General features: G+C 40.3%; 2 protein-coding genes across 2 annotated transcripts; one reads left to right on the plus strand and one right to left on the minus strand.

Moving 5' to 3' along the window:
• Nucleotides 1-665: 665 nt before the first annotated feature.
• On the minus strand, nt 666-49299 carry LOC133660280 (inhibitor of Bruton tyrosine kinase-like). Its single transcript, XM_062063598.1, has 28 exons — nt 49145-49299; nt 47703-48532; nt 47434-47530; nt 47192-47316; nt 36738-36848; nt 36390-36560; nt 36006-36123; nt 34660-34840; nt 33997-34120; nt 33301-33478; nt 30895-31048; nt 30232-30610; nt 29842-30092; nt 29672-29758; nt 29503-29585; nt 29346-29383; nt 29153-29249; nt 28967-29068; nt 27676-27793; nt 27445-27505; nt 12828-12955; nt 12540-12652; nt 12147-12396; nt 9994-10092; nt 9721-9879; nt 7229-7429; nt 1877-2015; nt 666-1498 (listed from the first exon to the last, which is right to left on the minus strand). The coding sequence occupies exons 2-28, from the start codon at nt 48024-48026 to the stop codon at nt 1373-1375; spliced, it is 4014 nt and encodes a 1337-aa protein (XP_061919582.1). The 5' UTR covers nt 48027-48532; nt 49145-49299; the 3' UTR covers nt 666-1372.
• Nucleotides 49300-54686: 5387 nt separating this feature from the next.
• On the plus strand, nt 54687-56336 carry LOC133660743 (trophoblast glycoprotein-like). Its single transcript, XM_062064324.1, has one exon. The coding sequence runs from the start codon at nt 54732-54734 to the stop codon at nt 55869-55871; it is 1140 nt and encodes a 379-aa protein (XP_061920308.1). The 5' UTR covers nt 54687-54731; the 3' UTR covers nt 55872-56336.
• The last annotated feature ends 15753 nt before the right edge of the window (nt 56337-72089 follow it).

A 72089-nucleotide genomic window follows, 5' to 3' on the forward strand; every position in this document is an offset into this window, starting at 1 on the left:
AGTTGAGGGATGCATTTTGACACATTTTGTCCATTAAAGATACTAAAACCAGTAAATATTTGCTAAGCAATTTGAAAAAAAACCTTGACATCTTAGCATTTGTGTTAAAAGTCTGCAATATTTAAAAATGTATTATTACGATGAATGTTCAGAGTACTTCGAGTGCCAGTAAAAAGAAATAACGAGCTGCAAACCGAAAATGAGCCTTACTTTGGACACCCCTGTGTTAAGATTTTCAAGAGATAAGAAGTCTTGTTATCCTTTCTTTTTCTTTAAGTTGGCCACCTATGGAATAAAATCAAAGTCTGTTTGGATCACATTGCCTGCATAACTTGTAATGCTATGGTAGTGAGATGAACAGGGGCTCCAGCTAAATAGACCCTAATGAGTGATTAGTATGTCCCTCACGAGCTGTCTCTTTCCGACTTCCGATGTGATACTCTACCTGTAATTACGTCCAATAAACCCGTTAAATTTCCACACTTTGCGTTCGATAGGGTCATCGGAGTCAATTAGAGGCTGAGTTGTGCTAATGATCTGTTGTACATGCGGGGCAGCAAACTTGTCAAGAGGCAGCCAAAGATTCTGCAACAAAATGGAAAAGGAATGATTAAAGGATGATAAAGATGTCACTGCGCTCTCGTCACACAAGCAGAAATACTGGGTCATTGCACACTTGCAATACTTTATTGCATGCCCTTTTTCATACAATAGCCTCTTTTATAGACAGACAACACTATTATACTAACTTAATGTCATACATGGTTCAACGAAAGTACCTGCATTACCTGGAATGGCTCCAGAAAATCCTAAAATAAACAAGAAATAAAACTAAAAGGTGCTAAATCTTTCAAATATGAGGGGTAAAGCCAGCTTCACACATTTAACACTGCTAAGTATTTATGAATCACTAACACCAAATTATGAACACACCACCACTTTAGATGTCATTGAGATCATACAATCACTGCAACTCAACTATGTAGCTGAATCAACTACAAAAACCAATGTGGAAACTGCCACAAGTTGGCACTTTCTCAGGATTATGGAGAACTTTTATTTTTAGCTCCATCATCTCCATCCATTTTCTTTGGCAACTTTCCATTGCAATAACAATTATGAAGCTGTTAAGTCATGGAATTGAACTAACAAAAAAAGTTCACAAACAGAAGCACCGCTGCTGATCCGCATTTAGCATTAATGGGCTATATTAACTTAGTAACATACATTAACATTACAATCAGCAGCAATGGAAGAAAATTTGATGTAACACTGTGCAGAAAAGAAGCATATATTTCTAAAGTGTGAGAGCATGAGGTCAGCGCAACCTGCCAATAATCCTCTCACATCACTGGTATAAAGTAGCTAGTAATCAGTGTTTGTTCCACATCGGGGCTGCCATGGGACCAGAGGAGGCCCTCTCCACTGAAATCAGTTCGTCGGGGTTGTTGCGTGCCTCGTAATGGAACAAAAGCTCTTGGATAGCCCGCTCTTCAATCTATGAAGAGAGAAGAAAGGAACGTCAGGAAATAGGAGACATATTTGAGGGTGCTATGTGGAGAGTAAAACCATACACCCGCTGAGGGAGGGTAAGAAAAAGTGACGACACTCATAGCATGATGATAATACATGTTTGATCATGACAAATATAAATTAATTGGGAAAGGCACTTCAGGAAGGTGTTGAAAGAAAGTTGGAAATGGAAGAAGTTAAGAAACTCATTCTCATTTCTAACACTGTTCAGAATGAAATGTGATAGTCAGAGAAAGAAAAGGAGAATATGCATGTTGTTTGGCAAGTGTGTGTGTGCGTGTGTGTGTGTGTGTGTGTGTGTGTGTCAGTCAGAGCACTACGACACATAGACAAGCTGTGTTACCTGGATGAGTGCCAGCGGTTTCTCTCGGCTGCGGATTAGTGCGGCTTCCTGCTGCCGCTCCTCCTCCACAATGGAAGCAAAGGTCACCAGAGAGGGGAGGGGCGGGCTTCCCGCTGCTGCTGCGGCCATCACCCATGGCCTAAAGGGAAGACAAGGGTGAGGCGGCGAGCAAGAGACAGCGATAGCCAGCAAGAGGATGCAGGGTCTTGGTAGGAGTGAAATACTACTGACAAGCTTCTGTGGGATTGGCCGCCTGTCCACCTGGCTTAATTACGCCTTGCATGTCACTGTGCTACCAATGTCTCCTGTACTGTGCGGACCATGATTTAGACCATGCTTAATTAAACAGTGTTGAATTTAATCCTTTCACATTAGAGCTGAGACTGCAATACCACATGACTGTTTGGATTTTGTTTTTATTTTCCTGCGTTTGGTTTTGGTATCAAATCCTGTCGTGGTGCTCTTGATTTGGTAGTATTTCCTGTTTGGTTTCTCTGTTTTGCAGCACCTTTAGCCTGTGTTGCTTGTCCTGTCAGCACACCTGTTCCTCATTGTACATTGGTTGTATTTAGTTCAACTGTGTTCCTTCCGTGCTGGTTCATCATCTTCTGTATGCCAAAGTGTACTGTTGTTTTCTGAGTACCTAAAAGACCTGTGTTACTTTTCTTTCGCATGGTACCAAATAAAGGGAGCTCCTGCTTGCGCTTTGCCTACATTCTCTGCCTCCAAGATCACGCCAGCAGCCAACAAATGCGGCACTGTCACAAAGACGCTGCAATACGAATTTTGTTTCATGAACATGTCTATTCTTGGGGTTTAGTTGTCTGCTTTATTAAAAATTAAATGTATTATTTTTGCTACTGGTTAAAATTATTAGCCGCATACAATAACACAGCCACCCACCACATTAGGTTTTTCACATGCTCAATCCACAGATGTACTAGTCACCCTTTGACTCTTTGTATACATAATGATGAATAATGAACTTCTAGTGAGACCTGAATGAGATGCTGTCAAGTTTGTGTGACCATTAAGTAATTTTTTTCTTCATAGCTGCTATTAGATGTGGAAAGACATGTTTTCATTATTCCCCATGATACATATGGTGAAGTACAAGATTTATTTGGAATCCATTCATTCTTTCTTCAGAAAGGAGGGAAAAATCTCACATTTGGGGATCAGACGGACTTGTCGATTAATTCTGACTTTAGGAAGGGAGCAGTATTGCAGAGGTTTGAAATCATTTTAACTGAATACCAGGAGAAACCCTATACACACTTCCTCTTCTGTATGACAGTGTGACATGAAAGCTTCCCTTATCAATTCCGTTTAGCATCACCAGCGTCACTACGGAAACGCACACAGCTATTTAGTTTATCCAGTGAACTCCTTAAAGGCCTACTGAAACCCACTACTACCGACCACGCAGTCTGATAGTTTATATATCAATGATGAAATCTTAACATTATAACACATGCCAATACGGCCGGGTTAACTTATAAAGTGACATTTTAAATTTGCCGCTAAACTTCCGGTTCGAAACGCCTCTGAGGATGACGTATGCGTGTGACGTAGCCCGGCGAACACGGGTATGCCTTCCACATTGAAGCCGATACGAAAAAGCTCTGTTTTCATTTCATAATTCCACAGTATTCTGGACATCTGTGTTCGTGAATCTGTTTCAATCATGTTCATTGCATTATGGAGAAGGAAGCCGAGCAAGCAAAGAAGAAAGTTGTCGGTGCGAAATGGACGTATTTTTCGAACGTAGTCAGCAACAACAGTACACAGCCGGCGCTTCTTTGTTTACATTCCCGAAAGATGCAGTCAAGATGGAAGAACTCGGATAACAGAGACTCTAACCAGGAGGACTTTTGATTTGGATACACAGACGCCTGTAGAGAACTGGGACAACACAGACTCTTACCAGGATTACTTTGATTTGGATGACAAAGACGCAGACGTGCTACTGTGAGTATGCAGCTTTGGCTTTTTTTTGCGTATGTACGTAACTTTTTTAAAATATATAAGCTTTATGAACCTTGGGTTAGGTGAACGGTCTTTTGGGCTGAGTGATTGTGTGTGTTGATCATGTGTTTGAATTGTATTGGCGTGTTCTATGGAGCTAGGAGCTAGCAGAGGAGCTAGGAGCTAGCATAACACGTACCGTACCGTACGTGCGCGTCACGTACGTAACTTTTTAAAAATATATAAGCTTTATGAACCTTGGGTTAGGTGAACGGTCTTTTGGGCTGAGTGATTGTGTGTGTTGATCATGTGTTTGAATTGTATTGGCGTGTTCTATGGAGCTAGGAGCTAGCAGAGGAGCTAGGAGCTAGCATAACAAACACGCAGGTGTTATTATGCAGGATTAATTTGTGGCATATTAAATATAAGCCTGGTTGTGTTGTGGCTAATAGAGTATATATATGTCTTGTGTTTATTTACTGTTGTAGTCATTCCCAGCTGAATATCAGGTACCGTGAGTATGCAGCCTTGGCTGCTAAACATTCGATAACTTGACCGTATGTGCGCGTCACGTACGTAACTTTTTAAAAATATATAAGCTTTATGAACCTTGGGTTAGGTAAACGGTCTTTTGGGCTGAGTGATTGTGTGTGTTGATCAGGTGTTTGAATTGTATTGGCGTGTTCTATGGAGCTAGGAGCTAGCAGAGGAGCTAGGAGCTAGCATAACAAACACGCAGGTGTTTTTATGCAGGATTAATTTGTGGCATATTAAATATAAGCCTGGTTGTGTTGTGGCTAATAGAGTATATATATGTCTTGTGTTTATTTACTGTTGTAGTCATTCCCAGCTGAATATCAGGTCACCCCCGGCTCTCACAGCATCTTCCCTATCTGAATAGCTTCAACTCCCCACTAGTCCTTCACTTGCACTTTACTCATCCACAAATCTTTCATCCTCGCTCAAATTAATGGGGAAATTGTCGCTTTCTCGGTCCGAATCTCTCTCACTTCATGCGGCCATCATTGTAAACAATAGGGAACCTTGCGTATATGTTCAACTGACTACGTCACGCTACTTCCGGTAGGGGCAAGCCTTTTTTTTATCAGATACCCAAAGTTGCAATCTTTATCGTCGTTGTTCTATACTAAATCCTTTCAGCAAAAATATGGCAATATCGCGAAATGATCAAGTATGACACATAGAATAGATCTGCTATCCCCGTTTAAATAAAAAAAATTCATTTCAGTAGGCCTTTGAAAAATCGACAAGGTAAATATACAGCACAAGTATGATAGCAGAGATGCAGGAAGATGAACTTTCCAGATTTGCAGTAATTACGCATACAAAAAAAAAAAACATTTTCACTGGGTTTCACAGATAAGTATGGTAACCAACTAAAGATTCTACATGTGCATGCGTGCCTGTCTAGATGTGTGAGGTTTTAAAAAGTCAAGACAACTCTGTGTTTAAGGTCAGGTCAATTGAACTGACCAGGTCATTTTGAACGGGTCACCCTACTTACACCACAGTCTATATTAGGAAACCCTTGCTTCAGTCAGTTAGACTGTCACACTAAACAAAGTGTACTAAAATTCTTGGAACATATTTTAAGACACTACGAGAATGAAATGCAAATAACAAGTTATTTTTTTACAGTATATTAGTTACGGTGAAACAGGGACAAGCGGTAGAAAATGTACGTATGGATGGATGGATGGAAACAGTACATTCAAAACAGCATGTCAGCTTTGTTTGTGGAGTCTTTTGCAGCAGAACTTGTGCTTTGTAAAAAAAAAAAAAAATGTTTGTAAAAACACAGCAATAAATTATATACAGTAGTTCCTCGTCCCATTAATTTTTTTTAAGCATAAAGCATTTTAATGCATAAAAGTAGTTAAATGAACAAAAAATATCAATACTACAGTCGTGTTGTCCATTAGATGAGACCATACCAATCACAGCGTGCTGTTCAGTATCATGCCACTGATTGGCTCAGCCTCAGGCAGCATTACCATATTATATAAAAGAGTGTAAAGGTGACTAAAGAGTGTTGTTTCATGTCTTTAGGGCTCTCATAATTTTGAAAAATGTATTTGAAAGTAGTTAAAATATTTTTCATACACTAGCTTTGAAAATATTCGATTAGTAATTAATGATTCCTACTTCGCAAAAATTCATTTATCGCAGTCATGCCCGGAATCAATTAACAGCCATAAACAAGGGATTATTGTAGTATAGTTGAGGAAGTTAATTTTGAACTAAGTTATCATTGGGATATCATGACAGTATATTACAGCTTTTAATTTGCTTTCTTGAAGTTTAATATGGGATTTTATACTCTAAGAAGATGCATCTGGTAATGTGCTGTATTAATAAAGTTTGAATGCTCAGCAGATCCACGTAAGTAACATCTCTATAACTTGCTGCTTTCAAACACATACAAAATGTAAATGCTGCTGTTAGTCATTCTATTAATTAATCATAAAACAAGCGAAAATGGATGGATGGATGGGTGTGGTTTTGCACTGGTTAGTGTGTGTCTCACTGCGTGGTGGATGAATACAGCTTCAACTAACTATGCAAAGACAACATATTCACAATGTAGTCTTTTATAAATAGTATAAAAGATGGCAGCCTGTTTGTTCTATTTTAAGAACTGTAGCAAAAGCAGAGCAACCAACAAACGTTCCTTTTAGTCAAAACATTCCACATGCTAACTTGCCTATAACAATATGGGTGTGCTGTGTATTTACACTTGTTATTATAAAACACCTTTCTCACGGTAGGCCAATTCTTTTTTTTTTTTTTATTCTTACAGCTTTTGTTGCAATTACAGGAACATGGTGTGTTGGTTGTAGATTAAAACTTAATCTTTCACTTTACTGGGTTCACTGTGTCCACGGCAGCCACTCGACTGCAGTCACTCCAAGAGAAACAGCTGAGCCTCACATACTTAGCATTAATGAGACACACAAACAGGGCAGGGTTTCCATTTTTCATTGTAATTTATGTTTTGTCTTGTTTTCTGGGATCAGGGCTGCTCATCCCTTTGAATGTATTCAATTAAAAAGTGTCATTTTGTATTGTCTTCACCATTAAAAATTAGGTCAAATTGTCTGTTTTTCGACATTACTAATGGCCCAAGTGATTTGTCAGGTAAATTAATTAAAAAAATTAATTATTAATGTTTTAAGTTAAAAATGATGTAAAATGACCATGACTAATGTTACTTATTTTTAAAATGAATATTCAGATGCACTGAATTTTATGAGGCACCTGTATTTTGTGCCCTGTACTGTACCACGTGTACTACTGTGTAATGATTACACTACAACAGTGCCCCCCAGTGGTAGTAAGAAAAGATACATGCATTTAACTCACCCTGAAGGTTTTTCCAGTTCGCTGCGCTCATCGCATCTAAACGTCACCTTCCTACTGACAGGTACAACACAGACTGCGGACCCTTGAGCACCTAGAACCTTTTGATTTCCAGGCTGCCCCGCTCTGATGAGTTGGCTCTCCTCCTCTTCCAGTAGTGTTCGAAATGAGCATGAGGACGATGGGGACTGGATTGCTGTTGCCCTGATGAGGTAAAAGTTCAGACTTAGCTTAAATAATGTACTAAATGGACACATGTAGAACTACTAGGGCTGGGCGATATGACCTTTTATTAATATCTTGATATTTTTGGGCCATGTCACGATACACGATATATATCGCAATATTTTGCCTTAGCCTTGAATGAACACTTGATGTATATAATCACACCAGTATGATTCTATGTGTCTACATTAAAAACATTCTTGTTCATACTGCATTAATATATGCTCATTTTAAACTTTCATGCAGAGAGGGAAATCACAACTAAGTCTATTTAGCAAAACTGTATTTATTAAGCAGTGGCACAAACATTCATGTCATTTCAAAACAGAAAGTGCAAGCTTGTCAGAGACATTTTAAAACAAGCTATGAGTGCACTTTTGTGCATGATGTCACTAAGATGACATATCAAAACAACACTAAATTAAAGTGCACATTTTGTACAGAACGCCACTACAATAGTTTAAAACAAATAAAGTGCACTTTTGTATGTCACACAAGATATTTCAATAAGTGTCTAATAAAAATGAGCTCCATAATAGGAAATCAAATAGCAGTGCTGCTACTTTTTGTAGCAACGCTTTTGCCGCATAATTGTTCAACATATTCCCGCTTGAAGCCAAACCACCGCCAGACGATGGACCCTGTGCTGTTTTTCTTGGGAATTAATTCTCCCTTCATTTGTTACCAGATTGGCACCTTCTTTCTCTCGTATTACCACTCGCAACGCATCACAGCTAATGTTACCCAAGTAGCTACCTCTCTGCTCGGGGAGGGCGTGTGACGTTGGCACACGTGACGTATGTAAGAAGGTGCGCTTGTTTATGTCTCTGTGAGAAGGACAGACAAGAAAGAGTGGGAAACGCATGCAGTGGTAATGCCCGCAGCTAAAAGCAACTGTGTGAGAAGATATACTTGACTATCCCGATATAGTCATTTTCTATTTCGCAGAGAGACAAACCCGCGATATATCGAGTATATCGATATATCATCCATCCCTAAGAACCACTATACAAAACATTTGCTTTTTTTCTAATAAAACGGGCTTATACGATAATCAATAACCGTGCACAATAACAACCCACCCATGGATAGTCCTGGGCTGATATTCGGTAGGTCCATCAACCGGACGATCAATCGGATCGCTCGTCCCTCATTGATTCCCCGTGTGTTCCAGGATCAATTTTAAGGTTATTTTCATGGTTTATAAATGTTTTTATGGTATTTTGCCATCTATCTTTCAGATTTGGTTTTACCCTACGAACCTTCGAGGACCGTGAGATTTCTAATTATTCCAAAAGTGAGGACACAAAGTCACAGGATGGCATCTTCCCACTATTATGGCCCCTGTCTATGGAACAGTTTGCCAGAGGACCTCAGGGCTGCAAAGAATGTTCATGTTTTTAAAAGCAGGCTGAAGAGCCACATTTTTGATTTGGCTTCTACCTAATATTTATTTAAAAAAATGTAAGTCATTCGTACTTTACTTTATAACCTATTAATTACGCAATGTTTGATTTAGTTCTATTTATGATATATTTACTGTATTTTTTAATCTTCATGTGTCTAACTTGTATTTCATATTTTATTCTAACTCATGGTTCTTACTATTTTCAATATATTATTATTTTTACTTTCCAGCGTTCCTCAGAGGGAGCTCTTTGTAACAGGAGTTATCGGTCGTGCTGTGGAGGCGCTTTGTGTCAGCGTCCCGGTGGCTGTGGTTTTGTGACCTCCTGGTGCATATGGCTCCTGGGATAGTGTTTACTCACCTAGCCCCTCTGTACTCAGCCATGCATTCATTTGTTCGTGTGTGTGTGTGTTTGTGTGTGTGTGTGTGTGTGTGTGTGTGTGATGTTGGTTAATCAGGGTATTGTTTTTAAGTCTGTAAAGCACTATGTCTTGCATTTCGTTTACGTATAACAAACCCCTTAGAAATAAAGTGTAACTGATTGGTAGAACAGAGACAGAACTTATTTTATTGCTTTTGGTTGGTGATTTGTATTTAAGTGCAAAATTTTGCTTGCAGAAATGTATTTATTTTTTCTTATTTGTTTGTTGCATTTATTTTGGTATTTCAAAGTTTACATTTAAATTACAATGTTAAAATATATGATTATGTATTATAATTACATCAATGGTTAATTTGGTCTCAAAAAATAGCAATATGGCAATAATATCGTTTATCGACAATAACTTGCAGGCCAATGTATTGTCTAGCAAAATGTGTTCTCGGTCCAGGCCTACTCATGGACAGAACATTATACACTTACCAGGCCTTCCTACTACTGCTTTTGGATGGCGTGACTATAGGAGTGGGTTTGGATGCTGTCGACTCCACACTGGTCTCCTTACTTGCCAATGCTAACATCTTCCTTTGCTTCTGGGACAGCTTAGTCATAGGAGAAGAATGTTTGCTGAGGGTGCTGATGCTGAAGGCAAGCAGAAAAATACATGCAGAAGGTGAGCACACCAAATAAGATGTTGTGTGATGTAAATAGTTATTGTAAACATCCTCATTAATAAGACTCATAGCGTATTTGTACTTGGCAGGGCTTTTGGGAACTGCTTTGGTGGTCTGTACAGAATTGGCTTCCATGTCCATGATAGCTCTAAGATCCAAGACAGGGGGTGGATTGGCAGGTCTACAAATTGAAAATACACAGTTACTTCACAGGACTGGAACTAAATGTATTAACTATGGCAGGACATTTTCTTCAAACCACCTCCTCAAAATAAAGTGGGAGAAAATTGAGGGTTCTTAGTCAAGAGTTTCATGGGTCAACTCACCAACCTACTTTTAAAATCAACTGCAAAACCTGCATGTGCAATCTGTATCTATATAAATGATTAAAAACAGACTTCCTCCTTAATATATCTGTTGGTAGGTTGTACCATATCAAGTATCCCCCCCAATATATTATTTTCAACTAATGATGTCCCAAAACAACATTTTTGGCCTCTGATCCCGATATGATTTTGAGTCCTGATCCCATACTTTGACAATAGATCATTAAACAGAAAATGCTGTATAGCAAGCAACTAAAGTAAACACAACACATTTTTATAAAGATTATGTTATCAAATTTAGAATTTGCTAGTACTGTTATATGTATATCACTTAATGTATTGAAAGTGTGGTGCTACATATAATGTTTTTAGCAAAATAAAGTGGCTAATGCGCAATAACTAAAGATTTAAATCAGTTGGGTTTTTCCCTCAAAGCCTTCCTGTATCCAGAGACTTACTCTGAGAGATTGTAAACAATAACAAAAACGACCCAAAAATTATTTTGTAATAAGAACAAAAAGAAAAATATCAATCTAGATACTTTTGTATCGTTTACACACTGATACCATACAAGGTATCGATAGTATCGAAATCTGGATCGATCACCCCTACTTTACATTGAATTCAGCAGTTAGCATTTTGTGTGTGTTTGTGTGTGTGTGTGCGTGCGTGCGTGCGTGCGTGCGTGCGTGCGTGCGTGCGTGCGTGCGTGCGTGCGTGCGTGCGTGTGTGTGTGTGCGTGTAGCATGCTTAGCCATTCATTTTCCCCTATTCCTCTAGTGACAATGCTACTTGAAAGAAACTTAGTTTATTTTCCGCCATGGTGGTGAGGATAATGGTGCTTTCCATTAACCTCGGCAGTTGGAAATCAGATGTGAGACTGACGTCAGAGCCAAGCTAAGGTAAGGGAGGTGAAAAATTAAAGATAGCCACATCCACGAAAGCTATTCATGCGCTTACCTTATCTGAATAGAAACAATTTATGGAAAAATATGCGCTAATTCTGCAACCTTCAAACACGGTGGATGAAAAAAAAGCAAACAAAAAAGCTATTGCTAGCGATGCAGTACAAAAATAAGTAATTTACACTACAGTAACATTACCATTCACTGCATAAATCCAACAATACATTGTATACGGCTGATTTAATCTGACAAAAACTGGTCAGAAGTGCTAATAACGGATATTACAGAGGCTTATATTATTTTTTAGACCCAGAGCAGCCATCTTTGAAAGCCAACTCAGAGTTGGAGGTTTTTACGACTTTCAAAGTAGGAAATCCGACTAGGAACTCGGAAAATTTGACTTCCCAGTACAAATGGAACACACCATTAGTGTATTAGAAGCGGCTTTTCACTGTGGATAAACGAGTCAACGACAAATTCGTTGCAGCTTGCTCTGAAATTCAAGCCGGTGTTCTTGGAAGACATGACCCTACTAAAATTCATGCAACTTCTGCATGTGTGTACATGAGTACAATCTATAGTAAAATCTCTAGCCATGTAAACACCTGGACACAATTGCAGTAAAGCTTGGCAGCTGATCAGTTTAAAAAAAAGGTGAATTACAATCCGGTCCGATCTCATGGTCGTCATCTCTATTTTGAAACAGAGCGAAGGCCATTTTTGTTTCAGCATACGGTACTTTAGCTGTGCCACAGTGCACAAAACAATAACTCCTAGTATTGTTGGAATTTTGTTGCAGAAAAACATGACAAGTTTGCATCAGTGACCTCTGTCCTCACAAATTGTATTTGGGATGAGTGGCAAATATATTACCTAATATTTCCAGAAGAATAGGATGACAAAAGGGGAGACCAGCTTTACAGTTTCTTATTAATTGGTTTAATGACTTGATGTCGCAATTATTTGTTCATGAAGAGCATTTGAGGAAAACAAACACGATTTACCTATGAAGGAGCTTGGGGATGTTTTGTGGACCAGAGCTCGGGGGAGTTGTGAGGCCATTCCTTGAGGTTAAGGTACTGGGTGGGCTCTTCAATCCGACACTAATCTCAGCTCTGTCATGACATACTGGCGATTGCATGTCTCGGGGGCTGCCAAGTCCCATGCAGCTACCCTCGGAGTCTGATGTGAGCAACTCCTGCAGTGACTCTGTGGAGGTGCCTTTTCCTGTCTTCACCAAGCGTGGGGAAACCACTGAGAATAGAAAGTGCAAGTCAGTTAAATTGTGACATTTTATTGCACATTAAATTAGGCCGACAACTTTAAAAAGTAACTGATGCATGTGATATAGGGTGAGTAGAACATTTGAAATAAGTGTGAGCATTTGTACATTGTACCTGCAGCAGGGGGGCTATGAATAATGTCCGACAGAGTGTAGCCTCCTGAGCTGTCAGAGCGTCGCCTTGGTTTCTTTTTCGCCTTAGTTTTGGCTTTCTTAAAAAGTACATCCCTAATGGGAGAGGGTTTTGGATAATCAGCAACATACATTAGAATAATTATCATGTATTGTTTAGTTGTTTTTTTATAGTTCAGTGTCGTCTACCCACGGTACCAAACAGATTAGTTTGAAACACACTATATATAGTATTAATTATGAACGGACATTAATATTTAAACCTGTGTACCTGTTCAATTGATCCAATTCTTCTTCCGGTTTGGGGCTAAAGGCCAAATCCAAATCCTTATCTTCATACATACTGAGATCTGGAGCATTGGGGTATGGCGTGACAAGCCTTCTTTGCATTGCCGGGATCTGAAATGAAAAGAAAATACAATAAATGCTTTGTGCAACTTCTGTAAATTATTCACAGCCCCTTAAAAGCATTGGAAGTTGATCAATCAAAAGCAAGAATACATACTGGTTGAGCGGCTGTATTGATAAAATCCAAACGGATTGAAAAGAAAATATTGCAACCGCAACAAAACAATGGCACGAGATGATGACATTATGCATGCACAGGTAGTCATGGAAACGTTTAACCTCAAAGTTGTTCCAGGTAAAAAGTACGACTTTTAGTCTGGTATAAAGTAAAAAGTCTTATATTTTTCTTTATTTCTGTCCAAACTGTTTGTTGTGATGTATTACTGGCCTGGTTCTGTTTTTCTTTTCTTTTATACAACTACTTGATTGATTGGTGATATTTGCGTGTTTTTATTTTGGAATCTTTTTGTTTTTTTCTTTCTACTGTTTCACTTTTTAGCTTTCTCCTTCTCTTCTGGTTTTGTTTTCCTTATTATTATTTTTTTTAATTTATTTTATTCTCTTAAAGCATGCTTGTTTTGCTATTTAAATTATTCCATTTTGTGGTAAAGGGCAATGGGAGGGGAGAGTTAGGGGGATTGATAAGGAAAAATAACCCATTTAAAATATGCATTGAGAAGACACTTACTAAATGTTATGTTTGATAATTTTTATCACACAAGGAAGAAAACCAGTTAACACAAACATAAGATATTGCAATGACTAGAAAATGTTTTAGAATTAAATGTTGGAATGTAAAAGATGCAAATGAACAGGTGAAACAAAGAACAATTCTGAAACATTTAAACAATCTTTCTCCTGATATTGCTTTTCTACAGTAAACCCATTTGAAAACTGAACATTTAAAATATTTGAAAATAGGATGGGTTGGTGAGATAGTTGGTGTTGGACTGGTGTTGCTATAATGTTTAAAAAAAATATTAACTATATTATAAATAGTATATTTTTAGAGCCAGAGGGTAGATATATGATAACAAATTGCCATATAGTTCATAACAATACCACACTGGTAAACTTATATGCACCCAGTAACGATAAACCTTTGTTTGGTGACATGGAGCTCCAATTGGCAAATTATGTTGATTCTGATATTATTATGGGTGGTGATCTAAATTTAACAACAAATCCAAATATTGATAAAACTGGTAAGATTGTTAGACCCAAGAAATCTGTTTTTTCTCTTCTGAAATTAATGCAAACTCTTAACCTAATAGATATTTGGAGAACTTTAAATCCACGTGAGAAGGATTTAATTTTTTTCAAGAATTGATATGTTCTTTGTTCCTAAGACAATTGTAGAAAAGGTGCATGTTAAAATCCACCCAATAACTATTTCTGATCATAGTCCAATTCAAATCGACTTAAGCTTTCCACCAGTCGCTTTCCAATTCAAACAATGGAAAATGTATAGTTCTTTACTAGAAAGTGAGGAAAATAAATGAAAAATTAAATAATTTATTTCAGATTTTATCAAAAATAATCAGGATTCTGTCTCTGACATCTCCACAATATGGGAAGCACTTAAGTGCTGTGTAAGGGGAGAACTTATTAGGATTGCAAGCTTTAAGAATAAAAAATTACATGCTGAAGAAAATGAATTATTGAATGGAATCAAACAATTGCAGGACACATTGTCCAAACAATATAATCTGGAATCATGGATCAAACTTTGCAAACAAAGAATGGAATATGATAATATAATAAAGCAGAAGGTTGAATATAAAATTAATAGGGCAACATTTTCATGAATACGGCGAACAAGCTGAAAAGCTCCTTGCGTTAAGATTAAAGAAGCAGATGACTAGAAATCATATATCTAATATTAAACTTTCAGATGGTAGTATTTCTGTTGATCCCTAGCAAATCAATGAAACGTTCAGAACATTTTATACAAACGTATATGAGCCTGAGAAAGATTGTAGCATAGAAGTTATGCAGTCATATTTGAACGCAGTACAACTTCCATCATTATCAGGGCATAACAAAAAATCAATTAATGGAAATTCGAAAAAGCTATAAATTAATTTGAAAAAAATTAATCTCCTGGCCCGGATGGCTACAATACAGAATGTTATCAAATATTCAGTGAAGACTAGTCTCTTCTATTATTACAAATGTACCAATTTTCATTTAATAAACAATCGTTTTCTCCAACCTTCAATTTTTCCCATACCTCATTGATACATAAAAAGGATAAAGACCAATTGATTTGCAGTAACTTTATCCCGAGCCAATATGGAAAACAAAATCTTGGCAAAAAACCTAGCCACACGATTATCAAGTGTAATTGGAAAATTAATTCATACTGACCAAACTGGCTTAAAGGAAGGTCGACAATCTTCAGACAATACAAGGAAATTGTTTAATGTTATATATTATCCCTTATTCCACAGCAGTATGTACTGTTGATGCAGAGAAGGCATTCGACCGCATAAATTGGTAATTTATGTTTTGCACATTACGTAAATGTGGATTTGGAGATAATTTTATACAATGGATTAAGATACTTTATACAAGGCCCATAGTAACAGTCAAAACCAATAATCATATTTCAGAACCTTTTTCATTAAAAACATCTGGATCATTATTTAATTTGATTATTGAACCCTTAGCTGCAAAAATAAGAAGTGAAAATAATATTCATGGTATAAAAATTGGCTCTCAGTATAATAAGCTATCAATGTATTGTGATGACATAATTCTCTACCTGTCACATGTTGACTCCTCTCTTCATTATATCAATTAGGTGATCACTGAATATGGCTGTCTATCAGGGTATAAAGTAAATTGGGACAAATGTGAAATATTACCACTTAAACACCAAGAAATCGCAAGTTCAGAACTCCAAAATTAAATGAAAAGAGGCAGAAATCATGTATCTAGGACTGCATATTACACCAAACCTTTATACAAGCAGAGATGTAAACCTTAAACATTTAAAAAATAAGATCCAAAGAATCCAAAATGGAAAGCTGGTCACGTTTCCAAATATCACTTTGGGGTCGGGTGAACATAGTAAAAATGAGTATATTGCCAACAGTTAATTATATGTTGAAAATGATGCCTGTCCTAATTAATAAAAGTTGGTTCAAGAAAATACATACAATGACATCACATTTTATATTGTATGGAAAGAAGACCAGATGCTCATACTTAAGATTGTCTAGCCCACAAGATAAGGGAGGACTACAATTACCAAACGTTTTACATTATTATATCTCCACTTATTCCATTCTTCTGCAGATAAGGACTGAATCAACATAGAAAAAATCCTGTAAATGAATTTGGACATTGATGTGGGGAGCCTGGATTACATAAAAAAATACCTAATGAATTGAGGCAGAGCCCAATAGAAGCTACCTTTAGCATTCTAAAACTGTCAGAAAATACTTGGAATCAACATAATTACATCTGTGAATCAAACCCTTGGGTACAATCCTAATATCATTATTTTTAAAAAATGTGGTCAAATGGACAACATGGAAAGACAGAGGTATTACTAAACCTCATCATAGTATTCATGTAAACTCCTTTGAACAGTTCAATTAATTAGTTGATCAATATAATCTACCCAGAAATATATATATTTAATTTTATCTCTTTAAAACATGCTGTAAAAAAATGCATATCCTCTGAAAGTATGTCTTTTAATAGCCATTAACTTTTTAATCAAGATACAATTAAGAAATAAATTAAAAGATTTTATGGAATAAGAAATGAACATCGTACTAGAAATGCAAATGAGCTCGGAAATGGATGATCGGCTTAAAACATTTTAGATGAAAGAGACATATCATTGAATGATATTTGGAAAAATGCCAATAAGCCCTTTCAATATAAGATTTTGAATAGATTGTATTTTACATCTTCTCAGCTGTATAAAATTGGTGCAGTAGATAGCAAGTTATGTATAAAGTGTTGGGCAGCTGAGGAAACTCTTGTTCATTTATTAAATGAACCTAAAATATGACTTATTTTATCTTTGTTGAAAAATATTGGACACGATGTGTTGTCAACCTTCTGAGATGTGATGGAAGTGTAAGCAACTGTGACACTATTGTTAATTTTTTCTATGTTTTTATAAGTGGCTGTGATGATCATGTAAATGAGGCATTTCTAATCACTGCCAGTGTTTCCCATAAACTGCCAAGATACCTGTGGCGGTGGGGGCGTGGCTATGGGCGTGGTCACCATGACATAATCGAGTAATTTGCATAATTTACAACAGTTTTGTTTTAAACATCCATCCATCCATCCATTTTACAATATAATTACAACACTTTATGTACAGGAGTGGAGACAGGGAGGCAATGAGAGCAGCACAGCGGGAGGTGAAACAACGCGTGAGGGAGGCTAAGGACAGCTACAGGAAGAAGCTGGAGCAGAAGCTGCAGCAGAACAACATGAGGGAGGTCTGGGAAGGTGTGAAAACCATCACAGGCCACAAGACAAAGACCAGAGCTGTTGGGGGGACAATAGAGAGGGCCAATGAGATGAATAACTTCTTCAACCGTTTCAACTAGGCCGTGTCCTCTCCACCCCTCACTCCCCATCGCAGCCACCCCCTCTTCTTTTCCCCTCAACGCACCTCCCCCCCAGCCATAGAAGCACCCCCCTCCACCACCTCTACGCAGACATTAGTCATCTCTGCGGACCAGGTCAGAGGTCAACTGAGGAAGCTACAGCCTAGGAAAGCAGCAGGCCCAGACAAGGTGTGCCCCCAACTCCTGAAGACCTGTGCTGCAGAACTGGGTGAACCACTCCAGCAGATCTTCTACCTCAGCCTGCAGCTGGGGAGAGTGCCCACCCTCTGGAAGACGTCGTGCATTGTTCCAGTTCCCAAAAAGAACTGCCCCAGTGAGCTGAACGACTACAGACCAGTGGCGCTCACCTCTCATATAATGAAGACAATGGAGTGGCTCTTTCTCAGCCTCCTCAGACCACAGGTGCAACATGCCCAGGACAGCCTGCAGTTTGCGTACCGGGCAGGCATTGGTGTGGAGGATGCTATCCTTTACCTGCTGCACCGAGCCCACTCACACCTGGATAAGGGAAATGGCGCTGTGAGGATCCTGTTCCTGGACTTCTCGAGTGCCTTTAATACTATCCAGCCCCGCCTTCTCCAGGACAAGCTGGACAGAATGCGAGTGGACCCCTGCCTGGTTGCCTGGATTTCAGACTACCTCACCACAGTACGTCAGACTGAAGGACATCACATCTGACACTGTGATCAGCAGCACCGGAGCACCGCAGGGAACGGTGCTGGCCCCTCTTCTGTTCACCCTGTACACCGCTGACTTCTGCTACAACTCAGAGCTGTGTCACATCCAGAAGTACGCGGATGACACAGCCATCGTCGGGTGCATCAGGGACGGAAGAGAGGAGGAGTTTCGGAGGCTGGTGAGGGACTTTGTTGTCTGGTGCCACAGGAACCTCTTGCAGCTCAATCCTACAAAGACCAAGGAGCTGGTCATTGACTTTGGGAGGTCGAGTCCAAGGTCACAACCTATTGTGATCGAGGGAGTCGAGGTACAGACCATGGACTCATTCAAGTACCTCGGGGTGTGGGTGGACAATAAGCTGGACTGGGCTGTTAACACAGACCACTTGTACAGGAAAGGACAGAGCAGGCTGTACTTCCTGAGGAGGCTGCACTCCTTCAACATCTGTAAAAAAACTCTTGTGGATGTACTACCAGTCTGTGGTTGCCAGTGTTCTGTACTACATCGTAGTGTGCTGGGGGGGCAGCATATCTAAGAAGGACAGCTCCAGACTGGAGAAACTGATCAGGCGGGCCGGTTCTACGATCGGAATAAAACTGGACTCACTGGTGACGGTGGCAGAGAAGAGGACTGTGGAAAAACTAGTGAGCATCCTGGATGATGCCAGTCACCCTCTGCATACCGTTGTCAGTAGCCAGAGGAGCCTGTTTAGTGCTAGGCTGCTTCATCCCAAGTGCAGGACTAATAGACTCAAAAACTCCTTTGTCCCACACGCCATTAGACTGTACAACTCCTTTCTGGGGGGAAGGGGGGGTACTAGGATGACAGGGGATGCAAAACAATAACAGTGAAATACTTTTGCATAACATGGTCACTACTGCCTAGTTTCTCTTGTTATATTCTTATTTTACTGTTATATTTTTATTCTCATCGTTGCTTTTTATTTTTATTCTATTGTAATATTTTCTATTTCGTCTCCATTTATACCCCCATTATTTACTTTTTACAATTGTGTACACTGCAGCTGGAATTTAAATTTTCCTGAGGGAACTCTCCCGAAGGAATCAATAAAGTACTATCTATCTATCTATTTATATACAGATTTGAACAATAAGTTATTCACTGAAATATATGTATTAATTGTGGTTCTTACAAAAAATATGTTATAAAAATATAAAAGCTAAAATGTCTCTTAAAGCTCTGCCCCTTTAATTAGTGCATACTAAATAATTTAACTTTAGCCTACTACTACAATCACATTATTTACCAGCAACATAAAGTGAAACAGAGGCAGAGGTGTCCTGCCACAGTCAGTAACAAATAAACAGAAAACAGTAGTGGTGGTAGATAGACACAGAGCTTCATCAAACATCTGATCCACTGAACAAAGAGCTTAAAAAATCTTGATCCTACACTTCTCTTTTGTAAAGTAAATCTGAACAGCCGATATGGGCATCTACATCAACTATATGATTTGCCTGAGAAGCTGGACAGGACAAAAAATACAATAAAAATAACAAATAAAAAAAAATCTATTTGTGGCGGCCTTAATTCTTTCGTGGCGGGCCGCAACAAATAAATGAATGTGTGGGAAACACTGACTGCTATGTAGGAATTCATATTAATATTGATACTGTTGTTGATGTTGTTAATTTTTGTTTCAGTACTTTTAGATTGTTTTGTGTCATGCTTGTGTGTCCTCTCAATTGTTCTGTTGATTGCTAATCTGAATGTGGTGGACCGGGTTTGGTTTCGGAATTGGAATATTATTGTGTATTATTTTGTTGGACTGATTAATTTATAAAAATAAATACAATTTTAAAAATGTTTTATGCAAGAATAAAGCAACAAAAAGTCAAAAAAGACAATACGTAGTAGTTATCATCTGATGCGAGAATCCATATATAATTACAGAAAATACACACGACAATGCTAAAAATTATCTTGCAGAAACAGCTGCATTACTAAGTTTCAAAGAGTAATGTGAGAATGTAAACTCTTAAAACAAAACAAAAGTGCACAAAAAGCATGCAATTCATTATATTACATATTACATTATTATTGATCCTAAATTTTTGTTTAGTACAGTAGCATCGCTAACCCAAAAAGGGACTCCTCCCAGTAGCTCCACCCACTCAGCAGATGACTTTATGAATTTCTTTAATAAGAAAATTGAAGTCATTAGAAAAGAGATTAAAGACAATGCATCTCAGCTACAACTGGGTTCTATTAACACAGAAACGACTGTATATACGACGGACACTGCCCTCCAAAATAGTTTCTCTCTCTTTGATGAAATAACATTGGAGGAATTGTTAAAATGTGTAAATGGTGTTAACGTGTGTTGTTCTCCAATGAACACTTTACGACAGTTCTATGTTGCCCTTTACGGCTATTCATGCTTGAGGCGGGGCAGTGGGGGCTGCTGGGATATGGCATGTCATGGAGGGAACTATGTTGACATGTCGGCTGCCTCAGTGTCTGAATAAAACTCAATATACTTAATATACGTTGTGTCTACTAAGTCTATATCAACATTGGTAGCAGAGGATGGTTTGAAGATGGCTGCGAACTACAGAGTACCGCCGAAGTTTGACGAAACCAGGCCGTATGAATGTTGGAAAAATTAAGTTAACATATGGGCACGAGTTACCGAACTCGACAAGAAGAAGCAGGCGCTTGCTGTGGCTTTGGGTCTGGAAGGACGAGCCAAGGATATCGCTATGGAGATACCAGCAGACGACTTGGACAAAGACACTGGTATGGCGACATTACTAGCAAAACTGGACGGTGTGTTTCAGCAAGAAGAAAAGGACCGCGCGTACGAAGCGTATTCCCAGTTTGATCGTTTAATGAAAGACAGTTCCGTTTCAATGGCAGACTACATAATTGACTTTGAGCAGCGATACAATCGAATTAAAAAGTACGACATGGCGCTTCCAGATGCTGTGTTAGCCTTCAAGTTGTTGGACACGGCCTGCCTCGATGAGAAAAACAGACAACTTGCACTAACGGCGTGCCCCGACCTAAAGTTTGCGTCCATGAAGTCGGCACTCAAGCGGATTTTTGGAGCGAAAACGGCGCCAGGTTTGTCGCACGGGATTCAACTAAACCAAGATGCAGCTTTCTTCACTGAACAACGACAACGACAAGGACAGGGAAGACGGAACACGTTTCAACAGAAGAGTGAAAGGACACCGTTGCCGGGCACCAACCCATTGGATAAGTTCGGTAAGCGTTCAAGATGTGCCGTTTGTCAAAGCACATTTCATTGGGCCAAGGACTGTCCTTACAAGAAGAACGAACAAGTAAGACTAACAGAAGACGAAAATGTAGAAGAAGTTAACATAACGTTGACAAATGACCCTATGTCTGACGCTGAGATTTTCATAACTGAATCCCTGGGATCAGCCATCATAGACACGGCATGCACTCGTACAGTATGTGGGGAGAAATGGCTTGACAGTTATGTTAGTTGTCTCAGTCAAGAGCAGACAGACAAAATGATGAGGACAGAAAACACCAGTTCAAGACCATTTCGTTTTGGAGATGGCAACTTAGTATATTCCACCAGAAAAGTGAAACTACCTGCCAAAATAGGACAAACAAAATGTCACATTGAGACAGAAGTGGTCAACGCTGACATTCCACTGCTGCTGAGTAAGTCCTCACTGAAGAAGGCAGGAACTGTTTTAGATATGGAGAATGACAGAGCAGTGATGTTTAAACAGCAGATTCCTCTTGAGTTCACCAGCTCAGGACACTACTGTGTGGACGTAAGAGACAAAAACAGCACAACACAGCAAATGAAAGATGACGTGATACTTGCAGCGACAGCTGAAGATGAAGTCCTGACAGTGACAGAAAACATGTCTTCAGCCGAAAAGCGCAAAATCCTTCTCAAGCTACACAAACAGTTTGGCCACGCATCTGCAGACAGGCTGCAGAGGCTAATTCAAAGCTCGGGTAATAAAGACAAGGACTGCCTCACTATTTTGCAACAAATAGTGCATGATTGTGACATATGTCAGAGATACAGCAAAGCGAAGCCGAGGCCAGCTGTTGGTCTGCCTCTAGCTACAGAATATAATGAGACGGTGGCGGTGGACCTGCATGAGTTGGAGCCAGGAGTGTGGTATCTACATGTGATCGACCAATTCACCCGGTTCAGTGCAGGAAGCATTGTGAAGACAAAGAAGGCCTCTGAAATGGTCAACGCCCTCATCCACACATGGATAAGTGTTCACGGCCCTCCTCGTATTTTGTACAGCGACAACGGTGGAGAGTTCAATAATGAAGAGTTTCGTGACATGGCCGAAAACTTCAACATCGAGACGAGGACAACAGCAGGATACAGTCCCTGGAGCAACGGGCTGTTGGAGAGACACAATCAGACTCTCACCGACATCCTACTGAAGGTGAGACGGGAAAATGGATGTGACTGGCACACTGCCCTAGACTGGGCTCTTATGGCTAAGAACTGTATGCACAGTGTTCATGGTTATAGCCCACATCAACTGGTATTTGGTCAAAACCCTAACCTTCCCTCTGTATTAATTGATAAACTACCTGCACTCGAAGGCACTACTGTTAGTGCAAGGGTAGGACAACACATATCAGCGTTGCATGCTTCTAGGAAGGCTTTCACTGAAGCTGAATGTTCAGAGAGAATAAGGAGAGCGTTACGTAAGCAGCTCAGATCCACAGATGAAAAATATGAGACAGGAGACAAGGTCTATTACAAACGAGCTGACAGTACAGAGTGGAAGGGACCAGGGGTAGTTATTGGTCAGGATGGGGCTGTTGTATTTGTAAGACATGGTGGTATCCTTGTTAGAGTACATCACTTGAGGCTTAATAAGTTACACACAACTGCTCAAAGTGAGGTTCTCGATGACACAAACAGTGAGATAATTGTACAGAATCAAGCAGCAGACAGTGAAAACACAGATGTAGTGAACAGAGCCACAGGTGGCTCATTCAGTACACAAAACACAGATGCTGATAACGAACAGGAAAGTGACAGAGAGTCCAATGCAGGAGAGGGAGCTCATTCGTTAGTGACTCATAATGATGTAATTCAAACTCAAATGGAGCACAATGTCTATAATGATAACCCTGTTATTCCTGTGTCCAGTGTCAAGGTAAAAGCGGGACATACTGTAACCTTTATGAAAAGTGATGAAAGTGTTCTATGTAAAGCAAAAGTCCTAGGTAGAGCAGGCAAAGCCACAGGAGGGTATAAAAATTGGTATAACCTGCAATTTATTGAAAATGATGGGAGTCATGGTCAAAAAGAAGCTGTTGATCTGTCACGTGTGAATAGTCTCAGCATTGAGTCCGATTCAGAAGTCATGGATGCTGATGTACTTATAACAAAAGACATATCATTTGATGAAGCTAAACAAATAGAGATTGAAAACTGGAACAATAATAATGTTTTTGAAGAAGTTGAAGATACAGGCCAAAGATGTGTTTCCACCCGTTGGGTCTGTAGTCTAAAAGAAACTGAGAACGGTATTGTGCCTAAAGCTAGACTTGTAGCCAGGGGTTTTGAAGAGTTCAATATCCAACAGGTGCAAAAAGATTCACCAACCTGTGCTTCTGAATCCCTGAGGTTATTGCTAGCAGTGATTAGCCAAAATCAGTGGAAGGTCCATTCTATGGACATTAAATCTGCCTTTTTGCAAGGCATGGAGTTATCAAGGGACATTCATGTTCACCCCCCCCCCCAGAAGCAAACAGTAAAGGGGTGCTATGGAAACTTAAGAAATGTGTATATGGTCTTGCTGATGCATCACTTTATTGGTATAATAGAGTGAAAGAAATAATGCTGAGCACAAGTGGTAAAGTGTCACAAGTGGATCCTGCAGTCTTTTATTGGTTGGATGAACAATGCAAAGTTAAAGGGGTACTTGCATGTCATGTGGATGATGTTCTCTGGGCAGGTTCACAAAACTTTGTAACTGATGTGATTCCTCGACTGAAGTGTGCGTTCCGTGTGGGACGTGAGGAACATGATAATTTCTGCTATGTAGGAATGGACATTGCCACTGTAAATGGTGTAATTGAGATGAATCAGCAGGGCTATATTGACAACATGCAACCCATAAACATGCAGCCAGCACGTGCTATACAGAGAGATTCAGCTCTTAGTGAAACGGAAAGAGAGCAGCTGAGATCAAAAATAGGACAAATTCTTTGGGTTGCAAAACAAACTAGACCTGATGTTATGTTTGACGCTTGTATTTTGGCATCTATTCTGAAAAATGCTACTGTGCAGTCCATTCATGATGCAAATAAGGTGATTCGTAAACTTAAAGCAGGAAAGGTTACTCTGAAATTTCAACATTTGGGTAATAATGATGCTTTGAACTTGACTGTCTTCAGTGATGCCTCGCTGGGAAACTTGCCTGATGGAGGTACTCAAGGAGGGACATTGATCACTCTCATGGGGGAAAACGGGAAGTTTTCTCCTCTCTGTTGGCAATCTAAGAGGATCAGGCGTGTGGTGCGGAGCACCCTTGCGGGAGAGACACTCGCTATGTCGGATGGAATAGACAATGCTATTTTCCTTTCTACTCTTTTTTCGGAGCTCACTACTGGGACCACCAAATTAAATGCTCCCACGTTGGTCTGTGTGACTGACAATCACTCTCTTTATGATGCCCTTAAGTCCACTAAACAGGTCACAGAGAAGAGACTTCGGTTGGATATAAGCGGGATCAAGGAGCTCATTCAGAGTAAAACAATCAAAAAGGTGCTCTGGTCAGTGACAAAAGCCCAACTAGCTGACTGTCTGACGAAAAAGGGGGCATCATCCCTAGTGCTCTTGAAAGCACTATGTGAAGGACTGTGGAATCCACCCTAATTGGAATTCACCCTAATTGTTGTTTAAAAAAAAAAAAAAAAAAAAAAAAAAAAAAAAAAAAAAACACAGGCGAGAATGCTGATTGTATTTTGTTATTTTCTTGAATGTTTTTCAATTGCCTTTTCCCTTGTTGCACTTGGCTTTTGTTTTTCTTATTTTAAAGAAAGAAGAGGGAGATTGTTAACGTGTGTTGTTCTCCAATGAACACTTTACGACAGTTCTATGTTGCCCTTTACGGCTATTCATGCTTGAGGCGGGGCAGTGGGGGCTGCTGGGATATGGCATGTCATGGAGGGAACTATGTTGACATGTCGGCTGCCTCAGTGTCTGAATAAAACTCAATATACTTAATATACGTTGTGTCTACTAAGTCTATATCAACAAATGGGACAAAACAAACAACATGTTTACTTGACCCAATTCCTGGGAAACTTATCAAGGAGCTTTTTGTATTATTAGGTCCATCAGTGTTAAATATTACAAACTTATCACTTTCCTCTGGCACTGTTCCCCTAGCATTCAAAAAAGCGGTTATTCATCCTCTACTCAAAAGACCTAACCTCGATCCTGATCTCTTGGTAAACTACCGGCCGGTGTCCCACCTTCCGTTTATCTCGAAAATCCTCGAAAAAATTGTCGCACAGCAGCTAAATGAACACTTAGCGTCTAACAATCTCTGTGAACCTTTTCAATCCGGTTTCAGGGCAAATCACTCTACGGAGACAGCCGTCGCAAAAATGACTAATGATCTATTGCTAACGATGGATTCTGATGCGTCATCTATGTTGCTGCTTCTTGATCTTAGCGCCGCTTTCGATACTGTTGATCATAATATTTTATTAGAGCGTATCAAAACGCGTATTGGGATGTCAGACTTAGCCTTGTCTTGGTTTAACTCTTATCTTACTGACAGGATGCAGTGTGTCTCCCATAACAATGTGACCTCGGACTATGTTAAGGTAACGTGCGGAGTTCCCCAGGGTTCGGTTCTTGGCCCTGCACTCTTTAGTATTTACATGCTGCCGCTAGGTGACATCATACGCAAATACGGTGTTAGCTTTCACTGTTATGCTGATGACACCCAACTCTACATGCCCCTAAAGCTGACCAACACGCCGGATTGTAGTCAGCTGGAGGCGTGTCTTAATGAAATTAAACAATGGATGTCCGCTAACTTTTTGCAACTCAACGCTAAGAAAACGGAAATGCTGATTATCGGTCCTGCTCAACACCGACATCTATTTAATAATACCACCTTAACATTTGACAACCAAACAATCAAACAAGGCGACTCTGTAAAGAATCTGGGTATTATCTTCGACCCAACTCTCTCGTTTGAGTCACACATTAAGAGTGTTACTAAAACGGCCTTCTTTCATCTCCGTAATATCGCTAAAATCCGTTCCATTTAGTCCACAAGCGATGCTAAGATCATTCTCCATGCGTTCGTTACATCTCGTCTCGATTACTGTAACGTTTTATTTTCGGGCCTCCCTATGTCTAGCATTAAAAGATTACAGTTGGTACAAAATGCGGCTGCTAGACTTTTGACAAAAACAAGAAAATGTGATCATATTACACCTATACTGGCTCACTTGCACTGGCTTCCTGTGCACCTAATATGCGACTTTAAGGTTTTACTACTTACGTATAAAATACTACACGGTCAAGCTCCTGCCTATCTTGACGATTGTATTGTAACATATGTCCCGGCAAGAAATCTGCGTTCAAAGAACTCCGGCTTATTAGTGATTCCCAGAGCCCAAAAAAAGTCTGCGGGCTATAGAGCGTTTTCTATTCGGGCTCCAATACTATGGAATGCCCTCCCGGTAAAAGTTAGAGATGCTACCTCAGTAGAAGCATTTAAGTCTCATCTTAAAACTCATTTGTATACTCTAGACTTTAAATAGACTCCCTTTTTAGACCAGTTGATCTGCCGTTTCTTTTCTTTTCTTTTCTACTCTGCTCCCAACCCGGGGTGGACCGCTAGCCTGTGCATCGGATGGGGACATCTCTACGCTGCTGACCCGTCTCCGCTCGGGATGGTTCCTGCTGGCCCCACTATGGACTGGACTTTCGCTGATGTGTTGGACTTTCACAATATTATGTCAGACCCACTCGACATCCATTGCTTTCGGTCTCCCCTAGAAGGGGGGGTTACCCCCATATGCGGTCCTCTCCAAGGTTTCTCATAGTCATTCACATTGACGTCCCACTAGGGTGAGTTTTCCTTGCCCGTATGTGGGCTCTGTACCGAGGATGTCGTTGTGGCTTGTACAGCCCTTTGAGACACTTGTGATTTAGGGCTATATAAATAAACATTGATTGATTGATTGATTGATATACTTTATACAGGACGCTAGCTACAAAGGGTCAATGACTCTTACCATTTTCCTGTAGGCCACAGAAAGTTCTATAAGCACTTCATCACTAAGATTGTCCAGTGATCTGAAAGGAACATAGAGGAGAAGAGATAGAGCATGCAAACATATACGTATTAATTATTAAATGTAATTTGTCAACCTACAGTAACTTTCATTAACTCTAAATACTATTTATCAACATCAATTTACAACATCTTTTAAAGTCAATGCACATGTATCAATCTTGGTTCTCACTTTGACTCTAGAACTGCAGCCATGTTGAGCCCGACGAATTGAAAGCACGAGAGTCTAAGTTGATCTGCGTTGTACATTGTGGCAAACTCCAGCAGCTCTGCCGCATTTTTCAGAGTAACTGGAAAAAGCAAAGGAATTAGCGGCCTATTGATATTTAATGTATAAACCTCAATTATAAGGCTACCCATCTTTTTCCCACCGTTTTCCAAGCACTGCCTTGTATTAAAGTGAAAACGACAATTTGCAGTTACTACCTACAAGTTTTTAGCAACATTAACTAGTTATCAACTCAAAAAGCAATAAAAAGTGAATTGTGGGGGGGTGACATGTGACTTCAAGGAACATGCTTTTTTTGCTGTATGAGGACACATATGTAGCACTTGGCTTCACTGTAACCACAATGAGAGACGAGGAATGACAATGTTATGCAGGGGTATAGTTATGCCAATTTTATAGAAAATTATACTATTTATAGTCCCGGTGAAAAGTGGAGAGGCACAAAATATTTTCTTCTTCCTCTGGGGCATGTAACAGAAAATATTAGAAAAGCTTGATTTAAGTACAGGTGAAGTAGTAATTGCTTTTTTGGCAACACCGAGGGGCCAAATTAATTCATTAAATTAAGCTCATGACAGTAAGTTAAATGATGCGGACATGTTTGTTACTGAATACTTTCTACTACGCTTCTGCCTTGGAGACTTTGTATCTGTAAGCAATATGCAACAATAGTTATTTGATACCATACCAGGTTTACCTTTTGTAAATAACTTTACAGAAATACAAGAACAGACCAACCTAGTGTTTTAATTGGAGGACATTTAGCAGGTGGCTGGCTGTCAAGCTTTGCACAAGTAAAAGCGCTGCAGGACTGCTAATATTGGAGCACTTATTGGCGATTTTAGATGTGAATCGATATAATCCGATACTTTTTTTTGCTAATACCGGGCCGATGGGGAATACCCTAATATGTAGCGAGTAAATTACTTCTGGATAGTCTGACATCAAGCATGTATCACTTTTCAACAGCAAATGCTGTTGTGGTTCCCTGTCATTCCTTATCTAAAAACACTCAGACTGCTCAATTTGGTTTGCACAATTTCAGAAGATTACAAAAGGAAGCAACAGAAAAAAAAATATTCGTAATTCTAAACATTTTTGCTTTGAAATTTTAAAAACTTTTTTGCCCTATTTTACAGCCAACAATGCAAATTGAGTTAGGGGAGGCAGAGAAAGGGTGAGGCTATTGATGTTAGCAAAAAAGTATGAAAGGAAAAATTAACAGGTGACATACAGTTCTCTGTGATGACGACCTCGCACATTTCCTTCAATCGTGGAATTAGCAGCTGATCAGCTGCAACAAGTACGTTGCACACAAAGGCCACATCCAAAGAGTCTGTAGTGGAAAAGTAGGACAATAGCAAGTTCCTAACTTTAATAATAATTAAATAATGTAATATAAATCAGTTATTGAAGCTACCTCGTATGGTGGGGGACTCATCTGTGTAAATATACTCGAGAATGACCTGCAGAATCTCTGCGCTGGTGGGCATCTCAAGTGCAGTACAGGAAGTAGCCTGAGGGAGGCAAAATAAGATAAAGTCTAGGACTAAGGATGACAGCATTTTCAGTACATTGACAGGGTAATTGAAAAAAGGTACAAATAAACATACCTCAATCCAGGGGTTGCCAAGCATACTGTGGAAGTACTCTGTACAAATTGACACATAAAAACAGAACATTTTAGTAATTGGTTAAATACAACTTTTAAATGTATAAACAGTAGCACAGTGCCATTAACTTCTGTTTGTCATTTAGTTGGGCTCCTACCTTGTCTTGCACAGAGGACACTTTTATGACAAGGAAACTCTTTCCCATCTTGTGACTTTAGAGTAACATCACACAGGTAGGAACTGTAATACAAATGCAAATAGGAGGATGTCCTTTTTTACATTTAGAAATGTATTAATTTTGTTACCAATGAATTTGTGTTACCTACCCCTTCTTTTGGTTGAATTTATGTTTGTTGCCATTTTTCTTATGTACAACATTGATTTTCCCCCCTTCATATTTGACACCATCAAGTCTGTCAAAAAAAATTATAATAATAATTACAGCAATAAAAAAACCTAACTGTTTTGTCCGCTTTAGAGTACATGTCAAACTCACCGTGCAGACAGGCTGCGCAAGCCAAGCTTCTTGGCGACACCATGTAAAGCTTTGACTGGATTGTACGCTCCCTCATTAGCACCCTTGTCACCTTTGCCTCCTTTCACTTTCTTGCCGGGCTTGTAGCCCTTGCTTGTGGCATTATCACCATCTCCTCTAGCTGCAGGTGGAAGGGAATGATATACTTCCAGTGCCGAGCGACCCCTAAGGCCCAATTCCTGCAGGTTGCTGATAAGCGTCTCTTCTGAATCCTAGCCAAAACAAAAGAGTTAATAAGACAACACACACATAGAAGTATACAAGAAAATTACATGTTCTAGAAATCAATCAATGGTGAACATAAGTGATAAAGATTGAAAAAATATTAATTCCATGAAGCATTTGTTATACCAGGATTTGTTCAGTCAGGGTTCCTGAGCATCTTGGTCGGGCCCCATGCACCAGTAGCTCACAGGAATCAGTGTAGATGAAGTGCAGGGCATACTCCAGCATGTCAGGTGGAATCTTTTCCAAAATCAGTAGGTCGCAGCCTACTGCATCTTCACTCTTCTTAACTTCAAGGTCTTCGTCAACCCCACAACACTCAGACATAAACAGTTTCCGGAAGAACTCTGACCTCATTGACAGGATATATTTGTGAGCCGGAAATGTTCGATCACTCGCCTGGAGGGTCACATCGTGAATGCTATCCATTTCGTCCGCTTCTTCCAGAAGTCTCCGAAAGTGTGTGGTAAAGGAGGATGGAGAAATGCTAGGAATCTCATATAAACTGGAAGGAAAGAAGCAATTTACAGTGTCAAGATTGCTGTTTTTTAAATGGTTTAACATTTATTTCGTCATATGAACTCCAACATTCAATTTTATCCCAATCAGTAATACATTATAATAGACTATTTCACGTAAGTAGGTGGCGAGGGGGAAATGCATTTGTTTTTTTTTTTCTTTGCTAAAAACATAATGGTTCACTTTGATTAGCCCCTCCTCCAACTTTCTATTGAACTTCTCAAACTTGGGTTGAGTATTTATCACCTTGATGCAATAAAAACAACGCACCTTGCTTTGGGATCAACCTGGAGCAATCCAAAATTTCGGCCATTGGAGTCCATGGTGATGCTGACAGCTCTATGAATGTATGGGAGCTTCTCCAGACGAATTCGCTGAAACATTGTGCGAACATCTGAATGTCCACAAACCTCCACATTGGTCTCTGTTAAAAGAATACATGTATGTATTGTGAAGAATATCACATCTGCTGGCACTACTATACTGTATACAGTTAAAGGGGAACTGCACTTTTTTTTTAATTTTGCCTATCGTTCACAATCATGAGTGGCAAGAACACACGTCATTTTTTAAATTTTGTTTTATTTTAAAGATGATTAAAAACGATTGGAAGATGTGGCTAATGGGAGTCACTGTTCTAGCCGTCAAAGCCCTCTAAAACAACATTTTATATACACATTGCAAGTATATACATAATGTAGTAACAGACACGTTCATAACAATATGGGAAAGGGTGTTTGATTAAGACCCGAAACACCCTATTACCCCGGGGGAATCACTGATGATGTGTCCAGGTTGCACCGTAAGGTGTATTATGAAACCGATCCAGTATGGCATCGCCATTGACTTCCTAGAAGAGGCTGGATGACAACCCCGAAAGAGTGGTGACAACTGGAGAGACAGTTGACAGCCCGGAAAGACGGCAACCGGGGAAGGGAGGGGTAGCATCCCAAGCTGCAGCTCCTGCAAGGGAGCACCCATATAACGCTGCGAAAAACCCTGAAGACACATAAGATCAAGATAGGCTGCCTGAGGAAACCCGTGGTGCAACGCACAGGGCCAGTACCTTGTACGGCCCTGATGAGACGGAGGAGGACCCAGGCCCGGACATTCCCCACAGTGCCTGGAACCTTCAAGCACCACCGGCGCAACCCCGGGGCAGACCGTCAGAGGGGGACGCGTGGCGTGGAGCGCTACCTGGACGCAAGTCGAGGGACTGATCACCCTCGGCTGGGTCGCCCGGGAGAGGGTGTTTGATTAAGACCCGAAACACCCTATGACCCCGGGAGAATCACTGATGATGTGTCCAGGTTGCACCATAAGGTGTATTATGAAACCGAACTGTAATATGTACAATATTTACCGTATTTTGGTCATTTTAAGCATTGCCGGAACTAATTTCTTCAGTGCATTTATTTCTGTTTTCATAGCAGCGCACTTCAGACTTCCGTCAACAAATTGAGTTCCTACTGCCATGATTAGAAAACACGCGATTCACAACCTGATCTTTTTGAAGCTGAAAATACAGAGTATGAACTACTCCTTCAAACGTGAAATGTTGGAGCAGACGGAAGCCGAGAGAGTGAGGTCGGCGTGGCTTTGACGCTTTAAATGCGGAACTTGGAGCCAAGCTATTTCGTCGTAAATGGCATGCGTACCCAAAGTCAATTTAAAAAAACTTCCCCGGCCTGCTGGACCAAACACACAACTGTCTATCAAGTGAGTCACTTTCATATTGATCATGATACATGCAGCACACCGAGCCTATTACTACAACTACAGTAGATATACTGTCTAGCTGGATGTGAACAAACAAAACATGAAATGTGGGCTAACACTTCACAGATACTGTAATATGATTGTTCATGTTTTTCAGTCAGTACAGATTGATGTCCTACAAACTCAAATGCGATTCAGCTGGTGGCGTAAAAGCTAGCTTATCACTTGCCGTAGCTAGCTCATGGCTAATACCGTAGCACGCCAATGTGTTAGTACGCTAGATTAGTAAAGTTTGGTTATTATACAGGTTACAGAATGTAAATTAAGTATTGTTCGGGCGGTTTTTGAATACATTTTTAAAGTGATTTAGAGGTAGCAGTGATTGCTTCCATTAGCTGCATCGCTAGCCGCCTAGAACGAGACGATATTTCATGTAAGAATGCAAAAAAATTAAAAACCTTTTGTCTTGTCTCTCATAACGATTGTGAACGATAGGCAAAATTCCTAAAAAGTGCCGTTCCCCCTTAATACAGGTACTGTACATATAAAACAAAAATATGAATATAATAATAAAGACTAATATTTGTTGTCACTCATTTCAGAAAGAGAAACCCATATATTATGTAGAATCATTAAGTGGAATATTTCAAGCCTTTATTTCTTGCAATTCTGATAATGGCTTACAGGTCCAAAATGTACTTTGTCTCAGAACATTTTAATATTGCATTAGATAATTAAAAAATATATATTTTAAACAGAAATTACTGACTGCTGAAAAGTACATTAATTTCTATGCACACAATACCTTCCTTTTGCATGAATTACTGCATTAAAAAAAATATTGACGCTTTTCATATTCAAACTTTTTTTAAGATCTTTTCTGTATTAAAATGAGAATATTAAGCTAATACTACTTGCTCAATAGACTTAATCTTTATCACCAATACCACCACATACCTTTTTTCTCTCTGTACTTCTTATATTCTCCAGCCCACACACCACTGAAACCCTCACCCTCCTGAGTCACAAACATCATGCCGTTTTTGCTGAGAGCGATGTCCGACATGAAAACCTGGCGCCCATACGCCCACCGGCACAGTCTCATCGAGCTACCTGAGGAGCGCCAGCAAAACACCTGAAAGCGATGCAAAAATAGAGGACAGACAGAATTTGAGGTGAGTTACTCAATTCATTTCCATCTGTAAGACTCCATATGACTGGTCATGATTGTATAACTGTATACTATGCACCAAAGGTTAGATAACAGCAAAAACAAACCAGTGGTAGAAAGTAATGTTCTACATTCTCTGTACACTACATATTTATGTCCAACATATTTGGCCAAACATGTCACTTCAACTTGTCAAAGCTGTAATTAGCAGGAGCACTTACTGCTGGATTTATATTTTGCAGCCATTATGATAAGTAGGCAGCAACATGTATATGTCCCCCTTGATAATATGGACCCTTTAATTTCAAATAACATTTGAAATGTTTGACTTCATAATTATAAGTTCCCCATGAGCTTACATTTTCCAAATTCAGACTACCTGTGTGTAAAAAACAATATATGATATTCAATAATACCAAGAGTGTTTGCATGTTTATTTCAGTTATTAAGCTATTATTGCAGGGGTTTTTGGCTGCACTTACCCGACCGGCTTCATCTAAAGCCAAGATGGACACTTTCTCTCCCCCTCCCTCACTTAGAATCTGTGCATTCACACAATGGTCCAGACTGCCACCACTGACAAGGACCTTTTTGATGTTCAGCTGCCTGATTGGGACAAAGGACCACGCAACCATCAGGATCTTAAAACACGGACAATTAATATTTCAATACATATGGTTTTCACGCAATCCCAAAAATGACTCTAGTGTGTAAAGGGTGTGTTATCAAAATAAACAAAGAGCAAGAAGTGCAAACTGGCCTGTGTATGTTAAATTAATATCTCTACATCCATCCATCCATTTTCTAACGCTTGTCCCTTTCGGGGTCGCGGGGCGTGCAGGAGCCTATCTCAGCTGCATTCGGGCGGAAGGCGGGGACAAGTCGCCACCTCATCACAAGGCCAACACAGATAGACAGACAACATTCACACTCACATTCACACACTAGGGCAAATTTAGTGTTGCCAATCAACCTATCCCCAGGTGCATGTCTTTGGAGGTGGGAGGAAGCCGGAGTACCCGGAGGGAATCCCCGCAGTCACGGGGAGAACATGCAAACTCCACACAGAAAGATCAACAAACAAAATGGTGTTTTAATCAAGACCAACCACTGACTATGTTAAGTATTTTAATGTGTTTCATTACCTTGAAGCAATTTTTTTACACTGGTATTCAGCCAACAGGTAGATATCCCCCTTTGATGTCACGATCACAGTCGCTCCATCACCAGCGGCAGCCATTGCTATGGTAATATCCTTGTGGTACAGAGCTGATACTTGCCGAGGAGTTGTTACATACTTCTCTCCATTAGGATCCAACAAGTAACCTGAAAACCAAGTTTAATACCATGCATTAATGCAATCTGAATTATGATGAGAACTCTATCATAGTAATATGCTCATTACACGGTATCCTAGATTATGGTGTTTTAACCAGTGATGGGCAGTAGCAAGCTACATGTAGCTAAACTACGTAGTTTAACTACATTTTCCAGTAGTTTAGCTACTTTTTTAATGAGTACCGTATTTTCCGTACTATAAGGCGCACCTAAAAACCTCCAATTTCTTCAAAAGCTGACAGTGCGCCTTATAATCCGGTGTGCCTTATATATGGACCAATATTGAGCCACAACAGGTCTCGCAACTACGGTAACTACGAAGAAGAAGCGCTTCTTCTTCTTCTACGGAAAATGAAGTTGGCGGCTGCTTACCGTAGAATAATAAGCGCTTCTTCTTCTACGGTAAAAAGCCGCCGACTTCATTGTCCCCCGTTGAAGAAGAAGCGCTTCTTCTTCTACGGTAAGCAGCCGAAAAAGGGGGAAAATGAAGTCGGCGTAGTTACCGTAGTTGCGAGACCTGTTGTGGCTCAATATCGGTCCATATATAAGGACCAATATCTTCTTCTTCTTCTACGGAAAATGAAGTTGGCGGCTGCTTACCGTAGAAAAAGAGGCGCTTCTTCTTCTACGGGGGAAAATGAAGTTGGCGGCTGCTTACCGTAGTTGTGAGACCTAAACTTTATGTAAAGACCCAAAACGGCTCCTATTAAGAGACACGCTTACGACGCAGAGTTTAAACTCAAGGCGATCAGTCACGCAATAGAACACGGGAATAGAGCAGCAGCGAGAGAATTTAACATTAACGAATCTATGGTGCGGAAGTGGAGGAAGCAACATGATGATCTGCGCCAAGTAAAGGAGACTAAACAGTGTATGTTACATTAACATTGATATTATACATGTAGCCTATAGATATAAATGCAGTTAAATGTAGCTTTGATGTAGCAAGCTACTTTTGCCTTGTAGCTTGCTACCATTCTTCGGGGATAGCTTCCTCTGTAGCTTAGCTACATTTAATCGAGAGTAACTTGTAGCTTAGCTTGCTATATTTTCCAAGTGTCTTGCCCATCACTGGTTTTAACTATGTTTGGGGACAAACAAGTAAATATTAATTGTTAACTAATACAATTAACAGGAGCTATACATGTCTTACCAAGCTGCCCTCCATTGAGTCCCACTGTATAAACCGCCTCCCTGGTCCATAGCACTGTGTGGAACCTTCCTGCTGCCACTCCAATAATTGTCCTCCCTTTCAGTGTTTTGGAAAACACCTACAGCATGTGCAAAACATCCAGACACGTAAGAACAGTACAGATTTTTTTCCATAGTTATAATGACAATAAAGGAGTTTGCAGAGACAAACAAAATATAAAATATAATTGTACAATGATGAACTGGACATATCCTTGTTAGGGGGTAAACTTACAAAAATCCAATCGGGACCAGATTTTTCCGTTAAATGAACATGCATTTAATTGATATCCAAGGCTTTAATTACCCCCAATGCAAAAGGGTGTCTTCCTCCCATTTTTCCTACCTGTTTAGGAACATGTGCTGAGGCCGGGGGAGGAGCCAAGCCGAGTTGGTGGAAAGTGTTGAGGCCAAAAGCATACACATAACCTTCTTCTGTTAACACCACAGTGTGGTCTTTTGCTGCTGCCACCTGAGAACAGTGGTGGGACATCAGACCCTCCACCATCCGAGGAACCTGAAGAATGAGGTAAGAAAAAAAACACAGTGAAAGAGTTTAAGATTCAAGTTATTCGCAATAAAACACATCAGCAACTTTGTTGAAAAGTGACAGACATATTAGGCAATTTCTAGCAGGCCTTCTTGTTTACAGATTTTTTTTTTCTAGATTTACGAAAATCATGCCACATCTCACCAAATAAGTCTGTTCATCTCCATGGCCAAGTCGTCCTCCTTGTCCATGTCCACATGTGAATACCTGACCTTTTTGAGACAGAAACACTGAATGGAACTTGCATAGCACCACCTAAAAAAAATAAAGACACCTATTAGCTATTGAGTTTTACTTTTGCTGCTTGAAGATTCTAAATAAAATGAGAACACCTTGACTGGACTGCTTAATCAGACTTAAGACTTGATATTATAATTTGACCCTATTGGAAAAAGGAAATGTTGCCATTATGTTTCCATGTTCTTCTGCCAAGGCCTTTTGTCGTGATAGTAAAACACTATGCCAATAAAAAGGCAGTTGCACAAGTGGAAAAGCAAACATCATTACTAATACATGGCTCTCCTCAAACCTTGAATAGAGCGCAGGGATGTTTCCCCAAGTATCACATTAATGTGGACAGTCACACACATGCACACACCATGGTTGGTCATTTAATTAAAACCAATGCCAATGTAGAATTAATATTTAACCTCTGGCACCTGCTGTATTGACTAAAAAGACACAAGTGCCACTGTGTGGTCATGAAATCAGACCTATCTGCACCCTAATGGGCTTTGTGAAATGATGTTGTCCAGCAAATACAGCAGTACATAAAATTGCAACACAAACACCAGCTTTCTGTTCTAAACAGTGCCAAAATAACATGTGTTTAAATCTTCCCATCCCCTTGGCCCCAGTCAAGAAAATGGGTCGTGGATTGGTTTTATAGCATGACAATGACACAAAAAAAACACGGAAACAAATAAGTGGCTCAAAACGTACATTAAGATCCTCTGCGAACCTTAATCCAACAGAAAATTTGTGGAGAGCTGAAACTTCAAGTTACCAAGCGGCAGCCTCAAAACCTTCAATATTTGGCCTGTGACTGAAAGAAGTGGACTTAAATACCTTCTGAGCTGTGCGCAACACCTGAACTTCAGTATAAGAAATACTTTGAGCTAAAGATTTACTGTTTAGATGCCAACATTAATATATAAACTTTATTTAATGCTTCTTTTCTGATTTTTTGATTATACGATGTCTCTCTCTCTCGCTCTGTTAAACTAAACATATCATAAAAATGATGGATCATTTATGTTTTTGTAAGGGGATAAAAAAAAAAGATCAGCAGGAACTCAAGTATTTCCTCCACTGCTGGCTGCGGATTCCCCAAGAAGCATGCTCGCACTTTAAGGAAATTGCTACTCGCTTCTTTATGTCAAGTTGCATAACAAAAGAGAGTGTTTTGCTAGGGTACCAAGGTGGCGTGGCTTGCTTGGCAAACCCGAAAAGCATGATGCTACCACCACCATGTTTAAAGTCCTACTGAAACCTACTACTACCGACCACGCAGTCTGATAGTTTATATATCAATGATGAAATCTTAACATTGCAACACATGCCAGTACGGCCGGGTTAACTTATAAAGTGCAATTTTAAATTTCCCGCGAAACTTCCGGTTGAAAACGTCTATGTATGATGACGTTTGCACGTGACATCGATGGTTGAAACGAAAGTATTCGGACACATTGTATACCAATACAAACAGCTGTTTTCATCGCAAAATTCCACAGTATTCTGGAGATCTGTGTTGGTGAATCTTTTGCAATTTGTTTAATGAACAATGGAGACTGCAAAGAAGAAAGCTGTAGGTGGGATTGGTATATTAGCGGCTGGCTGCAGCAACCCAACCAGGAAGACTTTGACTTGGATAGCAGACGCGCTATCCGACGCTAGCCGCCGACCGCATCGATGATCAGGTGAAGTCCTTCGTCGCGTCGTCGATGAGCACGGGTGTTGATGAGCAGATGAGGGCTGGCGTAGGTGGAGCACTAATGTTTTTATCATAGCTCTGACGAGGTCCCGTAGCTAAGTTAGCTTCAATGGCGTCGTTAGCAACAGCATCCGCTCGGGATGGTTTCCTGTTGGCCCCGCTGTGGACTGGACTCCCGCTGATGTGTTGGATCCACTGTGGACTGGACTTTCACAATGTTATGTCAGACCCACTCGACATCCGTTGCTTTCGGTCTCCCCTAGAGGGGGGGGGTTACCCACATATGCGGTCCTCTCCAAGGTTTCTCATAGTCATTCACCGACGTCCCACTGGGGTGAGTTTTTCCTTGCCCGTATGTGGGCTCTGTACCGAGGATGTCGTTGTGGCTTGTACAGCCCTTTGAGACACTTGTGATTTAGGGCTATATAAATAAACATTGATTGATTGATGAGCATTGCTAGGCTTCGACAGGCGGCACAGCATTAACCGTGTGGTTACAGGTCCAGTGTTTGGTTCGGTGTCTCCTGATAGTAGTATTGTTGATCTTCTGTCTATCCTTCCAGTCAGGGGCTTATTTCTTTTGTTTCTATCTGCATTTAAGCACGATGCTATCACGTTAGCTCCGTAGCTAAAGTGCTTCACCGATGTATTGTCGTGGAGATAAAAGTCACTGTGAATGTCCATTTCGCGTTCTCGACTCTCATTTTCAAGAGGATATAGTATCCGAGGTGGTTTAAAATACAAATCCGTGATCCACAATAGAAAAAGGAGAAAGTGTGGAATCCAATGAGCCCTTTTACCTAAGTTACGGTCAGAGCGAAAAAAGATACGTCCTGCACTGCACTCTAGTCCTTCACTCTCACGTACCTCATCCACGAATCTTTCATCCTCGCTCAAATTAATGGGGTAATCGTCGCTTTCTCGGTCCGAATCGCTCTCGCTGCTGGTGTAAACAATGAGGAAATGTGAGGAGCCCTTCAACCTGCGACGTCACGCTACTTCCGGTACAGGCGCGATATTGCCATATTTTTGCTGAAACGATTTAGTAGAGAAAATCGACGATAAAGTTTGCATCTTTTGCTCGCTGATAAAAAAGCCTTGCCTGTACCGGAAGTAGCGTGACATCACAGGAGGTAATATTCCTCACAATTTTTCTTTGTTTACAATGGAGCGCGAGAGATTCGGAGCGACAAAGCGACGATTACCCCATTAATTTGAGCGAGGATGAAAGATTTGTGGTTGAGGAACTTTAGAGTGAAGAACTAGAGGCAGTGCAGGACGTATCTTTTTTCGCTCTGACCGTAACTTAGGTACAAGCTGGCTCATTGGATTCCACACTCTCTCCTTTTTCTATTGTGGATCACGGATTTGTATTTTAAACCACCTCGGATACTATATCCTCTTGAAAATGAGAGTCGAGCACGCGAAATGGACATTCACAGTGACTTTTATCTCCACGACAATACATCGGTGACACACTTACCTACTGAGCTAACGTGATAGCATCGTTCTCAAATGCAGATAGAAACAAAATACATAAATCCCTGACTGGAAGGATAGACAGAAGATCAACAATACTATTAAAGGCCTACTGAAACCCACTACTACCGACCACGCAGTCTGATAGTTTATATATCAATGATGAAATCTTAACATTATAACACATGCCAATACGGCCGGGTTAACTTATAAAGTGACATTTTAAATTTGCCGCTAAACTTCCGGTTCGAAACGCCTCTGCGGATGACGTATGCGCGTGACGTAGCCCGGCGAACACGGGTATGCCTTCCACATTGAAGCCGATACGAAAAAGCTCTGTATTCATTTCATAATTCCACAGTATTCTGGACATCTGTGTTCGTGAATCTGTTTCAATCATGTTCATTGCATTATGGAGAAGGAAGCCAAGCAAGCAAAGAAGAAAGTTGTCGGTGCGAAATGGACGTATTTTTCGAACGTAGTCAGCCACAACAGTACACAGCCGGCGCTTCTTTGTTTACATTCCCGAAAGATGCAGTCAAGATGGAAGAACTCGGATAACAGAGACTCTAACCAGGAGGACTTTTGATTTGGATACACAGACGCCTGTAGAGAACTGGGACAACACAGACTCTTACCAGGATTACTTTGATTTGGATGACAAAGACGCAGACGTGCTACTGTGAGTATGCAGCTTTGGCTTTTTTTTGCGTATGTACGTAACTTTTTTAAAATATATAAGCTTTATGAACCTTGGGTTAGGTGAACGGTCTTTTGGGCTGAGTGATTGTGTGTGTTGATCATGTGTTTGAATTGTATTGGCGTGTTCTATGGAGCTAGGAGCTAGCAGAGGAGCTAGGAGCTAGCATAACACGTACCGTACCGGACGTGCGCGTCACGTACGTAACTTTTTAAAAATATATAAGCTTTATGAACCTTGGGTTAGGTGAACGGTCTTTTGGGCTGAGTGATTGTGTGTGTTGATCAGGTGTTTGAATTGTATTGGCGTGTTCTATGGAGCTAGGAGCTAGCAGAGGAGCTAGGAGCTAGCATAACAAACACGCAGGTGTTATTATGCAGGATTAATTTGTGGCATATTAAATATAAGCCTGGTTGTGTTGTGGCTAATAGAGTATATATATGTCTTGTGTTTATTTACTGTTGTAGTCATTCCCAGCTGAATATCAGGTACCGTGAGTATGCAGCCTTGGCTGCTAAACATTCGATAACTTGACCGTATGTGCGCGTCACGTACGTAACTTTTTAAAAATATATAAGCTTTATGAACCTTGGGTTAGGTAAACTGTCTTTTGGGCTGAGTGATTGTGTGTGTTGATCAGGTGTTTGAATTGTATTGGCGTGTTCTATGGAGCTAGGAGCTAGCAGAGGAGCTAGGAGCTAGCATAACAAACACGCAGGTGTTTTTATGCAGGATTAATTTGTGGCATATTAAATATAAGCCTGGTTGTGTTGTGGCTAATAGAGTATATATATGTCTTGTGTTTATTTACTGTTGTAGTCATTCCCAGCTGAATATCAGGTCACCCTCGGCTCTCACAGCATCTTCCCTATCTGAATAGCTTCAACTCCCCACTAGTCCTTCACTTGCACTTTACTCATCCACAAATCTTTCATCCTCGCTCAAATTAATGGGGAAATTGTCGCTTTCTCGGTCCGAATCTCTCTCACTTCATGCGGCCATCATTGTAAACAATAGGGAACTTTGCGTATATGTTCAACTGACTACGTCACGCTACTTCCGGTAGGTGCAAGCCTTTTTTTTATCAGATACCAAAAGTTGCAATCTTTATCGTCGTTGTTCTATACTAAATCCTTTCAGCAAAAATATGGCAATATCGCGAAATGATCAAGTATGACACATAGAATAGATCTGCTATCCCCGTTTAAATAAAAAAAATTCATTTCAGTAGGCCTTTAAACCATGTACATGTAACTACACGGTTAATAATTCTCAGCCTGGTAAAGCTTAACAATGCTGTTGCTAACGACGCTAAGGCTAACTTAGCAACCGGACCTCACAGAGCTATGATAAAAACATTAGCGCTCCACCTACGCCAGCCAGCCCTCATCTGCTCCTCAACAGCCGTGCTCACCTGCGTTCCAGCGATCGACGGCGCGACGAAGGACTTCATCCGTGGGTTTGGCGGCTAGCATCGGCTAGGCGTCTGCTATCAGGGTAAGTAGTCCTTGTTGTTGGCTACAGCCAGCCGCTAATACACGATCCCACCTACAAAATTTTTCTTTGCAGCCTCCATTGTTCATTAAACAAATTGCAAAAGATTCACCAACACAGATGTCCAGAATACTGTGGAATTATGAAATGAAAACAGAGCTTTTTCTACGGGCTCCGAATACTTCCCTTGCCCTTGTGACGTCACACGCATACGTCAGCATAATAAAACGTTTTCAACCGGAAGTGTGGCGGGAAATTTAAAATTGCACTTTATAAGTTATCCCGGCCGTATTGGCATGTGTTGCAATGTTAAGATTCCATCATTGATATATAAACTATCAGACTGCGTGGTCGGTAGTAGTGGGTTTCAGTAGGCCTTTAAGTAGGTACATTGTTCTAAGTTTTGAAAGCCTCCTCCAAACCATATCTCCTGTCATTGTGGCTGAATAGCTCAATTTTTGTTAAGTGGGAATACTTCGCGGGCTACATCAAGCGGCCTTTGTAGCAGCGGAGTCAAGTGCTAGCGGTGACCGCCAATGGAGACGACGTAAGCGGTGCGAGCGGAAGCAGAAGCGGGGATGCCGAGCGGGGCTAACAACAAAGAGAAAAGCTAACCAAAGAAGCGTGGAGTCTCCGGGTAAGAAGCCATTTAAACTAGAACTAGCCGGCATCAGGCTGGATAATCCCTGCACACATAGCAATTCTCTTAGAATAAAACACAACTCACATAATGTTTTTTCTTTTGTGACCGTGTCAGAGGCAGACATACATTGTACTGAGGTAGTTAACTATGATGCGTTCAGTTTATCGCAACATCAAGCAAACAATCTGAATATCCCCGTCGTATCAATTCCTAGATATGGTCGAAACTATTTAAAGTGCACTACGCATAATAAACGCAACATTATTAATATTGCTACTTCGGATAATTTCAACAAACAATCCTCAAAACAGCCCACTACCTATAATATGGGCTTTTTAAACATAAGATCATTATCTTCCAAAACGTTATTAGTTAATGAAGTCATTAGAGACAACAAACTTGACGTCGTTGGTCTCGCCGAGACCTGGCTCAAACCAGACGATTTTTTTGCGCTAAATGAGGCATCTCCTCCTAACTATACCAATACACATGTTGCCCGACCTCTTAAAAGGGGAGGGGGTGTCGCACTAATATACAATGAAAACTATAATCTTACACCTAACCTAAATAATAAATATAACTCGTTTGAGGTGCTCACTTTGAGGTTTGTCACACCGCTGCCTCTCCACCTGGCTGTTATCTACCGCCCCCCTGGGCCCTATTCGGACTTCATCAGTGAATTCTCAGAGTTTGTTGCTGATCTAGTGACGCACGCCGACAATGTAATCATAATGGGGGACTTTAATATCCATATGAATACCCCATCGGACCCTCCATGCGTGGCGCTCCAGACTATAATTGATAGCTGTGGTCTTACACAAATAATAAATGAACCCACGCATCGCAACTGTAATACGATAGATTTAGTGCTTGTCAGGGGTGTCACCACCTCTAAAGTTACGATACTCCCGTACACTAAAGTAATGTCCGATCATTACCTTATAAAATTCGAAGTTCTGACTCATTGTCAACAAACTAATAATAATAATAACTACTATAGCAGCCGCAACATTAATGCTGCCACAACGACGACTCTTACTGACCTACTGCCTTCGGTAATGGCACCATTCCCAAATTATGTGGGCTCTATTGATAACCTCACTAACAACTTTAATGACGCCCTGCGCGACACCATTGATAGTGTAGCACCGCTAAAGCTAAAAAGGGCCCCTAAAAGGCGTACCCCATGGTTTACAGAAGAAACTAAAGCCCAGAAATTATCATGTAGAAAGCTGGAACGCAAATGGCGTGCGACTAAACTTGAGGTTTTCCATCAAGCATGGTGTGATAGTTTAATAACTTATAAACGCAAGCTTACCTCAGCTAAAGCTAAATATTACTCAAATCTCATCCACCTCAACAAAAATGATCCTAAATTTCTGTTTAGTACAGTAGCATCGCTAACCCAACAAGGGACTCCTCCCAGTAGCTCCACCCACTCAGCAGATGACTTTATGAATTTCTTTAATAAGAAAATTGAAGTAATTAGAAAAGAGATTAAAGACAATGCATCTCAGCTACAACTGGGTTCTATTAACACAAGTACGACTGTATATACGACGGATACCGCCCTCCAAAATAGTTTCTCTCTCTTTGATTAAATAACATTGGGGGAATTGTCAAAATGTGTAAATGGGACAAAACAAACATGTTTACTTGACCCATTTCCTGGGAAACTTATCAAGGAGCTTTTTGTATTATTAGGTCCATCAGTGTTAAATATTATAAACGTATCACTTTCCTCTGGCACTGTTCCCCTAGCATTCAAAAAAGCGGTTTTTCATCCTCTACTCAAAAGACCTAACCTCGATCCTGATTTCCTGGTAAACTACCGGCCGGTGTCCCACCTTCCGTTTATCTCGAAAATCCTCGAAAAAAATTGTAGCACAGCAGCTAAATGAACACTTAGCGTCTAACAATCTCTGTGAACCTTTTCAGTCCGGTTTCAGGGCAAATCACTCTACGGAGACAGCCCTCGCAAAAATGACTAATGATCTATTGCTAACGATGGATTCTGATGCTTCATCTATGTTGCTGCGCCGCTTTCGATACTGTTGATCATAATATTTTATTAGAGCGTATCAAAATGCGTATTGGGATGACAGACTTAGCCTTGTCTTGGTTTAACTCTTATCTTACTGACAGGATGCAGTGTGTCTCCCATAACAATGTGACCTCGGACTATGTTAAGGTAACGTGCGGAGTTCCCCAGGGTTCGGTTCTTGGCCCTGCACTCTTTAGTATTTACATGCTGCCGCTAGGTGACATCATACGCAAATACGGTGTTAGCTTTCACTGTTATGCTGATGACACCCAACTCTACATGCCCCTAAAGCTGACCAACACGCCGGATTGTAGTCAGCTGGAGGCGTGTCTTAATGAAATTAAACAATGGATGTCCGCTAACTTTTTGCAACTCAACGCTAAGAAAACGGAAATGCTGATTATCGGTCCTGCTCAACACCGACATCTATTTAATAATACCACCTTAACATTTGACAACCAAACAATTAAACAACGCGACTCGGTAAAGAATCTGGGTATTATCTTCGACCCAACTCTCTCGTTTGAGTCACACATTAAGAGTGTTACTAAAACGGCCTTCTTTCATCTCCGTAATATCGCTAAAATTCGTTCCATTTAGTCCACAAGCGATGCTGAGATCATTATCCATGCGTTCGTTACATCTCGTCTCGATTACTGTAACGTTTTATTTTCGGGCCTCCCTATGTCTAGCATTAAAAGATTACAGATGGTACAAAATGCGGCTGCTAGACTTTTGACAAAAACAAGAAAGTTTGATCATATTACGTCTATACTGGCTCACTTGCACTGGCTTCCTGTGCACCTAAGACGCGACTTTAAGGTTTTACTACTTACGTATAAAATACTACACGGTCAAGCTCCTGCCTATCTTGACGATTGTATTGTACCATATGCCCCGGCAAGAAATCTGCGTTCAAAGAACTCCGGCTTAGTAGTGATTCCCAGAGCCCAAAAAAAGTCTGCGGGCTATAGAGCGTTTTCTATTCGGGCTCCAATACTATGAAATGCCCTCCCGGTAAAAGTTAGAGATGCTACCTCAGTAGAAGCATTTAAGTCTCATCTTAAAACTCATTTGTATACTCTAGCCTTTAAATAGACTCCTTTTTAGACCAGTTGATCTGCCGTTTCTTTTCTTTTCTTTTCTACTCTGCTCCCAACCCGGGGTGGACCGCTAGCCTGTCCATCAGATGGGGACATCTCCACGCTGCTGACCCGTCTCCACTCGGGATGGTTCCTGCTGGCCCCACTATGGACTGGACTTTCGCTGATGTGTTGGACTTTCACAATATTATGTCAGACCCACTCAACATCCATTGCTTTCTGTCTCCCCTAGAGGGGGGGGGGGGGGTTACCCACATATGCGGTCCTCTCCAAGGTTTCTCATAGTCATTCACATTGACGTCCCACTAGGGTGAGTTTTCCTTGCCCGTATGTGGGCTCTGTACCGAGGATGTCGTTGTGGCTTGTACAGCCCTTTGAGACACTTGTGATTTAGGGCTATATAAATAAACATTGATTGATTGATTGATTGAAGTCTGCCAATGGAAAAAAACAAGCTTGTTGGGACAGTTGGACATTTATTTGCATAATGGACTCACCTTCAACATTAAGAAAACACAAAAAAATAGACACCACACAGCCCCAAAATCAAAGGCTATCAAACAAGACATTGAAACAGCCGCCGCATGGGACAAAAATAGTGGTGGTGGATCACTGCGCTGCGAAGATGACTTCAGCGGTTTCAGTGTGCAGCAGGGGGAGGAAAAAAATTGTGTTGAATGACCTTTTTGGTAGGCTAATGCATGTCACGTTACAGATATGTCTTTCGTAAATTTTGTGAATGAACACAAGCACCTGTTTAGATATTTAATGTGTCGATCCGTGTTCCTGCTACTTCTTGCGCGGCCAATATATGTACAAAATTTTAATTTGTAAAAAATTATGTGGGTGCACCTTAAGTTTAGGTGCGCTTTATAGCCCGGAAATTACGATAATTGAAGGAGGCAGGGCCTTGTCAGGTTAAAAGACATTATGGAACAGAGCCTGTGTGTATAATTCTGACCGTGTGTACAGTACAGAAAAAAACTAATTTTGCATTCAAGCTTTTAAAAATCACCGAAGATGTATACTGTATCATATTTCCAAATTGGAAAAAGAAAGTCTCAAATAATAGTTAGGCCGGTATGGGTTCTGAGTTGAAGCAGAATAATTGGACTAGTGAGATAGTCCATACTGCACAGAAAACATGTGAGACGTTTAGTGCGGATTTACTTGATGGTGGATGTTGAATACTGTTGTCCTACCTGCTTGATGTAAACACCAGTCCTTGCAAAGGCATCCACTAACTCAGGGTGCTGTCGACTCTCTTGATTACCATGGCCAAGGCTGAAATTAGTATTGTTTCCCCACATATAAACCTCAGTCGGGTCTGTAACGGGAAAGAGAACACGTTCAAATGCCAGACAGTTATATTTGATATTACCAGAACTTGGGGGAGGTTAACAAAAATGTTGTAGTTACATTATGTGTACAAAAGGTACAATACCTGTGCTTCTAAATGTAATATGAGCTGGTCTGTCTTTCATTGTCAAGTCCAAGACAGATAAACCTTCCTTATCCTGAGTGGAGAGGAGTCCACCATGCTGGAAATAAAGCACATGTTAACTTCCACATGTGAAAAAATTAGAACACACCATTTGTCTTCCAAAGCATTTTGAGCCCATTCGGGGCACCACAAAAGCTAGTTATAGTCATGTACAGTATTTATTAAAAAAAAAATGTTGATCTGGCTAAACGAGACATTTGAACACGTACCTTGACCAGGGAAAGGAGGCAGTGAATTTGTCCATAGAAGGCGCTGCGGTGCAGGGCAGTCCAGCCCGATTCCTGATCCTTTACGGTCAAGTCAGCATTCTTACTTTCCAGCAGCCACTCCAGTAAGGCCTTCTTCCCCAGTGAGGCAGCCAGATGCAACGCTGTGCGACCAAATTCGTCCCGCAAAACTGCAGCGTTGTGGCAGTACGAGGATAAGAAAACCCTCAGCTGCCCCTCAGAGCCACCCGTTATTGCCGCTACTGCTTCATTTGCATGCTGCAGTGAGCGGCATTTTGGGGTGCAGTCCGGCAATGCCAGACTCATCCTGAGCGACCCCAAATCTAAACCCTGCTGCCTTTCCAAAAGTCAACACACAAGTACACACACTGCTGCAAAGTAAACTAAAATAAGGCTTCTCTCTTAAAGAAAAACAAAAGTTGGGACGGTTGTGGAGCGCTAGAATTGTGCCTGTGTTGAGGTTCCACCGCACCCTAGCGACCCCAGAGACTCTAAGACTTGATCAGTCTACCATTTCAAAGAAAATGGTGAATACAAGCCAAAAAGAAGCTTGCTTCATACAACTGTGTCACAACAAAACTACCTGTTTTTTTTTTGTTTTTGTTTTTTACAAAACTGTACAATTCAATATTTGCAAAAAAAAAATATTCTGTCCTTTAATATTCTAAAGTTAATTTACAAAAGGCAACACCTTTAAGACCTCCCACAATCTTCTCACCAATCAGTCCAACCATCAACTTGAGGGGAAAGGCACCCTTTCCCCTCAAAACACACACTTGGCTTCTTTAAAACTCCATAATTGAAGTGGAAACCTTGGGGGAAAGTTGAGAAATAGATCGTGTTAGAAACCAAAACAACTACTATTATCTCATTTTAAAATATGTATTTTCGTAAATATAAAAGTTTATGTGTGCAAATGAGATCATGCCTGGTGGACAGCAGGAATAACATGTTGATAAGACTTATTGACAATAGTGATTGTGCATAAGGAATATGTAACAATTCTGAGCAGTTGGTTTTCATTGCAGGCTGCATCGAAGTTATTTAACGATACCATTGGAAATAATACATTGAGGTGCTTTTGTAATTGAATTCAACTTGCAACCAACACCAAGGTGTGATAGTTGAGGACGTAACCCACAGCATTGGCTAACATGATAGCAAGCTAGGTCGCTTTGAAAGTTAAATTAAAGTACAGCTGCAGATAAGGCAAAGGGTAAACGTTAATACGTCTACTTGTTTGTTGTATGAACTTACTAAATAAAATGCGTGAGTAAACAACTAATAACTCGTGGAAACGCATTCGTAACCTGTGTTCGGATAATAAACGTGAGTTAGCATTAGCCGACTGAAGCATTAGCAGAGCTAGGTTGACAAGACACATCATCGCGAGCTAGCGTTATCAAAGACAACTCATTTCTTACCTTTCGCTAGATGAACGAAGAACAAGTCATGATATTAATAGTATCATCAATATTAATCCACTGTGGCATTGTTACAAAAATATTTTTAAATATGAAGTATGAATTTGACGGGGTTCCTGCCTCCCCGTTAGGTTAAAAAAAGCACCTAACAACGACACTTTTGATTGGTGGATGTATGTGCATTCAACGCTCCTATTGGTTGATTTTTTTTGGGTGGGTTGATCTCAGATCAACGTGTGGGAATGCTGCATGTTTTATTTTTAATTTAGTGGATGCTTGGTATAATATAAAATGACGTGTATTGTAAGGTTTTTTCTACTGCTTGTCGTAGGGGGTGTGTTGGAGCCTATCCCAGCTGCATACACCCTGGACAAGTCGCCACCTCATCTCAGGGCCATATCATTGCAGAATTTTTTTTTGAAAAAATGTCAAAATGTAAAGTGGCATCTTACTTTGAGGACAAACATATTACCAGGGCCCATCCGTCCATCCATCCATCCATTTTCTACCGCTTGTCCCTCTCGGAGTCGCAGGGGGGTGCTGGAGCCTATCCCATCTGCATACACTCTGGACAAGTCGCCACCTCATCTCAGGGCCATATCATTGCAGAATTATTATTTTTTTAAATGTCAAAATGTAAAGTGGCATCTCACTTTGAGGACAAACATATTGCCAGGGCCCATCCATCCATCTATTTTCTACCAATTGTCCCTTTAGGGGTCGCAGGGGGATGCTGGAGCCTATCCCAGCTGCATACACCCTGGACAAGTCGCCACCTCATCTCAGGGCCATATCATTGCAAAAACTTTTTTTTTTAAATGTCAAAATGTAAAGTGGCATCTTACTTTGAGGACAAACATATTGCCAGGGCCCATCCATCCATCTATTTTCTACCGCTTGTCCCTTTAGGGGTCGCATGGGGGATGCTGGAGCCTATCCCAGCTGCATACACCCTGGACAAGTCGCCACCTCATCTCAGGGCCATATCATTGTAAAAACTTTTTTTTTTTAAATGTCAAAATGTTAAGTGGCATCTTACTTTGAGGACAAACATATTGCCAGGGCCCATCCATCCATCTATTTTCTACCGCTTGTCCCTTTAGGGGTCGCATGGGGGATGCTGGAGCCTATCCCATCTGCATACACCCTGGACAAGTGGCCACCTCATCTCAGGGCCATATCATTGCAGAAATGTTTTTTTTTTTAAATGTCAAAATGTAAAGTGGTGTCTTACTTTGAGGACAAACATATTGCCAGGGCCCATGATTTGCAAATCCTTTTCAACTTATATTCAATTGAATGGACTGCAAATACAAGATATTTAATGTTTGAACTTAGAAACTTTTTTTTTTTTTTTTGCAAATAATCAATAACTTAGAATTTAATGGCAGCAACACATTGCAAAAAAGTTGGCACAGGGGCATTTTTACCACTGTGTTACATGGCCTTTCCTTTTAACAACACTCAGTAAACGTTTGGGACCTGAGGAGACACATTTGAAGCTATTCATGTGGAATTCTTTCCCATTCTTGCTTGATGTACAGCTTAAGTTGTTCAACAGTCCGGGGCCTCCGTTGTCATATTTTAGGCTTTATATTGTGCCACACATTTTCAATGGGAGACAGGTCTGGACTAGGCAGGCCAGTCCAGTACCTGCACTCTTTTACTATGAAGCCACGCTGTTGTAACACGTGGCTTGGCATTGTCTTCCTGAAATAAGCAGGGGCGTCCATGATAACGTTGCTTGGATGTCAGCATATGTTGTTCCAAAACCTGTATGTACCTTTCAGCATCAATGGTGCCTTCACAGATGTGTAAGTTACCAATGCCTTGGACACTAATACACCCCCATACCATCACAGATGCTGGCTTTTGAACTTTGCGCCTAGAACAATCCGGATGGTTCTTTTCCTCTTTGTTTATTTGCAAAAAATTAAGTTTTCCATTTCAAACGTTAAGTATCTTGTTTTTGCTGTCTATTTTGGTTTTTGGGTTTTGTATATTACGGAGAACCAGCGTCCTCTACAGTAGACATTTGATGTTGGTCGATTTTGTCAGTTACAGGAGCGCTCTGCTGTTTTTAAGGACTGCCTGCAAAAAACGTAGTTAAAGATCATCTCTTGGACTCAAGTGTTGTTAAGATTCTGCTGCAAAAATGTGAGTCTCTCACAAGTTTTTTGAAGTAAACCCATGGTCCACCAGTTGAATAGCCCAAATCATTGAAAGGAGAGGACCTGAAATAGAACCTTAAGGAACACCCCAATTATAACTAAAGAATTTGAACAAATTACTACTGCCTGCATCTGAGGTAAACAAGCTACATCAACACCTTAGTTACATAAATTACTTTGCAGGGAACAAAAATTGTAATTGCCCAAAAGGAGAGGACTTAAAGGGGTGCCTTGAGGAACGCCTCAGTTATGTAAATCACCAGTTTGGACCCCAGTGTTCTCTGTTTCTAGCAAGGTTAACATGTCAATGCAAGGATATGCTAATGTGTTTACAGTGGTCCAAGTACGACAGGAGAACTCGGGTGTTTTTAGGAATTTGCTGCAAGTTTTGAACTGAACTCAGGGCCACTATGGTGTCATTCCTGGACTATATTTGGCCCTTGGACCGACAGTTGAGTAACAATGCCCTATATAAAAAAAGCAATCTTTCAAATAGGCCTCCATTTATTAATTTGTCAACTAGCAAGTTAATAAGCCCTGCATCTCTCTACTAAATAATTCATTAAAATATGGTTTTAAAACCCTGTTTATGGTAATGATTTATATGGTTTGCCCATGCTTAACAAGTTATATTGAGGATTATTACATCTTTTCACTTGCACAATACAACATGTGCGAAAAGCAGGAGAAAGAAGCACAGCTCATTTACCCTCTCTCCATTTATTAATAAATGCAATAATAAATAATAGAGTAACAGATGACAGAAATATTATTGAATGTATAAATACAGGAATGTGCGGTGACATATTAAATAATCTGTATGTGAAATTATATGTTTGCCGTTTTTAAAATGTATACAATAGTAGGATATGCTATCCTGTATATATGTTTGAGTGGTACTAAGCGTGGTAGAGTATTGCTTTTAGCCTTCATCCAGGTTTCATGGACATACTCCGATGATTGTTACGTTGACCCTGCAGGCTAAGAATAGGAGAGCAGGGAGGTCTTCTAAATGGGACATATTGATGTGCACACCCTTACATCATCAAAACCAAAATGCAAACTCCTCTGTCGGTTATGGTGTTAAAAGTATACATCCTAATTTTACTGACAACTCTAATGACTCTAGTTTGCAGATCTACCCCATATTTTCATATTGAGAAAATATATTGAGGTCAGTGTTAAAAAAACATTAATTTTTTTTATGTTATGAAAATCTTATTTAAAAAAAAAACTGGTTGTTGATTGATGCCAATATCAGCAACTATTGGTAGCAATAATAATTATTAGAGGGGGGCCAATCAATCGACACAAGGGTATTAGAAATTAGACAAACTTTATTGATCCACAAGGGAAATTGTTCCACACAGTAGCTCAGTAACAAAGGGTGGAAAGGATAAGGATGGAAATCATAATGCACACAAGGGCACAAAAAGAAGGCGAAAACAAAAGGTATAAAGTAGACTAAAAATGTACCATAGTAGCAATATAAAATATAACATATATGTAATATTTACATATTATATATACAGTACATACTGTATACTGATATATTATATTATATTATATTTTATACAATACATACAATATATAACAAATCACAATTACCATGTACAATATTACAGTACGTGTAACAGCAAAAAAAAGGACCGCATAAAATAGAGAGTAGATCCAGCAGAAAATATACTTTATAAACAAAGAGAGGTAGCTAACATAGATACTAGTTTGATGATGTTTCTATATTTCCGACATTTATATTTTATGTTTACTTTTACAAATATATGTGTGTGGTTTCGTTTGTTGTTAAAAAAAAAAAAAAGGTACCGGTATACATTTACATATTACTATACTGTTTACAAACATAAAACATATTTTTTTGGTATTTACCTTAATTTGCTCATACGATTATATGCAATTAAAGGGAATGATTGTATAATTTTGCTGATAATGTTGCATTGTTTTATATTGTTGTCAAAGTGTGCACAAAAAAATGTGACGATACATAATTGTAGTATCTGCGATGAGGTGGCGACTTGTCCAGGGTGTACCCCGCCTTCTGCCCGAATGCAGCTGAGATAGGCTCCAGCGACCCCCCGTGACCCCAAAAGGGACAAGCGGTAGGAAATGGATGGATGGATAATTGTTGTTTGTGATTATAACCAAGTTCAACAAATTAAAAGCAAAAAAAAATCCCAAAACATTAAATGATCTCAAAAAGGTTTTCTTTGTACTGTATTTCCTTAGTATCAAATTAAAAACAAAAAAATACAGTATGCGAAATGTAACTTTGCCCAGCTCTAATAATGATGTTATCATACAGTAGTTTTTGTATAGACACTAGCTGAATTACTGAAGTTACATAGGTATTATATTATTATTTTAAATGTATCAATTGGGTATGCTAAATTATTCCTGACTTTGTAGTAATAGAACTCCTTCAGAGGTCTCAAATCCTACTAGGCTACTAGTCAGCACTATTATAACTTAAAGGGGATTTTTAGAGTTACATTGAATGATTTGGATGAATATTTCTATTGTCAATTTTGTCTTAAAAAGCCATACCAATGACATAGTTCATGATACCATGGACAGAACTATGTGAATATATATAAATATGGAGTTAAATGGAGGAGTCTTGCTCGCCCCCTTTAGAGGTGTATAATGGTATGGTCCAGCCTGAGTAGTGCTGCTTTGTTTAGAAGTTGCGTTGCCAGACGTACAATTGTACAATAATATTACCCTCCGTTTGATGCATAAGCAATAATTTCGAAAAAATATAATTTAACAGCTGTAATACATTGATAATAGCAAACAATGTATTCCACCCTGTACTTTTTTGGAATGTTTAACTTGATTCTTTGAAGCCAGGCGAGGGCACTGTTCTGCCAGTAATGTTTGGTTATTACAGTAGTTTATTCAAACTAGTACTTTACTATATATTGTTATAGTAATTGTTTACTGTAGCAGATATTCCTGAGCAACTTCAAACTCGGCTATGTAGGACCAGTTTCCGTCAAATACGATCATTTTATCGATATCGTGTCTTTACCCATTTGGCAACCACGTTGGTTCCCTCTACTTGCTTTCCCAGCAGGTTGCCGAGCTGCGGACTTCCAAACGACACTTGGCTGTGACGAGGTGATATTGTTGTACGTGTCGTTACTTTTGTCGAGTTTGATTTGGAAGTGTTTTTCGTAGTGTTTTGTAGCACGTTAACGTTCAGAGAGAGTGGGGGGTAAAAAGAACACGGAAAATAAGTTTTTGTGTATTGCCACCTAAGCTCTTCCGCCCTCATGGAGGAAATGAAGACTTCAGTGAAGATGGTTTGGGGATAGATTTATGGCTTTCGACCTGGAACTGGAACGGATTAAGGTGAGAAAAAAATTGACAAGGAGGCGACTTTAAGGCACAGGCAGATGGTAAAAGCCATTAAGAGCGCATCGCGCTTGTGTCAAGGTGAAGGAATGAATGCACATATGTCTTCTGGGATGCACTTACTTCTCCTGTTGGCTGTCATCTTGTCCTGCCAAGGCTGTCCAGAAAAATGCACTTGCTCCTTTCAAACGGTTCAATGCCAAAACCAGGACTTGGACGTGATTCCACATCCCATACCCGTCAATACCACATTTCTGTGGATCACTGGAAACAACATTCCCAACATCAACCAGGACTCTTTTCCCACTCGCTTGGAATTACTAACAGATCTTTACCTCAACGGGAATGACCTGGAGGCTGTGGAGGAAATGGTGTTTCAGAACTTGCCAAACCTGGTGCGCCTGGACCTGAGCAACAATAAAATCCAAACTTTCAGTGAAAACGCATTTCCGGGTGAGAGTAAATTACAAGTTTTGAACCTCAGTAGATCTTTTCACAATCATTCCTCTGTGAGCGAGGTCCTGAGCATCATACAGAGCGGGAACCTCCTCCAGCTTACCGTCTTGGACCTGTCCGACAACGACATCGTGCTTCTTCCAGATGGTACCTTCGCAGGCCTGTCGAATTTGGTCAACCTCAACCTGCGGAACAGCTCCGTCATCTCCATCTCGAGTGAGATCCTGAAGGTGCCCCCGCTGCGTGACCTCGACCTGAGGGACAACAGTCTCAGGAATCTTCTCGGCAACACACTGACTGAGCTCAACTTCAAGTCAGACCTTCACGTTCGGTTAGCCGGGAACCCGTGGCGCTGCGATTGTTTAATCGAGGACATGCTGGTGTGGCTGAAGAACTCCACGCAGGTCACCGACACGAAGAGCCTGACCTGCGCGGACCCCGTGCGACTGAGCCGCCGGCCGCTGGTGCAGGTGCAGACATCCCAGCTAAAGTGTTCGGGCAACATGGAGGGCGTGCTGGAGACCTCATACGTCTTCCTGGGCTTGGTGCTGGCACTGATTGGCGTCATATTCCTGCTGGTGCTCTACTTGAACCGGAAAGGCATCAAGCGGTGGATGTACAACATCAGGGATGCTTGTAGGGACCACATGGAGGGATATCATTACAGGTATGAGATCAACTCTGACCCACGTTTGGCCAACCTGAGCATTAATTCAGACGTGTGAGCGAGGACATGGTGCTATGCGGGACATTGATATGACTTTACACTATGAAAAGTTGCATGACAGTTATCCTGCCCTCCTGGCTCCCGATTAACCCTTTCATCACCTCTCCTTCTCAGCTGCATGTGGTGTACCAGGTGAATTTTCTCCCATGTGCATGATCATTGCATGGACAATCAATCATAATGACTGCTTGAAAAGAGTACGATGCTCCACTGTTACCCAAAGGACAAAAATATGGAGTGCATTGACTTTTATGAAAGACATGAGAAGAATATCTGGGTAATAATAATCCATGTACTGCTGATCATTGCATTCTTCTATTTAAGCCTCTGCTGAACAGAAATGCTGTATAGCCTGTATGTGATTTTTTTTAATAAGTGATTTTTTTTAATGAGTGAACTTGTGATAAGTACCCCGATTTATTTGTATGATTATAGTGCATATTGCATACTTTTTGGATTTATTAGACGGGTCTGTTTCCTTGTGAATATGTTCCGCTAAATAAAAAGCATCTGAATTGCTTGTATCTGCCTTGACTGAGAGCCATTTATCAAAGGACTGAGTCATGGTCATAAAAAAATGAACCAAAAAAAGTCTGGTTTTGAATACATGTACCATTACACCCAGGGGCATAGCACCAAATTCTGGGCCCGGATCCCACCCTAAACCGAACGTCACTGCCACATGTTAAGTATTGCTTGAATTTGGTTGAAACCTGCTTTTTAAAACTGATGATAAAACCTTAATTGGGTTTTTGACTTTAAAAGTTGGGATCAACATATCTGGAACATATCTAAATAAACCCCCCAAAACTATTTGTTTTTGTTTAAAAAAATATCCAAAAAAGTGCCAACAAATTTAATATAAAGTTGCCAGAATATGAATTTGAATAATCATATAACCTATCATTATTCATTTAAATATGATTGTAAATCTGTCAAATTTTCCTTTACGTCAGAGTGTAAAGTATACTATTTGTTTTTGTTTAAAAAAATATCAAAAAAAGTGCCAACAAATGTAATATAAAGTGGCCAGAATATGAATTTGAATAATCATATAATGATAAATGGGTTATACTTGTATAGCGCTTTTCTACCTTCAAGGTACTCAAAGCGCTTTGACAGTATTTCCACATTTACCCATTCACACACATTCACACACTGATGGCGCTAACCAGCAGCCATCAGAGGCAAAGGGTGAAGTGTCTTGCCCAAGGACACAACGGACGTGACTAGGAAGGTAGAAGGTGGGAATTGAACCCCAGTAACCAGCAACACTCCGATTGCTGGCACAGCCACTCTACCAACTTTGCCACGCCGTCCCTATCATTATTAATTTAAATATGATTGTAAATCTGTCAAGTTTTCCTTTACGTCAGAGTGTAAAGTATACATCAGTGGTTAATACCAATCAGAATAATACATCATAATTATTGGTGCATCTCATGGGGGTTAAGCCCCCCTGTTTTTAAAAACTAGTGACGCCTCTGTTTCTAACTTTAATCAAGGGTCCTTGATTGCACCACAGTTATGTGCAATGAGATGCAAAAGTGAAACTTGTACATAACTTGCTCCTATGCTGTCACAGCTAAATTCAGTGTATTTTTTTTTTACCTTTCTTCGATCCTGGTTCCAAAATGCTGGTGCTATGTGAGAATGCTTCAATGTGAACTTTGATGATGTTTATGTGGAGTGAAGAGTTTGAAGTTAGGTTTGCCGCTCGCTATTCAGGTGGAACAAACCATTTAGAATTTTAGATTAGTGGGTGTAGGTATAGTCTTAGACATTCTTAATTTGATTCAAGCAACCTTATTTTTTATTTAATAATAAGGTTATCTTATCTTAATATTTAGTCTTGATATTAATGACACAAATCAGTTATACATGCATAGTTTACCATGAATATTTGTGTTAAAAACATGGTTCATTTGATCGAGCCTAGCCAAAGTAACTTTATGGGGTCAGTAAGCACTTTTTATAAGAGCTTCATTGAAAAAATGTACATAGTTACAAGTTTGAGAGTTTCAAATAATACAGTATGCAGTGGCGGTTTTAGCTATAGGCTACCTGGGCAATTCCCCCGGACAACATTGCTAGGATGGCGGCGGATTTTTTTTTTTATATATATATTTGTGCGCAGCACTCATCAGAAAGGGGGTCTCGCCCAGGGTGCCGTTTAAGCTAGAACAATCACTAACCGTGATGAGTAACAATGTGTCATCTCAACATCAGTGGTATTATCATAAAATATGCGTTGATTGTTTTTATTTTTTAAATTATTGTTACATACTGCAATGGATGACTTAGACTTAGACAAACTTTAATGATCCACAAGGGAAACTTTTCCACACAGTAGCTCAGTTACAATGATGGAAAGTGTAAGGATGGAAAGGACAATGCAGGTATAAATAGACTAAATATAGCGATATTAAATATAACATATATACGTAATATTTACATGATATATGTATAGTATATTATATATACTGATATATTATATTATGTCTATATCATATATACAATATATAACAATTACCATGTACAATATTACAGTATATGTGACAGTTGCAGCATAAAACAGAGAGTAAATCCAGCAGAAAATAGACATTAAAAACAAAGAGAAGTAGCTAACATAGAAGGTGTCAGGTAATAGACAGATATCATCTATTGCTGTATGGCGAGTGATTATACAGCTGGACGGAGTGTGGAATGAAGGAGTTCTTGAATCGAACACTGTGGGAACGAAGCTGAAGGAGCCTTTTGGAGTATGAACTCCGCTGTCCCTCAATTTTCTGGTGACGAATCAAGCTGGAATTGGGCATCATTTACTCTTCATTGCAGTGTAAATGTAACATACATAGCATTAACAGGACATCATACAACACTATTCCACTATTTATTGTCCTGATGTGGTTTAAAAAAAATGATTGCACTAATATGCTTTATTAAGGATTGTTGTTGTATCAACAAGGAAATAGTGTGTGCTGCATAAATATATCTTTGTTCACAGGATGCTGAGTTGGGCACCTAGTCAACGTACATTTTGTGCTGGAAACAAAGTAAGAATAAGAAAGTCAAACAGAGGACATGAGTTGAGCGATTCGCAGTCGGAGAAAAAAAATGCGGCCAACATTTATCTCCTGTGCAATTTGCTTTCCTGCTGTGAATCTGATAAAAATCCAAGTCTCCACTGTGAATCTCCCCAAAAATAATTTCTTTGAGCTGCAGCCAGTGGGCAGGTTTCAAACCCAGAAGCGTTCTCGCATTCAGCTGTATGAATTTCAATATACTCCGGTGGTCGATCCCGCTGCATAATACCAGAAAAGATCTAAACGGTTTCATGGCACATGCAAATGAAGGCAAACTGCTCCCAACATTCTCGCGAGGCACAGAGAGGTATTATGGAAATGAGCTCATGCAGCTTTGCTGTTTTTTTGGGTTTTTTTTAACCAGAAAAAGTGTGTATTCCCTCATTTGGTATTGCCACTATTGCAAGAAAGTATACTTCTAATGAGGTACAGTGCACCGACTGACTGTTTTGAGATAAGAGCTGTTTCTCGGACCTGTGTGGAGTTGGCCCCTCAGCCCCTCGCAAAACTCTGTTGAAATAGTCTCATTCGTTTGTGCTGGTTCGTGCAGTTGAAATGGTTGTTTGTGCTGTTTTCGTTTCCGAGTTCCATCCCATCCATCCATTTCTACCTCTTGTCCCTTTCGGGGTCGCGGGGGGTGCTGGAGCCTATCTTAGCTGCTTTCGGGCGGAAGGCGGAATACACCCTGGACAAGTCGCCACCTCATCGCAGGGGGTCCTACAGTGTTATGCTAAACCAACTTGTCTTACCTGTTGGGATCTGTTTTGGTATTCAAAATCCCCATATGTCCCGAAGATTTGAAATCAACCATGGCGGCATGGTGGAGATATTAATAAAACAACCTTGCATTTATTAAAAGGTGTTATTTTAGGATTTGTTTTTGTTTCAGACCTGTTTGACAAGTTACTTTTAAGGGGTCATATTATATATTTATTTCTACATTTAAAACACTTCCTTGTGGTCTACAAAACATGTAATGGTGGTTCTTTGGTCGTTTCACTTGTATTAGTTTGCGCTACATGGCTGGTTTAAAGATAATTTTATAGGTCAATCAAAATTCACTCAGCCGCCCTGTTCTCCAAATTAAGTCCAAATTAAGCCAAAATAGTCTCGTTTGTTAGTGCTGGTTTGTGGTTAATTGTTATGCTTCTTAGTTACATGGGAAGGAAGGAAGTAAAAGAAGGAAATCAAATCATCAACAAACATTTTGAGTGTATCATTGCTAGTCTGCACCACACTGAAGCAAAATAAGTCGATAAGCCAAGGATATTAAAATAATATCCAAACGGCGGACATTTATCCATTAAAATATTGAAAAGCTGCTGCTAGTGTGTTTGACTCAAAATCAGCGAGGAGGAGATATATTAATAGTCAATTTCAAGGTAAATACTGTATATTATTATTACATTATTTCATAAAACTACAGTAGTTGTCTGTAGTACATTCGACTATTATTTGTAGACAATAATTATATTTATTTTAAAAAGGCATGTTACATGTTAAAATGTTGGTGTTTTGTGTGGGCCGTGCACCAATTAAATCGATGTCAATTCATTTCAAAGGACGACGTTGATTTGAGATACAAGTGTTTTGAGTTAAGCTTGCAAGTTGAGGTACGACTGTACTTCTCATTTCAATACTCGTCCACAGACCCCCTCATTCTCGCCTGTCAGGCTTGTATCATTGCTGCTGCTTACCGGCTCTCTGCACTGTCAATTTGTTATTGCACCTTCTCTTCTCGGAAACCTCTCGGGAGACATTTGTTTAAGAAACAGCAGAGGGAGTTGGTTCTTGGGGTTTGTGCCTGGCGCCTACTCACCGAACAGCTGTGACTCTAACGGTAAATTACCTCCATCCCAAAGTTGAGTAAGAACGATTTACAAGAATTTGTTTTCTGGTTATTTTGAAACAGATGTCCTCCCTTCACACTCAATTCCCCAAAGTGAGGCCTCCCTGGCGCTGTGTCCCAGGAGCGACGTACGTACATACAGGTGATTACAATGTTTCCACAGAGACCCACAGTAAGTAGTGTTCCACACACTCTCCATATTGAGCTCTGATTCCCCCCACCCACCCACACACCTCGCCACGCCTCAAGCAATGCTTGGCAGCGCATTGTAATTGCAGTGGGGGGGAAAAAGTGAATGTTTTTTGAAGGTGGAAGAATAAAACAGACGAGCGCTGTCTGCTGTATAATCCCAGTCGACGCTGACACGAGTCCACTAAGTGGCCCTTTTGTGCTTGTTAACTGCAGTCTCCAAGCACCTTCCGCATCGAAATAGCCAGTCATTGACTTGTGATGTCAGTGCCGGTCCTGGGCAAGTCCCTGGACTCTGTCAGCTGTCAGAATGGCTGCCTTACGCATTTCCAGACCTCAACTGATGCTTGTTTTTGCCACTAAGTATAGGATTTGTTGCAGAGCTGCAGCCGTGGGATCAATGAAGTCAACATGGTATTGCCAATTTGATTAAGGCTGCAACAGAAGGCTAGCATATGTGTAATATTTATTTGTTTGAATTCAGAGTCTTTTAGTGTTCTGAGCATTAATTCTGACTCTTTGAGCAGCTTTTAAAGTCCTTTTATGTATCAGTGCCTTCAGTTTAGTACTGTGTGCATTAGGGATGAACGATATGGCCTAAAATCTATTTTGCGATACATATTGTAGCCTATATATATACATATATATGTGTGGGTGTACATGTATATATATACACACACAGACACATACATATATATATATATATATATATATATATATATATATATACACACACACACACACACACACATACAGTATATACATACACATACCGGTATACATATATATACAGTCGTGGTCAAAAGTTTACATACACTTGTAAAGAACATAATGTCATGGCTGTCTTGAGTTTCCAATAATTTCTACAACGCTTATTTTTGTGTGATTGGAGCACATACTTGTTGGTCACAAAAAAAACATTCATGAAGTTTGGTTCTTTTATGAATTTATTATAGGTCTCCTGAAAATGTGACCAAATCTGCTGGGTAAAAAGTATACATACAGCAATGTTAATATTTGGTTACATGTCCCTTGGCAAGTTCCACTGCAATAAGGCATTTTTGGTAGCCATCCACAAGCTTCTGGCAAGCTTCTGGTTGAATTTTTGACCAATCCTCTTGACAAAATTGGTGCAGTTCAGCTAAATGTGTTGGTTTTCTGACATGGACTTGTTTCTTCAGCATTGTCCACACGTTTAAGTCAGGACTTTGGGAAGGCCATTCTAAAACCTTAATTCTAGCCTGATTTAGTCATCCCTTTACCACTTTTGACGTGTGTTTGGGGTCACAGCAAAACAGGCCCAGATCATAATACTACCACCACCATACTTGACGGTAGGAATGGTGGTCCTGGGATTAAATGCCTCACCTTTCCTCCTCCAAACATATGGATGGGTATTGCGGCCAAGAAGAAACAAGTCCATGTCAGAAAACCAACACATTTAGTTGACCAATTTTGTCAAGAGGAGTGGTCAAAAATTCAACCAGAAGCTTGTGGATGGCTAACAAAAGCACCTTATTGCAGTGAAACCTGCCAAGGGACATGTAACCAAATATTAACATTGCTGTATGTATACTTTTGACCCAGCAGATTTGTTCACATTTTCAGTAGACCCATAATAAATTCATAAAACAACCAAACTTCATGAATGTTTTTTGTGACCAACAAGTATGTGCTCCAATCACTCTATCACAAAAAAAATAAGCGTTGTAGAAATTATTGGAAACTCAAGACAGCCATGACATTATGTTCTTCACAAGTGTATGTCAACTTTTGATCACGGACAATTTGACAGATTTAAAATCATATTCAAGGGAATAGTGGCAGCTTATATGAATATTTCAAATCTTATTCTGGCCACTTATATTGAATTTGTTGGCACTTTTTGGTAAAAAATCGAACAAAAAAACATGTTTAAAAAAAATAAAAAATAATGAAGGGGGTTTATCTACACACATTGTTGATATGTAAATCACATCTTTAAAAAGTCAAAAACCTATTTAAGTTTTTACGTGTTTTAAAAAATCTGGGTGGCGACTTGTCCAGGGTGTACCCCGCCTTCCCCCCGATTGTAGCTGAGATAGGCTCCAGCGCCCCCCGCGACCCCAAAAGGGAATAAGCGGTAGAAAATGGATGGTTTCAACCAAATCCATGCAAAAATAATTGTTTAGTGCATGTAAACATACCAAGTGTGTGTGTATGGGGGCTGTGATGTTGGGTCTAGGCTGGGATGGGGGGCCCTCTAGGAGTATTGTGTATGGGGGCCCTACGCCCCTGCCCCTGGATGGCAAATGAAGACAATCGCACTATATTGTTCTTACTGGACACATTTATTCATACACATGTTTTGTGATACAACTGTGCTGCATCAAATATAAAACGCATAGTGGAAACATCTCCTCTCTGAGCTGACACCTTATCGTGGTAGAGGAGTTTGCGTGTCCCAATGACCCTAGGAGCTATGATGTTCGGGGGCTTCTATGCCCCCTGGTAGGGTCTCCCAAGACAAACAGGTCCTATGTGAGGGATCAGACATGACCGAAGTTATGACCGAAAGGACAAGATCACGGGTACAAGCGGCCGAAATGTGTTTCCTCCGCCGGGTGGCGGGGCTCTCCCTTAGAGATAGGGTGAGAAGCTCTGCCATCCGGGAGGAGCTCCAAGTTAAGCCACTGCTCCTCCACGTCGAGAGGAGCCAGATGAGTTAGTTCGGGCATCTGGTCAGGATGCCACCCGAATGCCTCCCTAGGGAGGTGCTTAGAGCAAGTCCGACCGGTAGGAGGCCACGGGGAAGACCGAGGACACGTTGGGAAGACTATGTCTCCCGGCTGACCTGGGAACGCCTAAGGATCCCCCGGGAAGAGTTGGACGAAGTGGCTGGGGAGAGGGAAGTCTGGGCTTCCCTGCTTAGGCTGCTGCCCCCGCATAAGCTGAAGAAGATGGATGGATGGATGGATGGATGGATAGTGGAAACGTGAGTAATAATCTCAAATAACAGGGTTGTAAAATCAAGGTACAAAATGAAGTGTTCCCACATACAAGTAAGAGAGACCTTAATGAAACTATTTGGCATGAGACTGATCTAATTCTATGGTGCAGAATAAATCACCTGACATTCTAAACCATAATGACCCATGAAACCCCCTTAACCTACAAAACTGCACACACAGACACGGTGCCCTTCTGATAGCCATGTTTGTTCAGCAGCCACTTTTATTTAATACGGCAGTGCACTTTTGTTGTGTTGAGAGACAGACTGGCAGGTTATCAGATTGCCAGGGAGCCATAATTACATTCACTACACAGCACTGGTCTGCACCTGGCAACTTGCCCTGCTGGCTCGTGACCTTTCCTTTTTTAAAAGATCTGATTGAAAAGGCCGTCATAAGAAACAAACAGAAGACAGGAGTTATGATGCAAAGATTTCCAGTTCCCTGAATCACCCTGATTTGGCATTAATGCCTTTTTGAAGAAATACCGCACACTTTGTCTGGGTTTTGTTTGTCATCGCTGACCGCGGTTACTTTTTATCACCCCCTCAGCTTCCCACCTCCACATGAGATGCCTCGTTTTGTCTAATGTGGATTTATGATGCCGTGCATTAGATGCTTCGGAAGCCTGTCTCCCGTTGAGCCATGTTGGACGTAATGAAGACTGATCTGAGGTGACAGTGCTGCAGCCTCTCGGAGCGGGCGCAGCCATGCAGCGTTTGCCACATGTGCTTGAGGGAGTCACTCGAGGAAAAGGAGGGGAAAAAAACACAGAATTGTGAGTGAGGCTTTATGTGAAACTGTACCGAGAGAGAACAACATTTATGAAAGACAGCGCTTCAGAATTTAATATTTTTTTGACCAAATGTTGGGTATAGCTGAAGATCCAAAATGTTAATAATATACAGACCTTTTCTGGGTGACCTTTATTTCTGTAAACTAAGAAAGACATTTAAAATTTCAATATGACGTCTTTTATATAAGCACGTTCGGCTCACATGTCCTCGTCATATATTCTTTCCGTGGGGATGACCCTTCACGCACGAGGTGAGGTCAGAAAGGTTCCAAAACTGACCTCATAAAAATATTTATTTCAAATCCAAACAAACAGTTAAACTTTGTACTTACTAAATTTCCCAGCTTCCTTGAAATCTTGGAAGGATTCTTCCGGGATCCTCAGCAGCTCTTACAGATATACACTGTGTTCCAAATTATTATGCAAATACAAAACATACATTTTTGTGTTTTTCCATTAAACTCATGGATGGTATTGTCTCAAGGCTCTGTAAATCATTGACATCAGTCTCAGACACCTGTGCTAAATAGTGTCCAAGGTGAGCCCAATCAAAAGAAAACTGCTTAAAAGTGATGTTCCACATTATTAAGCAGGCCACAGGTTTCAAGCGATATGGGGAAGAAAAACGATCTCTCTGCTGCTGAAAAACTTGAAATAGTACACTACCTTGCTCAGGGTATGAAAAACATTGGATATTTCCAAAAAACTTCTGCGCGATCATCGAACTGTAAAGAAATGTGTTGCTAATTCAGAGCACAGGGGAGTTTGTGCAGATAAAGGCAAAATAAACTGCTCAGTTTGCAATACACTGATCTAATCTGATGTGCCCAAGCCAGATACCTGCCATCTTTCCTTGGATGCTAGTTCATTATTGTCGGGGCTCAGGCTTTGAGCTGAGGCAACCTTCATTATCGAACGAAGGTGTTCATCAGTCATTATATCTCTTAGTCCACCCGGACCACAGTCTTGGGGGCTTGCCTTAAAGGCACTGCCTTTAACGTCCTCTACGAGCTGTGTGTGCGTGCAGAAGCCGCACATATTATGTGACTGGGCCAGCACTCGTTGGACTGGATGAAAAGCGGACGTGACGATTTTCGGGAGGGGCACTGAAATTTGGGAGTCTCCCGGGAGGGTTGGCAAGTATGAGAATTAGCGGTGAATGCGGTGTTACCGCGACACTCGGCGGGCCAGCTCTAGTGTTAATTTGATATCGCCTCAAGGACCAAGTGAAATTACAAGGCCCGCGGGCCAGAGTTTGACACCCATGCTCTAGAAGTTTGCAAGTGTGCTTACTTCTAATATCCGGCCACCCCTAAACAATGCTCACAAGCAGAAAGGGTTGCAGTGGGCTCAGGAATACATGAAGACTAATTTTCAAACAGTTTTGTTTAGCGATGAGTGCCGTGCAAGCCGAGATGGCCCAGATGGCTGGAGCAACGGTGAATGGCCACAATGTCCCAACAAGGCTGAGACGGCAGCAAAGTGTGGGGGTGTCATATTTTGGGCTGGAATCATGGGAAAAGAGCTGGAAGGTCCCTGAGGGTGTGAAAATGACCTTTGCAAAGTATGTAGAGTTTCTGACTGACCACTTTCTTCCATGGTACAAAAAGAACAATCGTGCCTTCCGACAAAAAAATCATAATCATGCATGACAATGCCCCATCTCATGCTGCAAAGAACACCACTGAGTCACTGACTGCTATCGGCATAAGAGGAGAGCAACTGATGGTGTGGCCACCATCCTCTCCTGACCTCAACCCTATTAAGAACCTCGGGATCATCATCAAGCAAAAGATCTATGAAGGTGGGGGACAGTTCATATCCAAGCAACAGCTCTGGGACGCTATTCTAACATCCTGCAAATAAATTAAAGCTGACACTGTACAACAACTCACAAATTCAATGGATGCAAGGGTGATATCAAGCAAGGGGTCCTATATTAACATGTAACTCAGCATGTTTGATCAAAAGTTATTTAAATAAAAAATATTTAAATTTATATGGTCTTATAATGCTACAAATTCAACCTGTGACCATTTTGAGTTCTTTACACCCTCTAAAATGTCTTGAAACGCTGTTGTGCTTAATAATTTAGAACAGTGGAGTTTGAGTTATTTATTGTATTTATTTATTGTAAAAATACTGTTATCTTTTCGAGATGCGTTCAATGAAATTGGAATTAAACTCCTCCGGCTGATGACTTGAAAATTATACTGACTGACATTTGCATCAATTATTTATGAACATTTGAATAAAATGTACTTTGCATAATAATTTGGAACACAGTGTACAAACAGAGAATATGATATCATTTATCTTTCATTCGTTCATTATTTAATTTGTCGATTATGCAGAGCAATGGCAGTTTATAAATACAAATGTAAAAATGTGGTTCTTTTTTTGTGAGACTTGACAATATGATCTGTTTATACTGTTGCTTTATAAAAACGGAACACAAAACATGTTCCCTTAGGAAATACATGTAAACCCTTTTAATCCAAAAATGACCAAACAAAACACTTTTTGAGAATAATTACAACATTTGGATTTCAGAAGTGGGGGGCACACCACTGTCTTGCACAGAGGGTGCGTGGCTTGAAAGGGACGTGGTTTGATGGGATTAGATGTTTTATTCAATAATTTGTTTTAGTACGCAATAACAAAATTAACAGAATTAAATAGATAACTTTATTTCAGTTTTTCAAGATTGCGTTATGATTTATTTCTATTATATACAGTACAGGCCAAAAGTTTGGACACACATTCTCCACATTCAATGCATTTTCTTTATTTTCATGACTATTTACATTGTAGATTGTCATTGAAGGCATCAAAACTATGAATGAACACATGTGGAGTTATGTACTTAACAAAAAAAGGTGAAATAACTGAAAACATGTTTTATATTCTAGTTTCTTCAAGATAGCCACCCTTTGCTCTGATTACTTTTTTGCACACTCTTGGCATTCTCTCGATGAGCTTCAAGAGGTAGTCACCTGAAATGGTTTTCACTTCACAGGTGTGCTTGGACCTGTGAAGGAGGATCAGGTTAACAGGTTTATTTAAACCTTTGATGAGTGTGTGGGAGGTGTATGCTACTCTAAGTGTGTGGTGCCAGACGATGTGTAGAATTAATAATGTAAATGTTACCAGGGGTTGTTGTAAATGCGTGTTGGATGAATCCTTCGTCAGTCCAGAGGGGCGAGACAAAGAGGTAGTCCGTGGGCAGGCAAGTAATCGGGAGCTGGAGAGAAGCAACAAGTTCCGTGTCCAAGCAGTGGTTGGGGATCGAGGGAGGCAGTCCAGAATCCAAGAGAAGTCGAGATACACAACTCGATCACAGGGAACAGGAAGGACACTGTGGAGAACACAAAGGACATGAGACATAGGACAGAGAGGTAACAGAGAGAGAGCAAGTATGCGAGAGGGGAAGCCAGAGACGGGATGCTTACTGCAAAGAGTGAACTACGTTCCAGCGTAGGCTCCATGGGTCCGCTGGTCTTTATGCTGCTTGTCTTGAGTAGTCCCAGGTGCGCAGATTGCAGATTACCTGAAGCTAGCCGTTGCGTGGGCGTGAAGCGCCCAGCCCGAGCAGGGGCGTATCCTGGCATGCTGCCAACAGAGGTGTTGGCAGCACAAGCTGCCGATGAAAGGTGGGTTCAAGCCCGCGCCGTGACAGATCTTGAAAGATGACAGTATATTTCAGTTTAAAGGGGAACTAAACTTTTTTTTGGAATATTGCCTATATTACAATCATTATGAAAGACATGATGACAAATAGATTAAAAAAACAACAACATTCTAACTTGTAAATTTTTTAATATAAAAGTTCGCTTACAGCGGAGCCAATGGGAGCTCCACTATTTTGCCCATAAAATCCAATAAATAACCATCCAAAAAGCGCCAACAATACTCTATTTACATATCGTGACTTGAATATTAACCAAGTATTAGTGATATTGTCATTATAAGCGCTAACGCAGACAAACTATTTATAGCGGCGCTGTGATCACTACTGTGTGTCCCTACGTTTACATCATCGAGTGATCTGCTGCTTCCTTGCTTCCTGTAAGTTTATTCTAGATCATAAATCATGCATCTCACCTGGATAGAAGAAGTCTGAGTAGGTATTCGGACAAGTTGGTAAACTTTGACAGCCATTTAGGACCCGAAAATGGTGAGGACGCCCCTACCCCCTTTCTTTGTGAGGATTATGTGTCATTCTTCATCTAAATAAGAATATATGAACACCCTAACAGTCGGCATCCCAATGACAGCAGACGTTGCACAGTAAGTGATGTTTTATTTGGTTTCTTGGCTCTCATGTAGTCTAATAATCAGTGATGAAGAAAAAAACAAAAAAACATTGTGATGCGTTTCTTAAATTAAAATGATCAAAATACATAAATTTTAAATGTTATTATAAATGTGCCTGTTACTACGTTACATATATACTTACATCATGTACAGTACATAAAACGTTCAATCCCCGGGCTAGGGATCTTTCTGTGCGGAGATTGCATGTTCTCTCCGTGACTGCGTGGGTTTCCTCTGGACACTCCGGCTTCTTTCCACCTCCAAAGACATGCACCTGGGGTTAGGTTGATTGACAACACTAAATGGGCCCTAGTGAGTGAATGTGAGTGTGGATGTTGTCTGTCTATCTATGTTGGCCTTGTGATGAGGTGGCAACTTGTACAGGGTGTACCCCGCCTTCCGCCCAAATGCAGCTGTGATAGGCTCCAGCACTCCCCGCGACCCCGGTAGGGACAAGCGGTAAAAATGGATGGATGGATGGATCTATATAAAACCTTAATGGAGGTGTTTAGATGTTTTTTTAAGGGCTTTTTAGGTAAACAAACAAACAAAAAAATCCATGTTTTTCATAATGATTGTGAACGACAGGCAAAATTTAAAAAAAAGTGCAATTCCCCTTTGAGGTCAGACGATTTCATACATTAGTGATTTCACAAAACGTATTAAAAGCTAGTCTTCACTCAACATGCCGATGCGTTAACCACGAAGCAGCACGGCAAACTATTAGCCACGCTTGCATGAATTTTTGTGTTCATTTCCCAGCAGTCAATAGTATGTGATCAATGGGCCAGCCTCTAATGTATTTTCTGTACTTCTGCAGTAAACCTGAAAACCCAGCCTGCATGCTTCTTGTAATGCAACATGAGGGACACGCTCCCCAAAGCATTTTAAAACTGCTTAAGACTGATTAGTTGTGTCAACATGCGCATCTTCGGCGCCTCTTTTGCCATCAAGTGCTCTCGCGCGTGTGCTCTTACAGTAAATTAGCTGCAAAGTCCAATGTTTTTACACAGGTTCGTCTTTTTAATGATTTTACTGCCGGGCCGTGACGATTATTAAAGGTTTCTCTCTCTGCTCAGATACGATTTGATCAATACAACTCAGTGGTTACCATATATAAAAGGCATGTACAACTATTAATTTGATCCCCTAATTTTCATGTTTTTTTTTTTACATCCTGGTCCATGATTACTTAAAAACTGATATGGTTAACATTATGAACAAAAAATTTATGTAAAATAATCCCCATTTCTGGACTTCCTGTGGTGTTTGTGACCTCAACATGCTGAGACAGATGACGAGGTGCAGGTAAGGCAGGGGTGTCCAAACTTTTTCCACTGAGGGCTGCAAACGGAAAAATTAAAGCATGCGGGGGCCATTTTGATATTTTTCATTTTCAAACCATAACAAAATATGTTTGGTTTTTTTAACAATTAGGGCTCCTGGGGCCCGTAAAGGGTTTCAGTCATTAAAATGTTAAAAACAAGTCAAATTATTATTGCCTATTATTATATATGCCTTTTCTGTTAAAGACAACTTTGTTTTTTATAGTAAAACTGAAATATGCAGTATTTCCCCCACCGCCCAAAACATTCAGAAAGCAATGTTTAATGTGAAGTATTTGGAGCCCTGAAAAGATCAATAATGAATGACACCATTGATTTTATTTTCATTATTATTTTTGATTAATCACATTGAAAAGATAAATAAAATTCCACTAAATATCCCAGGTACCCCACTCATAAAGTGATACATTTTTATTATTATTTGTTTTACTTTCAACACTTAAGTTACGAGATCAACTTCAGATATATCTGTCGATTTTACGTTTGAACTATTATTTTGTTTGTTTTATGCTCTTTTGTCAAAGAAAACTTGGATGTTTTTATATGGCAACCACACAATATATGCAATATTTTTCCACATAAAACATTTTAATGTGAAATATTTGAGGTAATTGGAGCCTTGAAGATGTCAATAATTCATTATTATTGATTTTGTCTTTTTTTTTTTTTTTTTAGCAATGGCAAAAAAAAGGAAAATAAAAATAGACAAAATAAAAAAAACAGCCTGCATGGCAGCTTTGTATCAACATTGTAATGTTTTCTAGTTAGATTTCACCTCATTCCACTTTTTTAATGTTTTTTTGATTTTTGCAATGGCATTTCCAGAATGTGTGGCGGGCCGCTAAACAATTAGCTGCGGGCCGCGAATGGCCCCCGGGCCGCACTTTGGACACCCCCGAGGTAAGGAAAGTCTGTAATCTTTAAAAAGGAGGTGCACATGAAGCACGGCAAGAGAGGAAGTTCTCAGAAAGGCACAGCATGGCATGGCATGAACACAAACATGAACAAGATAAATTCTTCCGTGCAAACACAACATATTATCCAGCACCCACTAAGGGGGCATTAGGCTGGAATTTACACTATATTGCCAAAAGTATTTGGCCACCTGCCTTTACTCATGAACTTGAAGTGCCATCCCATGGAAATGTCCAAAATGTTTTGGTATCCTGCAGCATTAAAAGTTCCTTTCACTGGAACTAAGTGGCCTAGCCCAACTCCTGAAAAACAACCCCACTCCATAATTCCTCCTCCACCAAATTACACACTCGGCACAACGCAGTCCGAAATGTAGCGTTCTCCTGGCAACCTCCAAACCCAGACTCGTCCATCCGATTGCCAGATGGAAAAGCGTGATTCATCAGTCCAGAGAACGCGTCTCCACTGCTCCAGAGTCCGGTGGCGATGTGCTTTACACCACTGCATCCCACGCTTTGCATTGGACTTGGTGATGTAAGGCTTAGATCCAGTTGCTCGGCCATGGAAACCCATTCCATGAAGCTCTCTGCGTACTGCACGTGGGCTAATTGGAAGGTCACATGACGTTTAGAGCTCTGTAGCAACTGACTGTGCAGAAAGTCTTTGCACTATGCGCTTCAGCATCCGCTGACCCCTCTCTGTCAGTTTACATGGCCTACCACTTGGTA

This window comes from Entelurus aequoreus, linkage group LG11 (assembly GCF_033978785.1).
Source record: "Entelurus aequoreus isolate RoL-2023_Sb linkage group LG11, RoL_Eaeq_v1.1, whole genome shotgun sequence".
NCBI classification, from domain to species: Eukaryota; Metazoa; Chordata; class Actinopteri; order Syngnathiformes; family Syngnathidae; genus Entelurus; species Entelurus aequoreus.

Coding starts and splice junctions, on each gene's coding strand:
- LOC133660280 (XM_062063598.1), bottom strand. CDS start 48,026: ATGAGTCTGGCATTGCCGGACTGCACCCCAAAATGCCGCTCACTGCAG. Junction 36,124..36,389: donor CAGCACATGTTCCTAAACAG/GTAGGAAAAATG, acceptor CACATGCTGTAG/GTGTTTTCCAAAACACTGAA. Junction 12,397..12,539: donor TCATAGCCCCCCTGCTGCAG/GTACAATGTACA, acceptor TTCTATTCTCAG/TGGTTTCCCCACGCTTGGTG.
- LOC133660743 (XM_062064324.1), top strand. CDS start 54,732: ATGGTAAAAGCCATTAAGAGCGCATCGCGCTTGTGTCAAGGTGAAGGA.